The sequence below is a fragment of the Amblyomma americanum genome, chromosome 10 (assembly GCF_052857255.1).
Source record: "Amblyomma americanum isolate KBUSLIRL-KWMA chromosome 10, ASM5285725v1, whole genome shotgun sequence".
Lineage (NCBI taxonomy): Eukaryota > Metazoa > Arthropoda > Arachnida > Ixodida > Ixodidae > Amblyomma > Amblyomma americanum.
Genome location: NC_135506.1, coordinates 76,204,512 through 76,276,600, shown reverse-complemented (window position 1 = coordinate 76,276,600; position 72,089 = coordinate 76,204,512). Strand labels below are relative to the sequence as shown.

At 44.1% G+C, this 72,089-nt stretch overlaps 2 protein-coding genes and 1 long non-coding RNA gene across 3 annotated transcripts in view; 1 reads left to right on the top strand and 2 right to left on the bottom strand.

The window, feature by feature from the left end:
- Positions 1-1,883, top strand: part of LOC144107526 (uncharacterized) — a 9,461-nt gene extending 7,578 nt beyond the window's left edge. The window contains exon 2 of the mRNA XM_077640576.1: positions 1-1,883. This exon is cut by the window's left edge and continues 6,107 nt beyond it. The gene's annotated coding sequence lies outside the window, so the exon portion shown is untranslated.
- Positions 1,884-27,688: 25,805 nt separating this feature from the next.
- Positions 27,689-46,360, bottom strand: LOC144108427 (ATP-dependent RNA helicase DHX30-like). Its single transcript, XM_077641668.1, has 5 exons — positions 46,219-46,360; positions 37,899-38,115; positions 35,030-35,237; positions 30,219-30,446; positions 27,689-27,703 (listed from the first exon to the last, which is right to left on the bottom strand). The coding sequence occupies exons 1-5, from the start codon at positions 46,307-46,309 to the stop codon at positions 27,689-27,691; spliced, it is 759 nt and encodes a 252-aa protein (XP_077497794.1). The 5' UTR covers positions 46,310-46,360.
- Positions 46,361-55,756: 9,396 nt separating this feature from the next.
- LOC144107693 (uncharacterized) lies at positions 55,757-57,451 on the bottom strand. Its single transcript, XR_013309357.1, has 2 exons — positions 57,207-57,451; positions 55,757-56,110 (listed from the first exon to the last, which is right to left on the bottom strand). It is a non-coding gene; the product is annotated as an uncharacterized LOC144107693 (long non-coding RNA).
- Positions 57,452-72,089: the final 14,638 nt, after the last annotated feature.

Genomic DNA, 72,089 nt, shown 5'->3' with positions numbered 1-72,089 from the left:
GAGATTATGTGCAATGCCTCGACACTTATTTTCCGCCTTTTCTTTTTTATTGTTGGAAAGATTTCATGCATTTTTTTCTTTTAGCACAGCGAAGTTAGCGTGACCACTTTTTGTGGACATTTTATTATGGTGCAAAGTTAGCATTTTTTATCACGGTAAATATTAAGTGAAACATTTTTTTGTGGCCTGTTGTGGACAAATACAGTAATTTGTTGTTCAGTAACATTGTTCTGATGCTTTATAGTTCAGTTATGTGTGGCGAGATGACATGTTGCACATTCAGTTTGTTTTATATAACATTGTTTTGCCTTTTTTATATATGAAGTGTCTTTTTTGACACATACATGCATGAAGAAAATGCATCGTTCAATCTGGTCCTGTTTTTGGACCTTCACTCTGTGTTTACTCATCCTTGTATTTATATACCATTGTTTTGCTTTTTTTTATCTGTTTTAGTGCTCTTTGTCTATACATTTGTTGTCTGTATGTACAGAACAGTTTTGTAGTTTGTTGTGGCACAGCTCCTTTTGCAAGTTAATAGCTTACTCTTTATTTTCTGCAGCAGGGACACTCTTTCATACGTCTTCATAGCACTGTGCCTCTTTGCATTTTAAAGTTGAATTGTGTAGCAATTCCTTTGTATGTTTCAAGTGTTGAATTGTACAGTAACCTGCATATTTATCTTGTGTCCTGTCAGAAGTTTTCTTCTGTACTACTAGCTTGTTTCTACTTGAATTTCACAAACATTCATTTTCAAGGTCTACTTTGTATCGTAAAGCATTTTGTGTGGCAGAATTGGGAAGCTCAGCCAACCGAGTGAACTGGTGTTGCAGACTTCGAGGTGGGGAACAGAAGCTACGAAGACTAGGGGCTCTGTCGGTACAAGCAGTTGCCAGACCTTGCCAACAACAATAGTTTTCAATTCTCTGTTATGTGAATCGATCTTTGTACACATTTAAATGTATTACTGTTCAAAGCAGACCTCAATATGTGATCTATTCGGGAAGTTTGAAAGCAAACAAACTAGTGATATAGAAGGCAGAATTTACGATAGGTGTCAAGGTTGATTTATGTAATACCCATTTCTTTTTTTTTGTAGATTCAAAGTGCCACATCTGTCCCATATGTGCAGAAGCTGAATCATGTTTTTTTCCTGTTTATCTTCATAAAACATTTTTATAAGCACTGTGCTGTACAACGGCTTAGCCTAACAAAATTGTCAGCAGTACGACTGGAGACCTTCAGATTCTTGAGCTTGCAAGTTTTTTTCTAGTCAAGTTGACTATATCTGGTATGTAGTAACAGGACTATGACATTTAACTTGTGGTTGTGGTTGTGGGTTAATGGGTGCATTTGGTGCACAGTGTGTACATTTAAATATATGGTTTGTACCCAAAGCATTCTGAATTTTCCCCCTTCCTGTTTTCTTTGTTGACTCACCTTTATTTTGCTGTAGTGTTGAGTGTAACAGCTGCCTGTCTTTATGTTGGCATTATAGGTTAACCATCATACATGCACTGTATGTATAGCTATTACTGGCCTTGTGTGCACTGTGAGTGTACACGGGTATATGTGTAGCAGCGTTTCAAGTGAAAGGTGGACCATTTGTTTTAATCAACAGTTGTTGATTTATTACCTCACTTGATTTGTGCTTGCATCTAATAGCATGAAAAGCTAAAGAGAGCAGCATAATTGCTTAAGATTTCACAAGTGCTGCCGAACTTTAGTTTGGTGGCAGAAAGGACCTTGCCGCTTTCAAGGGCTCAATATTTCATGGTGAAGCTGGTTCAATAAAATTTTTTGTGAAGACCAAAAACCTTGTAGACAAACTGTCAAGGCTGTGTGTTTCACAATTGATAATAAAGGCATCTTATTTCTTTTTATGTAACTTTGTGCAAAATATTGCAGCTTGGCACATAGGCAGCTTGCAGAGAGCATGCTTTGATGCCATGTCCTATGCCACTCTTTGGCTTTTGAGCTATCAAGGCGACCAGATGCACCCGATTGTCCCAAAAGCCCATATAAGTAGTGTGGCTTCTGCCAGAAATAGCCCAATGAACGCAGAAGTGTTTGCCAATTTGGTGGACAGTTTTGGTTAAAATTTTATGCTTATTGAAGAGTTCATGACCTGGAAACAAGGATGTGTTAATATGTGTAAAAATTATGACCAAAATATTTTCAAAACAATTGAAGTTGATTGAACATTGGTTAGGACACGTAAATGCAAAATACAAATGTGCCTTATTACTCAAGCGTGCATGAATCCAGAGACTGTGCTTAACTCTTTGACACGCTATGTACACAATTGTGTACAAAGCAAGCCCGCAGCTTTTCTTGAGTGATTGCACCTAGCAATGATTTTTTTATTTCAGATGAATTTTGCATTTTTCATGTGATAAATAGGGTGGGTTTTATGTTATAATAGGGAATGCAGTAAATAAAATTTTGTGAAACAGTGAGCATGGTAGCACGTCATCCGCCATTTTTGTGAAGACATATTTTGCCGCCAATAGTAAAATCTTTTTTTTTTCACAATTTCAAGCAGAATGTGCACATTTGAAATAGAAGTTATTGCCACGATCCTTCGGGTGTTTACTTGATAGGTCAAAGCATTTTGATGGCACTGATATTATTAATTATGACACTTTGTATGAAATTTTGCACATCCCTGCAGTAAAATACCTATATAGTATTTAGCGCTGGAAAACTAACAAATGATTTTTTTAATGCCTGAATACACTATTTAGGCAGGAAAATGTTTATTTTCAATGAAACAAAAATGGCGTTTCAAAGGGTTAAGCCTGAGAACAGTCTCGAGCAGTTGAAGAAAAGCTGTATTACAGTGACAGCTGCATCTATGCGACTGGTCTTTTGCACCAAAAGCTTCACTATGCTATGTAGTGAAGCCACTCTTCACGTGTCACTAAATTTGACCGTTAAATTTGAGCCAGAGGTCATGCTCTCACAAGGTTGAGGTGTCCACCGAGATGTCGAGATCTGAGAGCTAATGCGGCCTTTCCTTTCGTCAAAAATGTTTTCTTCCCTCAAAACACATGCCTTCGCATTCCTCCACATAAGCAGACTTAAGTGCCCTCAGTTGTGTTTCCCCTCTATCGAAACGCTGCCGCTGCGGTCGGGTTCGAACCTGGGTACTCCCGCTCAGTAGACGAGCACCTTAACCACTGAGCCACCGCGGCAGGTACATATCCAGTGTGCGGAATGCACTCAATATTACAGATGCCAAGCTGCGTCTGCTTGCCAGATACACTACAGCTTTCGTTCTCTAACCAGGTTCAGCAGTAGTTAAACTGCACCTAATTTTTTTGGTAGCACAATCTTACAACACATGTACACCAGAATGGGCACTTGGCATCAGTTGCACAGTGACATGGTTGCCAATTAAAGGGAAAACTGCGGGGTGCGGGTGAATTCGGAGAACACAGTACGACTTCCACAGTGCGTATCCAGCTTCACTGCAGAATGTTATGCAATCTGTGTGGCCATAGAAAGAATAGTAAATGAGAACCTCAAAAAAGTGTTATTTACACAAACTACTTAAGCATATTTACAGCTCTCCACTCTAGAAACGTATTCACTTCTATACTTCGTGACATCATACAGCCACAGCTCGACGATGAAACAAAACTCTGCTGGGTCCCGAGTCATGTCGGAATAAAAGGCAATGAGAGACCAAATTTGTGCACTGCTGATGCTCATGGAAAGGAAATAAAGTAAACATACCCTTTAATGATTGCATAAGATTAGTACAATAAAAATTGAGGAAAATATGGCAGCCAGCTGAGAAAAGCGAAGTGAATAATAAACCACACTTGAAAAAGCCAGTTTTAAGTGAATTTAACTCACGTCTGCACCAAGAATGTTTCAAGGAAGTGATTTTATGCCACCTTCAAATAGGCCACACACGCCTTATGCACAGCTTCCTGCTAACAAAACAAAACAAACCTGTTTGAGAAAAATGCAGGGATGGTCTCACGGATAATCACATTTTATTCTCGTGTGTGAAATTGGAAAAACTAAGAAAAAGTACTTAAGTTAATTTTATAAAGAATTCATTACTTTTCATCCTACACAGCTCTTGGATGATAATGCCATTGTTCATACCCTCTGTTTTTACCTTTTTTAAAAGAAGCAGGCATCTTTGAAAAACTCAGTTCTGAACCACTGGTTTGCTTTATTACATGATACACCTCAGCCACTTTCTCATCCCTGAGAAGGCTGAGGTTTTTGATTGGTTAGTAGCCTCAGGATCCTTGCCCAGCCAAGGATAACTGCTGAGGCTACCTGACCTCTCCAAGGCTTTTACCACTAGCCATTCCAAAATTTCTTTTCCTCTGTTATTAATAGGCAGTACAATCCTTTTAGACCACCTACCCTATCGATGATCTTTCACACTTCTAAACATTCTACAAAAACTTATTTTGTGCCTTGAGCTTGGCGCATGATGGCCTTTGCTGCCCATGAGCCATTAAACTCAACACAACACATAAATATGAGTAATTGAAGGTTGAATTATGCATTCAAACTTTATAGGCGTGTACTCTAGAATGATGGATAGCTGGGTGAGTGGGATCTAGCTGAGTGACACCACAGCGCTCCTCTGTGGTGTCTCTTTCTTTTGTGCTTTCATCTGTTTCTGCACTGTACCACCCACAAAGTACTTTGTAGTGTATAGATCTAGAATATGCCACTTTTGAAAAATCAAATTTTGATATTTTTTATCATTTCAAGACCCGTGTCTCCCGTTAACATTGGTTTTTAACGTTTCTGGAAGAGTCAGACATTAAACGGACATTTTACAAATGGTTTGTCCAAGCAGAACTAAATGTAATGTTTCAATGCTGCATTGAAAAATAATGGTTCCAGCAGTTACTGCAGTTCCATCACCTACTGGTTCCATCAGCTGCTGGTTTCAGTAGGTGCTGAGAATGTGTTAATAGACCAGTACTACTCAAAACAGTTCGATCCCAGAGGGAAGTACCAGAAAATTTAACTAATTAAATCTGGAACTATTTATTCAATGTTTAGCGCTTATAGTCAAAGCAATTTAGCTACAAGATTTTGTTAGTTGAAGAATATTATTACCCCTCAAACAAAGAAGAAAGTGTTCCAAACAGAACAGCAAAAAATTAATTTCCTAGAACCGGTGCAATCAACAAAAAACCAGTAAGCACCTTGTTGGGACCAGTACAACCAGCAGAAAACCATCAGGTTACCTATTGGAACCAGTAGAAAACCAGTAAGCACCCTACTAGAACCAGTACAACAACCAGTGGAATGCCAGAAAACCAGTTAGCATCATACTGGAACCAGTACAACCAGCAGATTTCCTTCTGATTCCTGCAAAATCCAGTAGATGCCCATTAACAAATTTTCGCCTGGGTAATCTGTTCGAATAGTGTGAGCAGTGCAAGTGTGGCGGGAATTGAACCTGTTTGAAGTTCAGAATATCCAGTATAGTTACTATCCTTATACAAAGCATTATCTCCATACCTTAGATCATCAAGTCATCAAAGCAATTCCACAATTCTTGTTTTTTTGCTTTTCTTCTTTCAATTTGTTTCTACGGTTATAGCCTTATGAAACACTTAGAGAATTATTATGAAGAACTGGTTGAGCTTGAAGGCTTTCAAATTTTGCAGAGAAAAGATAACAGGCAGCAAAGAGTGAAGACAAGCACATTTTCTGCTCTTGTACTGCCATTACTTTGTTTTGACATATCTTCGTGCTCTAAAAACATGAACAGCTGCAGTGGCCTGCACTTGACAACTGCCCTATGACTGTTGCAAAGCGATGCAAAAAGCTGGTATACTATCCAACAAATAAACACCGCGGAAAAAAAATCTCAAGCTTTAAGTAACAGAATAGGCTTTCACTGCACACTCTGAGATGCTGCAAGCCACAACATTTATGTGGTCTTTGAGAGCACAACTCTCAAGCGCCCGTTCATGGGTTGAGCCACGTCGCTGCCGCTGTGCATTGCTTTTCGTCGCCTTCTACAACTGATACTGCTACCGGACTAATTAATACACGCATTCTCACACCCTGTCACCTTCATTAACTAATACTACTATCGAACAAGTATCACCACCAGACCAGCCAATGACCCAGCAAAGCAAAACTTTGAGCTTACAGAGCCTGAGACACCTACACAGATGCGTTCAAATTTCACATTAGGCGGTATCATAATCGTGCTTAGGATTTTCTGTCAATAAATAACTTAGCTTCTTTGCGTGTCAAAGCTTTCTTATACAGACAAAAAGATAATGTCATTGTTACATACAGATTAATGTTTGGTTGATGATGTTGGTGTGCAATATATGAAATGCAACGATGTCTATGTTTCACTGGTCCTTACTTCGACCACTGTCTTAACTTCTTATGACCTGAATTTTTTAGAGTGATAGCTCTACTCAATGCAAAACTAAAATTTCAGTCTGTATGTGTATAGGACATTGAAGTGACCTTCGAACTTGGCCTTAAGTCAGATGCCGAAGCATACATTGACTATGACCGATGTCTCTAGGCTGAGGGGGAATCTAGTGAGAGATGTCCTGTTTCAAAGTTAGCATGCATTTCTTATCTGCATTACAGTTAATAAAAAGTGCACCATTGAAAAAGACACCTTTGATAATGATGTTGAGCAAGAATTTAGAAAAAGCATTTATAACTGGCAAAATGATGGCCACTGGTTTTTAGCTTGGCAAGATCACACTAACACAATTTTTTTTTTGTAGCACTTCTGAGCTAGATCTTGGAGCTGCTGCTATCATTGACATGCACAGTAATGCAACTTTCCCAATCATGACAGCACCAGACTTTCAGAAAAGAAAGAAAAGATGTGAGGCATAACTTAAACTGCAAACTTCAACAAAGTGCGAATTTGAGACTTCATGGACGTGGTACACTTTTAACAAATATAGTAAGTGAAAAACTGGCTTCTGGTATGGTTTGGTTTATGGGGGTTGAACATCCCAAAGTGACTCAGGCTATGAAAGACGCTGTAGAGAAGTGCTTCGGAAATGTCGACCACCTGGGGCACTTTAACCTGCACTGCTACCGCACATTACACAGGTCTCTAGAATTTCCCCTCCATCAAAATTCAACCGCCATGGCCGAGATCGAACTCGCATCTTTCAGGTCAGCAGCTAAGTGCTATAACCACTGAGCCACCGTGGTGGCTGAAAACTGGCTCTTGGTTGTAGACATGTATAACATGCATAGATATGCCAACCTCATCAGCAATGAGGGCATTACTTTAAAATAAGGTTTCCTAAAGAATGCTTGACTGTAATTTCAGTGTGAAGCCAGTGGCAGAGTTTCACCTTCCTGCTCATTGCCGTACATACCCCGAAGTTCTGAAATCCACTAAAAGTGCTAAACAGTGCCACAGCCAATACGAAAACTGACAGCTGCCTATAGAGAGAGAAAAAGAGAGATAAGTCCCCATAACACCAGCTATAAACTATATTACAAAAAACAACCAAGAATAGTCATTGAAAAGCACACATGAAAGGTAGGAATTGAGCGACCACTGTCAAGAGACCATCATAAAACATTCCATTTTTGCTGTTACAGCAACGATATAAGAATGCAGTGCTTGTTGCATTAAACATATTTTTTCCCGCCCTCTGCAGCACACTGGTGAGTGGTAAAGAATTTAAATTGCAGAGACCTGATTAATAAAGCACAGAAAAAGATTGTATATTTTCCAATTTCTGAACACATTTTGTTATTGGCAAAGAACATAGGACACCTTGGTAGAGTATGTGAGCACCCGTGAGGTGACAGCCTGGCATAGGGTCGGGCAGCGCCAAACAGAACAGTGTGCATACTGCATCAATTCTGCATAACTTCATCAGGCACCAAACCATCCATTACCCTGCATTTGAGCAAAACAAGATTGTGTCAAAACATATTTCCTCTCTAATTTGATTTACACTTCAAAGTAGAATACAGGACCCAACTTTTGGCTAGAGAAAGTGCAACTTGTCTGACAATCAGGAAATTTTTTTGTAAAGCTTTGATTACCAAAACATAATATTGCAATCTAGCAACGTAATTTCGGCTACCACATGCAGGAAATAGAATTGTGTTTAACATGGCTCTAACTGCCATTGCGAACAGACATAGCACGTACGTGATCTAACAAAGAATGCTTGTTACTGATTTCCGTGTGCATCATACAATCGAGCCCCCACATATTGAACCCAGATATATTGAATTATTGACTACATCGAACATACAGATTATCCCCTTCAAAATACCATGCAAAGGTATTGGAAAGTTGCCTAATGTGAACTCCAATTTAGCCAGTCATTCAATGTATTAAACGATGCACAGTGTTTATTTAAGTGGCCCTTCTAATGGTGCTCTTCGGCCAATTTTCGTGTGCGGAGAAATTCAGCTGAGTGTGACCTTGGGCACCTGCTGGCAACAACCGAGAAACAAGGTGAAGGTGGGGTGTGCTTGGGGGTGGCCTTTGGTCCCCTGTACTTAATTTCCATGCCATGTTGCTGTCATTCAATGAAGCCAATTTGACTAACAAGAGCACTGATGGCTCTAGCCTGGCCTGCTTCGCTGCCAAAGACATTGCAAAAATCAGCTGTATTTCAATTTTAATGACAGTATTATATTTATAGTGTACTCGTAACACGAGCAGATATTTATGATAGGCAGTGGCTAGTTTGAAATGATGTGAACCAGGGGAAACCTGGCTATGCCCAGGCAGCAGTGTGCTGCCAGCATGCCAGTGGTGGAATTTCGATGCAAGAAGTGCATCCATAGCATGGGTGTAAAGTATTCTCGCTTGAAAATTAGACGTAAGCTTGTCTTTTTTCATTTATTATACAATCGAATTACAGATATATTGAACTACTTCATGGTCCCCTTTGAGTTCGATATATCTAGATTCAACTGCATACATTACGAAACATATCAAGCATGAGTGAAAATATTATGAGTAGAATGAAAAATTCAAACCAGAATCATTCATAACACAGGCATTCAGATACATCTGCAAAATGTGTTGTGCCTTTGAATTTGTGTTAGCGGCATGAAATAATGAATACTTGCACTGTAATAAATAGTGATAATTTGTTTAACATCACTGTTAATATTTTCATCATTACTACCAGTCATCTAATCAAGTCTTCACATTTAAGCTAACTATGCACTGCACTCATCAGACACATTAAGTACTGAATGTTATAGTTCCAGGATGTAAATTATTGCCGATCCTTCTCTGTCAGATGCCTGCATGATCTGCATGACTTCTGCTGGAGCAAACAAACCGGATGCCAAAATTATGTCCAACGGTGGCACCATTGGTGTCTGTTTTGGACATACGCATTCGGATATTTGCCGGACATCTGTCAAAAATTTGTGGTCTAATGGGTTTGTATAAGGGATAAGGGCATTAAATATTATTTCACACATTAACATTAAGCATATGAGTACTTCCTAAAAAAGGTAAATAAATCTGTAAGTGCATTGTAGAAACACTTGCTCAAATAACATTTACAGGTATTCACTAGCAAAGAGATAAAAACTATAATTAGCAAAATTAAAGGGACAATGAGGACAGATCAAAGTCTGTCTGTATTGATAGGAAACCACTCTCCTCGAAAACTGAGCTTTTCAGATCTAGAAAAGTGCAAAAAACAAAATACACGAGACACCATTCCTGGCTGGTTGTGCAAGTAAACTACTTATGTTAACACTAATTTTTGGGCAGAGAACTCAGAGGCTATGCTACACTGCCATTCTCTTAAAAAAAACTGCAACCAGCCCTTTATGGCGTAAATGCCAGGTTTGAACGAAGTGATGGAAAAATTGTTGAATACGATTTTCTCAGCCTTGTATAAGTGCGTCGATTGCCATGAGACATATGTTAACATACCACCCAAAAAAGGCAGAGAATCAATTTTTGATTAGTGCATCATTTGATGGAGTTGTCCTCTGTGCCCCTTTCATCAGGCAATATTGGGAACAAAAGATACCAGGACTTTTAGAAGGTTTACAAGACAGCCTGGAAAACAGCCTCATAGTCAAATATGGGCATCACCACTCACACTATATTAATAAAATCAGTGATAAAGTAGACACTGTTGTACAAGTGACCGTAGAAACAAGAAATGGACCGGTGAAGTGCAGGATTTCAGTTCTGAAGTGAGTGGCTACCAGATGATGAAATGATCCAGCCTGCTCCCATGCATTGCATAACTCCTGATCTCTTTGATGGCATCTATTAACCTGAGCAGACTGGTCACTTCATTGCACAATCTATTTTCAACATATACAGACACCTTCATGATTAGTGTGTGAAGCTATATCTCAGGGAACCTCGGGGATACTTTAAGGTGCAGTTTGAATGTTGCAAAGACAGAAAAATCATGAAACGTCTGGAGAGCAATTACTCTTGTGAATAAAAAACAATGATACTTTTGGTGAATACTAAAGCAAGCATAGGTTTGTTGCAACTATCTGGGAACTTGAAGGGTATGCCACATCTGATTCTGAGAGAGACTAACATTCTGCACTGCATCCAGGACACAAAGCAAATAACAGTGCTTTAATAACAGCACCTCAAAGCACTGCATGCATTTGGGTGCATAATGAATCCCAATTTTTGGTATTGTTAACAATACAAACTACTAATTATCACCCAGCAATAATATCTCATCTTATTCAACAACAAATGCAATCACACTGTGTATATACCACTGCAGTTAAAGCAAGAATAACAGTACTTATCAAGGCACACCCCAGCATGCAAAAAATGTTGCCACATTCCTGATTCATGAAAACCGGTCAGTCAAAAGTCAAGATGGCAGCACTGATTCGAGTATTCCTAGTTGCCAACTAAATGACACTGCACTTAAAAAGCACTAGGACGGTGCTAAAAATGGGTTTATATATTTTCCTTGTCTTCAAACAAGCTAAATTGGTTTTTCCTTTGTTTGAAGATTAACAGACTTTATGGAGATGCTCTTCAACAAGCAACCCTTGAGCATGAAATCTACTAGCTAAACACCATCTCTGGAAGCCATTTGTCCTATTGTGTCATGTTGCTCGTTACGGTCCCTGGTAATATCTGTTTAACTGACACCACTCACCAAATAAGGTTTTTTTTAACCCATGCAAGTATATTTTCAAAAGGACGTGAGCAGCAGCCTCGCAAGGATATTTAAAGCTGCAACTTTAATGCAATAATGAGGGAAAGGGCAGCATGGCAGAAGAGTAGTCGCTCCTAAGAATACGAAGTAGAAACATGAGAAATCAGCAAGAGGAGATGAGATGTTAAACCTTCTATATTGTGAAACAGAAGTGCTATAGTTTTGCTGTGACACCTTCTGAAGGCACAGATAATGAGACAGAGAAAACTGAGATGACCTTAACATGCTCCACAACAGTGAAGGGATCTGGCAAGCAACAATTGTTTGGCCAAGAGTGATCCACACAGGAGGGCAGTGAGAGACTTGCAGTTCATCCAGCCATGTCAGGCGTGACCCCTAAAAAGCAAACAAGAAAACAAGATGAATTATTTCGAAACAGATATTCCCTTCATCCTTTTGCACATTTTGCACAACAGTGCAAAATCGCTCTGTGAACAGCACATGCGAACAACAAGATGGGAGGACCAAAGCTATCCTTGTACAATAGCAGAACTTAGTATCAAAAATGAAGGGAAGGATGGCAGTGTATGCCTATGAATTTGAATGCCAGTACAAATGCTAAACTACTGGCACTATTATCACTTGTACTGGGATAACAGCTGTCAAGGGCTGCATTCAAATAACGACCATTTCATGTGCTCACCAATGTATACGAGAAGCACGCATTGCACTTGACACATTATTTTGATCCAAGCAATGATATGCACCGTGGAAAGAAATGTTTCATTTCCGGCCGCTACAGCACCAAAAAGTATATGCTCTGTCTTCCACACATTACTGACAACAGCTACTTTGAATACTCAGCATACATGACAAACACAAGCATGCCACCAGAACAAAGCAAATACTCTGAAATACAGCACGAGGTTTTGCACTGAATTCTTTGTATCATGTTAATGTAAAAAAAGAGAGAGCAGAGTTCCATACCTTAAGAGTTCAATATGCAACTAAGATAAGGAACCACTTAGTTTAAAATAACCAAGATTTTCATTCTACTGCAGTTTTTGTTTAGATTTAGAATGACATTAGGCAAAAAAAACTTTATTTTGTTCAGCACCTATACACTTTTCCCTTGAGAATTGTGAAAAAATTTAGAATTAGTATATTAATCACAAATCAGTGGTTAACAACAATCTATGATCTCTTTAATCCATTTAGGTTAATAAAAAAAATTGCCGTGACCAGGATTCGATTTCCACAGCATCGCACAGATATCTTCACTGGCCATGCAGAGAGCACTAGGCTATCACCACAACCTATCACGTCTATGTGCATTGCACATCACATTCTCCATCAACTAATACTACTACCAATCTAATAATCATGCTTTGAGCTATGTGGCGGTAGTGGCAGAGACATGTGCACTGCAAGTGTTGGTGAGGGCAAATTTGGCAGAAACACTGCACTAGAGCTATGCACGTTGGCGTTGACAACATTGCTGCAGAAACACGTCGCTGGAACGTAGGCTGCTGGCACACATTGGCATCAACGAAGAAAAGTTACAGGATTTTATCTAAGTCTACTTAAGAGTGCAAATGCGAAAGCCTCTCCCTGTCCTCATTGTCCTTTCATTTTTTGTTGTTTTTCTGTTGTTAGTTTCTGGTTTCTTTCATTACATATATCTTGCTTAAGAACTGTTACCTAACTACATTTTTGTTTTATTTACCACACAACTTACGATTGAAAGTTCGTGCAGACAACTACCATTTACAGCTTCTGTCTACAAATTCCGTCCACGCCATTCATGAGCCAAAAAACGCTTTTGCCTTAAAATCACTGTAAATGTTCTCTCACCTACAGTGCACACACTACCCAAACCTTCCACGTGTCTCCCAGCATGCCTGGCTGTAGTCTCCTCCAATGGAGGATAAACTGGCCTTGACACGACAGGTGACCAAATTTAATTTGTGTCCCAAGCAGTTTGTTACTACTACTGCTAAAATACGCCATTACAATCATTCCAGAAGCACCAACTGGCAACAGAAACAATGGCTAAATGGAAGCGAGTTGTACACAGCCTAGCAAGAGAGATGTGCAAAAGTCACTAAGGGTGTAAAATACACTTAATCTGCAGTGAGGGCAAGAATAACTGATTGATAACTGAAGGAGATGCAAGTGTATAACACACTGAAACTAACAAGGAAGGAAACTACTTTAGGCATGCAACAAAATATTCGGCACAAATGGTGCCAAGCGAGACCATGCCACCCAATGGATCCATACACAAGGAAACTAAGTTCCTAGAAAAGCACATTGCTCAGTTCATTTCACATTTACTGATGAGAGCATAAAAAGTGAAGTACATACAGGGATAGGCATTACAAGAGAAAAAGGGTTTATTGACAGGAAAGACAGAGAGGTCGGCTGGAAAAATGAATATCTGGTCCGCTACTCTGCACTGAGGAAGGGGAAGAGGCAAAAAAAAGCGGGTCACGAAAGCGGATGATGATAATGGGAGAAGGCAGTTGAAAAAAGAGAAGGCACATTTTCTAACATTACAGACGCGAGTCAAGTCCCGCGTCACTTAAAACCGACAGAAAGTGAACTAGGAGAGAGGGAGCCCTTAGGGTGCTTGCCAACTTTTTTACAAGAGGACTTGTCTTCGTCTGGGCAAAGCATTCGTCAGTGGAGGGGCTTAAATAGGGTGTCCACACAAAGGAGGAAGCCCTGGTGTGGGGTAGAAGGCTGTGAAGTGGAAAGGGTGTTAGGATGGGAAGCGTGAACTTGAAAATCTTGCCCAGGCAGAATGGCTGCAAAAAAGGATCAGGCGGTTCATCTGCAGAACTGCAACAAATAAATATGCCAGCTCAGCAGAAAAGAATCTGGGGGTTGGCGAAGGTGGACAGAGAGCAAATATAGGCTTGAAAGGCTGTGTGCCCACACATGGAGAGCTGCAACACTAGGCATGGTACGACTGGATGGGTTGACCTGGAAAAATTAGGGGAAAGCAATTGAGCAACATGGCAGAAAGAATACAAGGATGAGGAAAAGAAAAGGAGGAGGGGAGGACAAAGGAGTGCAAAAGCCAAGGAATCCTGAGAAATTATAGCAGCAGGTGCAAAGCATAATGTAAAAGAACAACGAAAACCCATCTACCTATGCTCTCTACCCTATTGTGATAGCGGAAGACAAAGAAGTCATGCGTTACAATTTTCCACTATTTAATGATTAGAGTTGGTAAATGTACTCAATTGTTGTCAATTGCACAATATCTCAGAACTGGTAAGGCATGTAAGAATGTGCTCCAGTGATTAAATGTGCAACTGACTTAACAAAGTTACTTAAGTACTGTTGGGTGAGTTGGTTTGAGATTTTTTAATGTTAAGGAATAATTTAAAGTCCAGGAATAAGACGTACATGGACACACACAGTAGTAGGCAAGCCTATATGTGTTTCCAGTGTGATCGTTTTTGTCTGCCATTTAGTTTTGGAGCCTTTTCGTAAAATTTCCTGGAATGAGTCATTATGGGCAGGGTACACTGAGTGGCTTCTGCCTCATCAAGAAATTGATACTACTGCAGCAGAAATCACAGAAGCCCAAAGTCAAGATCATGCTGCACTAGAAGAAGTGATTTGTAGGAATGAAATAAAAAAATTACAGTTCAGTCAGAAGTGCAGCACCTTGAATATGTTTCCATCGCATTTTTGCGGCAAGTATTGCAAAGTTTCAGTGCATTTGGCACGCAGCTCGACAAGCAGTACTTGTCACTAACAGGGATCAACTATCGCTTCAGAACGACTTACACATAATAGAACGGTGGTGTTCCGACTGGCTTATGCAGCTGAATGTCTCAAAGTGCCAATTCATGCAAGTATCGCGAAAACGTTCCAACATCAGATCTGCATATTCACTCCTGTCAAACACGGTAACCCAAGTCCAATCATATCGGTACCTTGGAATCACCATCTCCAGCAAATTAACCTGGTCGGAACACATCTTATATCTAGCATCTAGAGCATCAAAATCACTTGGCCTCATCCGAAGATCCCTGTACCTAGCCCCTCCTTCTGTTCGAAAATTAGCATACGAAACATTCACCCGTACCATACTTGATTATGCAGCGGCTATATGGAATCCTCACCAAGCATACTTAATTAACACCTTAGAAGCCGTTCAAAACAGAGCAGCCCGTTTTATATCCTCAAATTACAATAGACACAGCAGTATCACCAGTATTAAATCTTCACTTAACATCCCGCCACTAGAGCTCCGACGGAAAATCGCACGAGTCTGCCTCTTTCATAAGTTATATTACAATTTTCCTGATCTTCGTGACACATTATTACTAGCTCCCATCAGAACATCGCGCCGCCTGTTTAACCTCCTCAGCATTCAACGTATACATGGATCGACCTTGGCATTTAATAAATCTTTTCTTCCAACTGCAATAGAAAATTGGAACCTGCTACCCGACTACATTGTTAACGAGCGCGACGCTACTAAATTTTGACAGGCATTAATTAATCACTGTACTGAATAAAAGACACTTCTCAAACTTCACCCAGTTAACTTATTTTTCTTGTTGTTGTTGTAGTTGTTACCGCCTAATTCAGCCTTGTGCCCTTCATTATTGACCAACGTTGTATTGTGATGTATCGTTTTTCATTTTATTGTATTGCATTATGTTTTGTTGTATTAACGTATTATTCTTAGTTGCATTTGCTTTGTCCCCTCCCCCCCCTTATGTAATGCCTCAACAGAGGCCTTTAAGGGTATAATAAATGATGATGATGATGATGACATCCGTGTGATCACTTCTAATTTTCACTGATGTAAAGGGTTCTAGACAGATCCGGTTTGAATCACTAAGAAATGGACTCATCAAATGAAAAGGCCAGCAGCTGTGTGGTGCTTGTTGAAAAGGTTGGCAGACAAATGTAATATAGACATTATAAAAGCATTGCTCCCAACTGAGCAGTCACCGTCCCAAATCCATCCTTGCAGATCACTTCAGCTTCTACTTCCACTGTGCGAGTCCTGTTTTTTTGCCTCCAATACCCACAGCAGGGTACTACACATCAGAAAGAAAAGTGACCATGGTACAGTTTTTAAAGCTTTGAAATTTGTCGTGAGTTTTAGCATAGGGATGCGCTAAATATATATATGACATCTGTCAGATGCTCGCTAAGCTGTTTTTCCTTCGTGTTCTTGGTTTTTTCTACATCTTCATTGCCCTCTAATTTTGCGTCAATATGCAACTTATAAAAACACGAACTGTTGAAGTGTGCTTGTCATCTTGTGCCATCCCTTTCGTAATATAGTTAGTGCACCCTTATGCTAAGATGCTGCAGTTAGGTTTCTGGCCATACATTATCTTTTGTAATATATTTACAAGTTTTTCAAATGCACTTAATGCTATAAAATCTCACTGATGGCTGCCACTGTTAGATTTATTTCGAAACTTCTGCAACAAATGCTGCACAACAACTTAGGCACTGGAATTGTAAGATTTTGCCAGAATCAAAGGCTCGCTTATGCAAATAAGAGAAAACTGCCTGTCAAGTATCATAGAGGAAGAAATACAAGATTGAATGGCAAACCAAAAACTCAAGTTAGGATAAAGAAAAATCTGTCACCAAGTGCGCTACCTTCGTTTCTGCCAGTAAAGTACAAGCAGCAGACGTCAACACGATTTCAAACACTGAAGCATGCGCTGCTGAGATACAATGCATAGAGTGCAATAGACAGTTAAAAATTAGAAGGCAGTGATGACTGCATTTCCATTGGAATGGCCACAATAAATACAATGAATCATTTCAAGACAGGGATCCCCCATTCTAATTTATAAGACAACAGCAAAAAAGAAAGTGCCAGAGACACATTTCCTGAAAAATTGTATACAATACAAAACGAAGGAAAACGTTTCTCTCGACCCATTTTGAAAACTAAAGCACGTTGAAAAAAGGCATCAGCTCTCAAGGCACACACTGTGCACACTTCTGCCTGATTTTTTAACCATTACTGTTCTTACAAGCAAATAAGAGGTAAAACTGAAACGAAAACAAAGCATTGCCACCCAACTAACAGAGCTAATGCTGCTACTCTAATTCCATGTCTGGAAAAGCAGGTTTCTTCATAGTCATTCACCTTTAAATTTTGCCACAGCTCATACTTCCCTAAAGAAATTACACCACATATCAGATAGTGTCAACATGATTTATGTCAAAATATCCTCCTTGATACTTCCAACAAAGATATCACGACGAAATTGGCAGGTTCTTGCAATGCACAATTGCTGACAAGTGCAGCACTAAATGCTGGCAGAACTCCCTGCAACATTTTTCAACAGCAAATGCCTTAAGATGAATAAACTGCACCCTCGGAGAACTTCAAAAACAGCCTGTGCAAAAATCGACTTGTGTAAAAAAAAATAGTACAGAGTTCCCCTCTTGTGAGATCGTACATGATGAAATAGGCCTGCTTTTTGTGCAAAAGCCTTGGGACACAGATGACACCGGAACCGCTTCTCGCCTGTGTGGATATGGAGGTGCTCCACCAGGGTGGACCTTCATGTGAAGCTCCTGCCGCAATGATCACACTGGTGCAGCTTCTCACCTGTATGAATTCGGAAGTTCTTCGCCAGCTTTCCTGTAGCTGTAAAGGCCTTGTTGCAATGGCTGCACTGGTAAGGACGTTCTTCAGTGTGGATTCTCTGGTGTCTCTTAAAATGAAGGGATACAGACTGTAGCAAAGCCGCACTCAGGGCACAGGAACCCAACCTGCCTCCTTGAGATTTTGTTCGAGGAGACGAGCTGCAGCAAATCTTAGGTGCAGCCAAACCTGTGGAAACAAAGCATAGATTTCTTTAGAAAGAAAGGGTATGCCTCAATGCATTGATAACAGCTGGACTGTCTATAGGAGATTTAATGAATGGTGAGGATACCTTAAATAAAGCTGGCTAGATATTGTCTACATCAAAGAACCAAGCCTTGCTTAAGGCCATGCAGACCTAAAATAAAAGCTGTTCTGTTTTAAGCTAGGCATGTCTTTCTCATGTGCTTGTAGCTGTATTTTTAGGCATGCATTTTTAGCTGAACCGAGAAAAAAAACTACAAACATCACATGACATTGCATGACTTGATCAGAGTACAGCACGACTTGTTACAAAAAGAGAAGCATGCATTCATTACTTGCTAGTTGAGAGGCACCAACCTGCCCATAGTGCAAGGTTAAATTGCAAGCACACAATTGTGTTTAGCACCACTTTCCCTAAAGCACATGAGAACAAACAAGACCCCGCAAAACACATTTCAACTTACAGCTGCTGCTAGTGTTTACACACACAGTGATGCAGCCTTTGCAATCGTGTCAACATCAAACTTGGGAAAAAAAAAACAGAACGTGTGATGCATAACTATAAGAAAGCACGAATGTGAGGCCCTGCAGTTATGGAATAGTTTTAACTAGCATAGCAACTGAAAATTGGCTCTTCGGTGTAGATAAAACATGCAAGGATGCCGGCCTTGTAAGCGACAAGGATATTTCTATATTATTATTGATCCATAAGGTCTCAAACAATAATTAGACACAATTGCAAGGGGTTCAACGGCAGAGTTTCATCTTCCCAATGAATGTCTAAAATAACAGTCACAGAATACACTACAAGTACTAAACAGTAAAACAACAAATAAAACAAGTGAGAAGGGCCTAAAGAGGCAGAGAGATTAGACATCACGTTATTCACAAACTGCTGGATTGGATACTGCAACCCTCTAGCAAATATGAGATTGGCTTTCAACCTGAAAAACAGACAAAGAGAAAATGCACCAACTATTCCCATCACTTCATTTCATTCCTTCTTGAGCATTTTTTTATACACCTCGCCACAAACAGGTTAGAATGCCACTGGATGAGGCTGCTCCCATAAAAGCATAATGCCATGAGAAATAAATGAGTAAATACCCCAAATCTTTCATTGTGTTCAGACACTAGTGATAAAACTTCAAGCACGAAAAAAATACTCATTCCAGCTCTTCTTGAAAGGCTTGGATACCTCTGCTCCATGCATTCACTTGAAAATTGTGTAAATTTGAAAAACGCATTTCACTCATAATTACACACAAGGTGCACAGAAGAGATGGCAAACATTGGTAGCATCTTGAAATAGACAATGAGCTGCATTACTGAAAAAGAAAAGAAGGAAATACTAAACTGACTTCTCCCACTCGCAAATGGAGAGGGTGACTTAGTAGTTGCAAGTCACTTGCTCTCATTAGTCTCCCGCTTGTGCATGCTACTCGACATGAGTAGAAAGCCCAAATATGACACCAGAAGACAGGAAAGGTGGGAGAAAATAACAGCAAAAACCTATGAGAGAATATATTGTTACGGGGATGTTATGGCGGTAAGTCTATATTGGCGGCTGCTCTGAGATGGCCAGCACTCAGCTCAGAACCGAGCGCCCAGCTACCAACTGTCAACGTCGTCGTCGTTCAGCGCACCGCCACTTCTTCGTTCATGATTCGTCCACTTGTAACACTATCCCCCTCGGCTGAAGGCAACGTCCCGGTGCGTGTTAGGCGTGCGATGTCGATGGTGGGTGATAGGGCTTGAGGCGAGCTACATGAACGACTTCGGACTTCAGTGGAGCGGACGTCGACTTTGGGTGCAGTTGCGTGATTTCATACGTTACGTCGGTCACTGCCCGTAATACACGATAAGGACCTGTGTAGCGCGGCAGAAGTTTTTCACATAACCCCACACGACGGGATGGGAGCCACAGCAAGACGAGAGATCCGGCAGGGTATCGCACATCACGGTGCAGGCCATCGTAGCGGTGTTTTTGAGCCTCTTGGGAGGCAGAGAGCTTGTGTCGAGCAACCTGGCGGGCGGCGTCTGCTCGGGCGATAGCGTCACGCGCATATGTAGTGACAGGGCCAGCTGTGGGCAGCAGAGTGTCGAAGGGCAGTAAGGGGTCTCGTCCAAAGAGAAGATAGAAGGGCGAGTAACCAGCGGTATCATGGCGCGAAGAGTTGTAGGCGAAGGTGACAAAAGGCAAGCTTATGTCCAAGTCCCGGTGGTCGTCGGATACGTACATGGTGAGCATGTCTGTCAGCGTGCGGTTGAGACGCTCCGTAAGGCCGTTCGTCTGAGGATGATAAGCAGTGGTGAACTTGTGACGAACGGAGCACGAACGAAGGATTTCGTCAACAACTTGGGAAAGGAAGCAGCGGCCACGGTCGGTAAGGAGTTGACGGGGAGTGCCATGGTGTAATATGACGTCGTGTAGAAGGAAGTCAGCGACGTCAGTGGCGCAGCTGGTTGGAATCGCGCGAGTGATCACGTACCGCGTGGCATAATCGGTGGCGACGGCAATCCACTTGTTCCCCGTGGAGGACTCCGGGAAGGGCCCAAGTAAATCTAGCCCAACACGAGAAAACGGGTCGGACGGGATGGGGATCGGCTGCAGGTGTCCAGACGGCAGGACAGCGGGCTTCTTTCGGCGCTGACAGACGTCGCAAGCGGCGGCATAGCTTTGGACGGAGCGGTACAGACCAGGCCAGAAGAAACGCCGGCGCATGCGGTCGTACGTACGGGAGACACCAAGATGACCAGCCGTAGGTGCATCATGCAGTTGTTTGAGGATAGTGGACCGTAGGTGGCGGGGAACAACGAGCAAGTGCTCAGCGCCATCAGGTCGCATGTTGTGGCGGTAGAGCGTGTTCCCGTCCAGCAAAAACCGGGCCAGAGAAGTGTCGCGGCGGTCGGTGCTGAGGCGGTCGATGAGAGAGGTGAGGGTGGGATCCAAGCGCTGTTCGTCGGCAATGTGGGAGAGGTCGGAGATGGAGAGGACACAGGCATCCGACTCACAGTCTGTAGGAGGAGGATCGACGGGATAGCGGGACAGGCAGTCTGCATCTTGATGGAGGCGACCGGTCTTGTGAACCACGGAAAAGGTGTATTCTTGCAATCGCAATGCCCACCGGCCAAGACGGCCAGTAGGGTCCTTGAGAGATGAGAGCCAACACAGGGCATGGTGGTCGGTTATAACAGTGAATGGGCGGCCGAACAAGTATGTGCGGAATTTTCCAATGGCCCAAACAAGAGCCAGGCACTCGCGTACTGTGATGGAGTAATTCTTCTCGGCAGAAGAAAGAAGACGGCTGGCGTACGCAATCACGCAGTGCTGGCCGCGTTGTCGCTGAGCAAGGATGGCGCCAATTCCGTGACCACTGGCATCGGTGCGAAGTTCAGTCGGGGCAGACGGGTTGAAATGGGCCAATACAGGAGGGTTGGTGAGGATGGCGATAAGGCTGGAGAATGCAGTAGCCTGCTCTGGGCCCCAGGAAAAAGGATCGCCTTTCTGCAACAGATTGGTGAGAGGGCGAACAACGGCTGCGAAGTTCGGGACGAATCGGCGAAAGTAGGAACAGAGACCGATGAAGCTGCGGACATCACTGGGCGAGCGGGGACAGGGAAAAGCACTGACGGCACGAACTTTATCAGGGTCAGGTTGTATGCCACTCGCATTCACCATATGGCCGAGCACTTTGAGTTCGCGGCGGCCGAAAGTACATTTTTTTTTAGTTGAGTTGAAGACCTGCGCGGCGGAAAAGTGCCAAGATGGACGAAAGGCGAAGCAGGTGGGTTTCAAAAAAGGGCGAGAAAACAATTACATCATCTAAGTAACAAAGGCAGGTCGTCCACTTGAAGCCCCGGAGTAACGAGTCCATCGTCCGTTCAAATGTGGCAGGGGCGTTACAAAGGCCGAAGGGCATGACCTTAAAATGGTAAAGGCCATCAGGGGTGACGAAAGCTGTTTTCTCGCGGTCTCTTGCGTCAACAGAGATTTGCCAATACCCGCTACGAAGGTCGATGGAAGAAAAGTAGCGGGCGCCATGTAAACAGTCCAGGGCATCATCTATGCGCGGAAGGGGATAGACGTCTTTCTTCGTGACCTTGTTGAGATGACGATAGTCGACGCAAAACCGCCAAGTTTGGTCTTTCTTTTTCACGAGCACGACAGGAGATGCCCAAGGGCTGTTTGAAGGCTCGATGATATCGTTGGCCAACATCTTGTCCACCTCCCGCTGGATGATCTGGCGCTCTGGTAGCGACACACGATAAGGCCTCCGGTGTATAGGTCTGGCATCGCCGGTGTCAATGCGGTGAGTCACTACCGATGTTTGACCCAGAGGAGCAGAAGCGAAGTCAAAAATGTCGGAGTAGGACACCAAAAGGTTGTGAAGATCCTGTGCATGCTCGGGGCTCAGGTCAGAAGCAATCATCGCAGAAATGGATTGCGGAACGTTGGCCGGGATGTCGGCCGCTTGAGAGACAGTAGAAGGCGGCCCAGGTGAGAGAGCAGTGATGGTACAGTCGGTGAGAGAAGACAAAGTAGCAAGCGATATGCCTGCAGGAAGAACTTGTGGTGACAAGCTGAAGTTGAGGACAGGAAGGGAGGTGCTATTCTTGGTGACGGTCACGATGAGGTGCGGAAGAACAACATTGCGGGAGAGAACGACATCGGCGAGTGGACAGGCAAGATAATCCCCATCAAGAACCGCAGGAAATGGGGACATAGGCAGATACACGGCAGAGTCGGGGGGCAGGCGAGCGTACTCGGTGGAGCGAAGGCGGGGCGTGGAGCTTGAGGGTGTGTCGGCTGAGCTGAGAGGCAGGTCCAATCGTAGAAGGCCGCTGGAGCAGTCGATAAGGGCAGAGTGAGCGGTTAGAAAGTCTAGACCAAGGATCACATTGTGAGGGCAGTGTTCGAGGACGGTGAACAAAACTGGGATGTGACGATCGGCAAGAGTGACGCGGGCAGAGAACAGGCCAGTGACGGCAGCAGTGCTGCCATCGGCAACGCGAACGGTGGGCGAAGCGGCAGGGGTCTGAACTTTTTTGAGGCGACGGCAAAAGGATGAGCTAAGAACCGAGACTTTGGCACCAGTGTCAATGAGGGCAGAAACAGAAACACCGTCCACAAAAACGTCGAGCAGATTACAGGGCGAAGGCTGGGTCAGTAGAGGAATTTCAGGTCGGGGCACCAATGCAGCATCACCTCCGGGAGCTGCACTGGCTAGTTTCCTGCGAAGCGGCCTGCAGAGGACGGTGAGTAACTGCGGCGCGGAGGAGGTGAGCGGGAACGGTGGGCTGTCAGGGAGGGAGAGCGGCTGGTTCTACGAGGAGGCGGTGTGGACTCGGCGCTGGGTGGGTCATTCCGAGGTGTGAAGCGACGGGGTCCATAGTCATAACGGCGGTCGACGTAGGGCAAAGGTCGGGGAGGTGCGGACCAACGGCTGCGGCAGTGGCGGGAGATGTGGCCTACGCGCGAGCACGTAAAGCAGATCGGCCGGTCGTCAGGGGTACGCCACTCATCCGGATTGCGATACCTCGTGTAACTTGGGACGAAGGTGTTGCGGGCCGTAGCAGTAGCGACCACGGGAGAGATGGGGCTCGCACTCCGAGGTTCGACGGGACGATGGCTGGAGGGCATGCCCAAGTTGGCGACCTCCTGGCAAACGACAGCTTGAATAAGGGATATTGTGGCCAGGGTGTTGTCCGACAAGGGCGCGTTGGGCGTAACAGGAGCCAGCGCCTCCAGTTCACGGCGCACGATGCGAGTCACGTTGTCGGGGTTGGAAGGCTGCCTTAGTGTCGGCAGATCCTCGCACGTGGAACTGGCAGCTGTGTTAGGCAGGCGGTCGAAGCGGTGTGCAATGCGCTGGTGCTTGGCCTGCTCGAAGCGTCGACACACTTGCAGAACGGAGTCAACCGTAGGGCAGTCCCGGCATAGAAGAAGGTGGAAGGCATCGTCGGCAATGCCTTTAAGAATGTGGCCTACCTTATCGTCTTCGGTCATGTTGGGATCGACCTTTCGGCACAGTGCCAAGACGTCTTGAATGTATGGTTACTAGGTGGGGAAGTCACAATGAATGAATCATCAACCCAAAGTAGTGCATTTCATTGTGGCAATGTTATCTGAATGGTATGAAATGTTAACCAGCAACATTACCTGAAACTTGCTAGTTTCCTTTTTTTGTACTTGTGAGATGTTTCTAGAAACGTCAGGCTAACAAACCCTAACAAAACAAAAACTTTCATGTAACATTACGCACACGTTTTAGCAACGCTTTGTGTACTGTTACTTATAGGCACTGTTTACGCAAGAGCATTAGATGGCTGCCTTAGCAAATAATTAAAGGGAAGCTGAAGCACTTTTCGAAAAAAATGAGTTCTCTAGGTCATTTTATAGCTTTTAGTCAGCTGAAAAAAAATATCTTTCAAAAAGTGCGGAAATAAACGTAAAAAGCTGTTTTTTAGACAAAAACATGGCCCATCGCCTCAGGGCGCCAAACACTGCTCTTGCCCGCAATTGGCCGGGACTGTCATGACGTCATCCACGGGGATCTCTGGCCGGCACCGGTGGCGTTGCTGCGTAGTGAGTTGCTTCAGCTGGCTTTTAAGGACTATGTTTTAGAAATTATGGATAATTCAAGCAATGTTGAACAGTTTGGACTTTCACCATGCATGTTCAAGCCATCAGCAGCTTCAGAAAACGGCGGAAACAAATACGTCGTAGAGTGCGCCGGCAGCAAAAGTCACGTCGCGACATTTTCACGTGGAAATCTCGACTGGATGGATGGATGACAGCTTTTATTTCCACCAGAAATGAAGACCCCTTACTACTCATCGCCACTGGCACGCAGGCCTGGAGGGCGGGGGCCGGAGCCTCCGTGACTAAAGGGTAACAAAGAAATTTTATCTCCTCGTGGCCTCAGCCGCCAGATGGATTGGCTTGTTTCTGCCGAGCAGGTTCTTCGCTGTGCAGCAGGGCTTCCCAGCTTTCTCTGCTGTCAATATCTTCGTCGACTCTTGGGTAGTCAGCGCATTCTCATATTCCTTGCTTCCGTGTAATCGTGGAACCGCCGGCCTGCCGGAACCTGGACGAGTGTGCGCAAACCAATTCTGAAATCATTGTGAACTACAGACTACTGGACAGAAAACTGGTGCCACCGCCGGATAAGAAGCTAAGGAATAGAGGAGCGATTGCATGGCGGTGCCTGCAAGCCGGAAATTTTGTTAACCCAGTATGGGCCTTTCATGTCCTACCAGGGTAACACGAAAACCGAATCTCGATTGATACGTATGTTTTGCGTAGGTGCATGTGGAAGTGGGAACTGAAAAAAAAGGAAATTGCACCGAAATGTTGTTGTGTACCACTGCTGCATAAAAGCCTGGCCACCAACTTCTTTCCGGCGACAGTCTGTGTGTGTCTTCTCCTGGTCCTGCGTCTTTTTTTCGCTCTTTTTTTTCTCTTGACCAACTTCTTGTAACGCCTGTAAACACGATCTAAATCAGATCACCAACACGCTTACACGAGTCGCGCGAGATAAAGCATTTGTTCATTTATTTATAGTTGCTTGCCTAATTGCCCCCAAAGGTTTTTTAGAAATGCAAAACAATGCCAAACTGGATGAGTTGGAGTGGGTTCACTGCTGTACTGCAGCACGAAGAGACGAGGCGGCTGGGAGGAAGCTCTCGTGTACGCTTTCCTTCTGTCGCATGTTCAGGCTATTGTTCAACGATGAAGCTTCTGCACTTACCTCCGAATTTTTTATATTTAGTTTTCGCTATCCTGAGATCTTTTCGCAGCTATCTACAAATTTTCCTTACAACACACCACCTAATTCGTGCGTTGTAGAATTCAAAATATGTGAATCCGTGCACTTAAATTGAGGTCAAATCGTACTAAACTTTGACTCCCCGCAGTTAGAGAAATATGCACTCTGCTCGCAACATTTTGGCTTCGTTTGAAAGGCCGTGATTCAGGCTATTTCCATATTTCGGTTGGCGACAATAAGCAAACAATGGAAGAGGTAAGCAAAGGTACAAAACTGTGCAAAACACGTACTGCTATTGGTTGTCAAAATCATGTGACCAAGATGGCGACTTTTAGTTGGCTGGTGGCTTCAACCGCTTGCAACCCGGTGCGATTTGGTCGCACTGCACTGTTCCAATGTCACGGCCGAGCTAGGTTCATCAGTGCAAAATGAGGAATACACATTTCGAGATGTGCAACATCTTCTGCCTAAGAGGGAGCAAAAGATAGAGATCTGAAGCTGCTCGGTACACTGGATCATCACAACCTGTTATCTACGATTAGCAACCAGCTCAGCGCTCAGCACTACAGTGAGGAGTGAGCACAGATCCTCTCAAGAGATTCCTGCTGCATACAGGCAGCATAATTGTGACTGTGCAGATGAGGAAGTGATACCTAAGGAGCTTTTGTTGATAGCCAGCAAGGGCACGATAGATCGAGCCTTACAGCAATGCTAGTGGTGTGACGGCAGTGGAGGTCACAAACCGACGTCCCACAACGTGCGGAATCTCAAAGCTTGACGAAATAAACTTTGTTCTCAATCTTTTGAGGTGCAAGACAAGCGAAGAGCACAATTAATTACTTAGGGGCCGATAGCAATCACAGCATTGTTGTGAGATACACACATGCACACCTCTACTTTGGCAACAACTTCTGGGAAGTCACGATGCAAAGGCATTCATCTCTGGTACCAGCCTCCAGATCATGCCATTTCTTCTCCGGCAATTTCCTTGTTGCAAGCACTATTATGTCGAGCAGAAATGGTGGTACGCCCACCCCAGAAACAGCCAGAGCTCATTTCAGTGATTTTTAGTTGGCCTTGGTGGCACAAAAATATGCCAAAAATGTCTTTCCCCAATTTCTCACAACTGCCTTTCTGACACAATCAGAATTTTAGAGGAGGAATATCTCCAGTTCTATAACAGCTATTACTATAATTCTATTTGTGAAAGAAAGATAAATGCACATGCTCTGCAGTAATACTAACTTTAGACCACTAGATCATCAAGAAAATGCTCAAAATATATAATTTTCACCAGCCCCCAAAACGAGCTTTCTTCAAGTTTGACCAGTTGAAACTTTCTTCCAAATCGTCCTAGGATGCTCAAATATGCCTTACTGCACTCCTAATGACCTTAGATTATTTATAAATAGAAATGTTCTTCGTAAAATCTCATGTTTGTTAACCAAGCTTCCACCAAAGAAAGACATGCTTTCCTTGATCTATGTACAAGTGACTGCTGCAGGAGAAAAACAATTGCAATTTCGGAATCAGCACATGAAAATGCATGGACAGTAAAAATTTGGTGTAAATCTGTCCATAAATTAAAAGAAAAATGTGTCTAAGAGAGGTGCCCCTTTTAAAAACGATTTTCCGCATTCAACTGGTACACCTGGCTCGAGATGCTTCTAGGCAAAGTTTTCCAGATTTAACGGTGCCCTGCAACGTAAATCAAGCATGAGGTCTTCATCCTCTGTTAGCAAAATAAAAGAGACTGTGACGCCTGAATGCCCAAAGAGATCAGATATGCACATTTCGAGCCGATGGTGTCACAACGTAGTGGCGATTTTTGGCCGCAGTAATCCAGATTGGGCACTGTCTTTCTGACCGGCTGGGCATCCAGTTTGAACCTAGTTGCTTTATACTCGCAAAATGGATCCAAAATATTATGTCTCCGAGTGCTGCAAGGTTTGCACATGCCACAGAAACTTATTCTCAGTGAAAGCGAACAGAAACTGACAAGAATAACGCTTAGGGAAACAGTTTCCATTTTGCTTCAAACTTCCTTGGAGAAAAACACTGTTTTTCAAACCACTGTTTTTCAAGGCAGCAAAAAAAAAAAAGAAGGAAGAAAAGCCAGTGACACAACCTGCCCACAAATGTGAAGGGAGAAGCCGGACAGGAGGTGAGGTTGGAGAGGATGAGCTTCCTTTGTAGACTTAGTGACCTCGTTTATGTGTAAAGTCCCACATGTATGCAAAACCTCTAGATTAACAGTGAGAACTACTGCAAAAGTTGCCACTGAACCCGACACAAATGATATTGCACCGTGTTCCAGCCGAAACAAGCGCCTGCATTCTGCAAAACATCACACAAAGAACCGCAGTCTTTCTATTCCAAATAAATAGGGCCATGCACACTTACCGCTAACATACCACCTCTCCGTAATCTGCTAGTTGCCTAAGCGCTGCCAGCACAAAGTCGTCCTGGCGAGTGTGGCTGCCCGGTGGCAGCCCAAAACCCAGAAAAAAACGGCCGTGGCTTAGCTTGGTTAAGCCTGGTGATTGCGAAGCAATAGTGTGTTATTCTCGGATCAGCTGGTAAGTGTGGCTGCCCGGTGGCAGCCCAAAACCCAGAAAAAAAACGGCCAAGGCTTAGCTTGGTTAAGCCTGGTGATTGCGAAGCAATAGTGTGTTATTCTCGGATCAGCTGGTAGTATGGCTGGTGGTAGTCTTGGGTTATGCTAGTGTTACGGCTTACAGTGAATAATCTAAGAGGAAGTCCTCCGTCGAATCCGTGTATGCCGACAAACATTTCCCTCACCAGCGTGCCCATTACAAAATCTTCCAGTATCGATTTGCGTGCCCATTACAAAATCTTCCAGTATCGATTGGCCGACGGTGCGGTACCATTCCATTTTCTCCGCGTCATAAGATATGCCCACTCGGTGCTTGCAGTAGCGTTCATTAAAGTATGGTAGCGTTACACCGTAATAAATGTTGGGGTTATTGTCCCCGTCCAAAATGCGATACAATTTGTTGTACGTCTCCTCGTCGTCTTTACGATGCATTAGCGGTAGCTTGTATGTTTCGGCCACGTTGTAGATGGCCAAGTTGTCTGCATAACACCCCCATCGTTCATCAGTCATCTTAAGTTTGCCCCACTTGTGCATCTGCGTGTCCGGCGTGTCGCTGGTTGCCCCGGGGTCCGGTGGTAGACCCATCTTGCGTCTTACAATGTCGTTCTTCTAGCGCGGTACGCGCTCGTACGCGTCGCCTATAGAGACCTCATCCAGGTAGCAAAACGCGTTTTTATTGTTTTTGTTGAACATGGTTCGAGTAGACCGCTTTATGGGGTTGGGCGGCGTCTTTGACGGATCGGCGTAAGTTTGTCCCTATGCCACAACCGGTCACACACTGTACACGCATAGCCGAACGGGTTGTTAGTAAAGCGTCTGTTGAATTCACGCGTTGCCATCTCAAACTCCTTTACTCTTCTCGCATGTTCTTCACGTCGTTCTTCTGCAATGTGTCCTTCGGGTTGAGTCGGGCCAGCCTTGGTGAGAGATTTCTCCTGTCTTTTCTTCGAACGCTCTTGTCTCTGCTGGGGTGTTTCTTCTACACACTGTTTTCTTCGCTTTTCATTTTCCTTCTCTCGAAACGCACGTTCCTTCTCGAGCCACTGCTGCCCCTGTTTCGGGGTTTCTTGGACACGCCTCTGCTGTTTAGTCGCGTTCCAGCGTCCTGAACTAGTAGAAGGAGACTCACTGTCGGGCAAACTCATATTTTTTCCTTTGCTTCTGCTGTTTCCACAGAGGAGGTTGCACGTTGTCGCCGAGCTGCATACTGGGCACGCCGCTTAGAAAGTCGTTCTTCTTCCGTCTCCGTAGCTCGCTGATGCTTCCTCTTTGCATTCTGCCGAGCTGCCTTGTTCGTAGGCACCATCGTAACATCTGGCTGTATGACTGCCTTGGCGAGAGGAGCGGAGCTGTTTTATACAGCTGGTGTGACGTCACTCTGACCGCAGCGCCCCTGGTGAGAGGAGCGGGAGTTAGGCCGCCGTTGGTGGCTACCGCCTCGCCTTGCGACGGCGTGAGATGGGGCCCCGTTTTTACACAGCTGTTGTGACGTCACTCTAGGTCACATGGTATGACGTCACGCAGCGAGGTCACGCTAAAGGTCAATGGTGCCTACCACCGCCTCGCCACGGAACGGGCTGAAGTGCGACCTGAAGTAGTATTGCTTCGCAATAAAACAAACGCGTTCTGGGCAGCCACCAGAAGTGCACGGAGCAGCCCAAGAAAATCAAGCGCCTGGCTGCGCACTCTGACAGCCTGCAGGCAGCCTGTGGGCAGCCAGAGGTGGATAACTGAAGAGGCCCACTTAAGTGCATCCACATCTGTGGAGATCGGACCCCACACACAAGGGCTTGACAGTATTCAGGCTGTAGGAAATAAACGAGTGAAGAGACACCCACTTTAAGGTTGCGGTTCAGTTTCAGCACACCCTGGAGGAGCACCAGCAGGAAGTCGGTGCAGATGCCCCTTTCATGCACCTCATCCACAATGACGTGCGAGATGCCGCGCAGCTTTGGACTGCCCTTGAGGTGCTCCAGGAGGATGCCCACAGTGCAGAAGAGCAAGCCCCCGTGGCTCAACAACAGCTGTTTGGAAATCCACACTTGGAAGCCCACCGTCTCGCCCAGCTGCAAGGCAATAAACGCACTGCACTTGTAGGGGATGGCTTTACTGGGTTTAACGTCCCAAAGTGACTCAGGCTATGAGGGACGCCATGGTTGAGGGCTCTGGAATACAATTTCGGCCACCTGGGATTCTTTAACGCGCACTGATATAGAACAGTACACAGGCCTCTAGAATTTTGCCTCCATCGAAATGCGGCCACCGCGGCTGCCTTCACACCCGCACGTTTCAGGTCAACAGCCGAGCGCCATAACCACTGAGCTACCGCAGAGGAGCACTTGAAGGATATGTGACACCATGAAGTCAGGAGACAAAGTCGCCATTGCCGATTTCACAAACAGCTTCAATAAATAAAAATTTTATTTGACATAAACTGCACAGAAAATGTTGAATAATTATCTTGATCCATAGCTGGGCTGTCACGGCTGGTGACAGATCCAGTGCATAACTTTCACACTTTTACTAAACATTTGGATAAGCAAAAAAAAGATAAGATGTGGGGTTTAATGTCATGATGACACCTAAGCTGTGAGGGATACCAAAGTGGAAGGCTCCGAATTAACTTAGACCACCTGAGGTTCTTTAATGTGCCTGATGTCACAAAAATTCTGTTTCATTACTAAAAATTAGGCTTGTGCGAATATTCAATATTTTCGGATAGTTTAACGAATAATGCGATATTCGATATTCGCTTTGATTCGACTTTTGTTATTCAGAAATTTCGAACTATTCGTCTCAAACAAATAGCCGCATGCGGCAGGGAGAAGGCATTTTCGGAAGTTTCGGTTTTTAATACAGTAATACTTTTCCCAATCCAATCCAAACCAAGCCAGCAAAGCTCAGAACAAAGGCATACCAAAAACGCATCTTGTCAGTGTGGCGGCATGTGGTGGTGTGGTCGATTACATTTAGTGGGCGACTCTGTCTCTGCCGCGGCGGCATTGGACCACTTCAGAAAGCACCATGTGGGACTTGCATGCGGCCAGCAATCCGATTTGGACCTTTTTGTAAAGATTCCACCGGCAACCGAAGCTCGATGTTTTAAATGCAAGGCAGTCCTGAAGACCACGACAAGTATGACAACAACCCTAGCAACGCATTTAAAGAGGCACCCGGACTTGCACAAGGACTACCAAGAGAAGTGGGACGCACACGAAGGCCTTCAAAGCTCAGGGGGGCAAGCAAGGCAAGTGGTCAACAACCATCCAAAGCCAGCTGTTTCAAGCCGAAAATGAAGGCGTTGGCCCCAAAAGCCCAACAGATGACGAAAATGATAGCTCGCTTCGTAGCTCATGGTATGCACCCCTACAACATTGTCGAAGAACTGGGTTTCCTCGACATGATGAAGTTCGCAATGCCGGATTATGGCGTGCCATCTCAGACAATGTTCTCGAGAGCGATTAATCCTGACTTCTACGCATCAAGCAAAGAGAAGGTGAAAAAGAAGCTCGGGGACATTTTTGTAAGCGGAGTGGAGTCACTTTCAATCACAGCTGATGGCTGGACATCGTGGGCAAATGACAGCTACGTTTGTGTAACTTGTCACGTCATGGACAGGGACTTCATGCAACACATGCATGCATTGGCTTGCATAGAGATGACGAACTCTCACACTGCAGAAAACCTGGAGCTATTTAGCACAGGTGTCATCGAGGAGTCGGAACTTCCGGCCCACGATATTGTGCCAATCTTCGTCGTTACAGATTATGAAAGGAACTTTACTTCTGCAGTAGCGCGGCCATCCTGGAGTGGTGTGCAGTGTTTTGGACACACCCTTCAGTTGTGTGTCAGTGATGCCAAAAGAGAAGTGTCGGGGTTTTTGCAGTTCTGTGCTAAGGCCAGAGCAATTGTGGCTAGATACAAACGAAGTCCCAAGGTCCGAGGACGGCTTCAGGAAATTCAGAGAAACATGCAGCTGGACCCTCTCGAGGTTATACAAGACGTCCCGACACGATGGAACAGTGAGCATGCCATGATGGCCAGACTCGTGAAGCTCCGTACAGTCATCACTGTAGAACTTTCAGAATCTGATGCAGTTCCAAACTTGAACGCAAGTGAGTGGAAGCTTATGAATGCAGCAGTGCACATCTTGAAGCCACTTGACCATGCCACAACTGAACTGTCAGGGGTCAGATATCACACGCTGTCACAAGTCATTCCCATGTTGCAGTGTACCAAGGTGGTTCTAGCTGAACATGTTTCCAAAGGTGGTGAGGCAGCATTGCTTGCCTCAAGCCTTTGCGTAGCATCAAGGCGAGGTTACCTGATATCAAGATGTCATGCCTTCATGCATTGTCAATGTTCGTCAATCCTAGATAAAAAGATGTCTGTTATGCTGAACGACCCGCAAAGTAATGGGCGTTCACTCTACTCACAACGGCAGCAGAAGAGACTGTGCCAGTTGATCAACATGGTACAGCAACAAGCGAGAACAGCACCTGCTCTGCAGACCAATCACGGGGGATCTATGTGGAGTGCTTTTACACACTTCAGCTTGCATGCACATCATCAGTCAAGCCGTACAATCTCGGATGAGGTTGCTGGGCACTTGAAGGCCTCCTTCTTTCCCGGTTCCAAGACCCCCTTGTGTGGTGGAAAAGCAAGGGCAGCCAACTTTACCCAACCCTGGTTGCAGCTGCCCGTAGGTACCTTCCGATACCAGCCACCCAGACAAGAAGTGAAAGACTTTTTTTGACTGCAGGAGCCATTGTAAGCTGCAGAAGTGAGCACCTAGAACACCAGCATGTGGAACAGCCAGTGTTTTTGCACGAAAATTTGTAGACTTTCGTAAATAATCAAGTTGTTTACTTTCCTTGAATAAATCCCAGACCTTAGCCCTCGGCCTTTTTTTAGTATTCACTTCGAAATTATTAGAGAATAATTAATATTTGCTTTGAATTTACTTCGAACGAAAAAAGCACTATTTGCACAAGCCAACTAAAAATCTGATCCACTACTAAAAAATTTTTTTTTTAGCGACACACACAAATTTGTAGAAATGGAACAAAATGTTCGCATATCCTTTTAGTGAGGACACAAAATTGGATGTTCTTTTCAGCTTATATGAAATTTTATTGCATAATTTAGCCCCGTCAAAAGATTTTAAGTGGTGCCAGTACGTGTTATACAATGAAATTGAGAAAAGTCTGCAATTTTTTGTTACACTGTCAGTTTTTCACTACTTGACGCTTTCGCACAGATTCGAAAGTGCAATGCGAAAAGAAAATGAAGATAAGAAATAAATTTAGGTGAAATCACCTACGAAATGTTGAAGTAGACCCCCGTTACTCGAATTCATAAACATGGAGAACCATCTCACAATCGCAGTCGCCACTACTAGCTCTGCCGCGGCTCGCACGACGCTGTTACGAGTGGGGTGAAGAGTGGAAGAGACAGAGGAGTTGGTGACACCATGGGCTGGTAGGGCTGGCTGTGTTTGATGCATTTGACTTGACTGGCAGTCACGTTTTACTAGTTTTTACTGTTGTTCTCCGTCAATAGTCGTTAGTGGTGCACATCCAGGAAGCGTCCAGCACTTGTCCATGGCCATGTTCAAGATGGCTGTCATTCTTTGCGTCGAAGAAACGAACTGCATGCGAGGCCACAAGTTTTGGGACGGGTGATGCAGGTGTGGCTGCAGCGAATTGAAATTTTCAGCTGTTCCCTGCGATGTTGTTGCACAGTTGTTTGTGAAGTGCGGGTTTTCACACGGGACGACGATGGTAGAATGACGTGCTGTGGGACCGCAGCAGCAATGACAATGGCAGCACTAGTGAGGACGATAGCACAAGTGTGAACGAGTAGTCCAGTAACAAATCCATTTGTGTTGTGGAATGTGGCCATGGGCACACATTTTTTTTCATGATGTGACATGGGGGAGGGGTCGACTTATATTCGAATTGACATACAATCGTGTAAATGCAGTAATGAGCTTATACTGCACAGGTGAGATTTACAGTGTTCAGATTGCATCCACATATGTGGACACACTTACCAGGATAATGAATTGCAGCATGAAAAGATGCAACACAAAGCAGCTAAATAAAAGGGTTTGAGTTTGTTGGGTTTTACGGTACATAAGCAATCAAGGCCATCATAAGCTAAGCACAAGCTAAAAAAGAGGGGTGGTGGATTGAAACATGCAAGGGCTTAGGTTCTCCGGCAACACAAAAAGCAAAGAACAAATCGGTTCCCTGAAACCCAGTTTGAGGACCCCTGGTTTAAGGCCCCAAAATTCCACAGCCGAGGCCAGCAAGTTGATGTCACTTCTGCAGGGCCACCCTTCAGGCTCTTTTCCAGTGCAGCCCTGAAAGCACCCCAAAAATGAACAGACCTAAAGTTTACCTCAAAAGCTCACTTAGATTCCGTCAAAGTCGCTTTTGAAAATTTCTGTGTCGGCACTTATCAGCAGTGTACCTTAAAATAATGGAGTGTTAGGCTAGTTGCTTATGCATATACATTATAGCGCAAGACAACAAAGACGATACACTAGAAGACTGGACGAGCACTCATGCAGTCTTCCAGTTTGTCGTCTTTGTGTTGCACTATGACAGCATTGTACGATGCCAGTAAACGAAAAACCACCAACCTCTTTGCCTTGCTCCTGTGCCACCTGCTTTGCTATGCTGATGGCTGCCGTCCTCCGCGGCTGGGTGACGACTACGTTGCAGGCAGAGCCCTCACCTCTGCAGATGAACTCCTCAAAGATGAACTGGGGCCCTTGCATCATCTTTCCCGAGCCGGTCTCGCCATAGACCACCACCACTCGATAGCGCTCCATGTGAACAATGTTCTGCCTGCAGTACAAGCATGAATGTTAAATTCCGGAATGTAACATTCCCAATATAGTGGCATTTATCAGCAATGCCTGTACCATTACGTGTACCATTACCAACTTCACGACCACTCCCTCCCCCTTCAACCGAGGCCGATTCCCAACGCTATGCCCATGGTTTAGCCACGGCCATTGGCAACGATACAAAGAACACAACGGTACCAGCAACTCTTGAACCTTCTTCCATGTTAGCACACAGTATTATAAAAAAAATACCAGAAGAAAATTAGGTGCTACCATCATCAGGATGAACGCTCGAAAAAACCTACATGCGGTTTTACGTGTGGGTTTTACTGAATAAATGAGTTAGAAGTCTCACCCATGTCTGCCTCATTGTGAGTGTCTCAAACTTGTAGTGCTTTTGAAATGATTACAAAGCTTGTGCCATGAACATTTACGATCTGCACTGAAACATTCAGAAGCAGAAGCAAACAACTCTGATGTAAGAGCGGAGGCAGGTTTCAGGACTTAAATTTTTAATTTTCGACCAAGAGGAGTGAAATCTGGCACGCTTTTTGGAAAGTGCACTAAATGAATAAATACAAATTTTCCCTCATATATCATCAGTAGTTTTGACAATATAAATTTTTATGTGCTTCATTGAGATGCCAAACTTGCAGTAAGCCTGGCATGACAACGAAACATGGTAGGAGCCTGCAGTCACCCTCAAGTGTTACACAAGGATATGTTATACAGTGACGCTCTCCAAATAGCTTCAGTAGGCTGATTTTTTCTACACGAAAAGTTCTATCCCTGCTTCCATAATGCACTCATTATCACCATGCCAAAAGAGTGGCAGAGTGAAAAAATGGAGTAATTTATAAATGTAGGAATGTCACTGTTTTATGGCTTTTGGGAGTTTAACGTCCCAAAGTGCTTCAGGCTATGAGGGACGCTGTAGTGAAGGGCTCCGGAACTTTCGACCACCTGGGGTTCTTTAACATGCACCGACTTCGAACAGTACACAACCCTCTTCACTTTCGCCTCCATCGAAATTCGTCCGCCGCGGCCGGGATCAAACCCGCGTCTTTCAGGTCAGTATAAAAAATTTAACAAGGAACACAATGCAACATACTACATGAAAATCCAAAGAAGCTATTTTCATGCTATGCTTTCTGCAAACAGGGCAGTCAGGGTCAAGAAAAAATTTTTGAGAAAACTGGTATTTTCCAAGGGTTTCAGCCAGTTTTTTGCTACCTCCGCTTACAAAAACGTTTTTTGAAGGCACTTCTGTGCTTTTTTTGGCTTTCTCGTGCTGTTTCGATTTTGGTTTCAACAGCCGAATGAGCACTGTGGCGTCAAAGTGTACTTACAGGTCACGTGAGAGATGGGAAACACCCATATATTCGCTGTTTCCACATTCATTGTCATTCAGAATCTTGAGGAAGGCTGGCATCAACACAGCAGTAAATTAAAACGATAAAGCAGCGATTATATGGATGTTTTCCATGCCTCACATGACACAATAGTACTCTGACGTCACAGCCATCATTCGGTTGTTGAAACAGATACCGAAACAGCTCGACAGAAAAAATTCGATTATAAATTATTTAGTAGTCGTAGATGAGCGCCACATGGTTATTCATGCATAGTAGTGTCTTCTACATCATTGTAGAGAAGGAAATATGCTAACAAAATTAGGTGTCTATACTCCTTTAAGAGGAGTTACGAGACGATGCAACTTGTGGCACGAGAGCTCAACTTCAAAAATTCTTTTTTCGCTTCAAACAAAAATTAACTCTATAAAAATTTAAGAAATGAAACCCAATAAACTGTAATACGTAACCCGCTATTGCTTATATTTTTACTTAGACCACCTCACGGTGAAATTAACAAGTGTTTTTGCCTCAAAACACTTTTTCAACTTCAGTATTTCTTTTACTTTCGATGTACGCAGTTCCATCACCTGCAACATTTGTTTAGGTACTAGACATCTAGACAATCTAAACGGCTATTTCCGAATTTCCATGAGCAAGTTGACAAATAAAAAAATGACAGAAATGGTAGAGTTTCATGCATCTTTTCGATTTTTTAAATATATTTCTGCCATATAAAGCTGCACAATCCAAATTTTATCGAAAACCAGAATTGTGCAAATATCAATAAAAAATTGTGAAGCATTCTCTAAAATTTGAATTTTTTAATAATTATTTAGCAGTGCCTGGTTGCTCGCCTTTTCTAAATATTCAAACTGCCCTCACCTCATAAATAAATTTTTTCCGGCAAAAATATTTTAGGCTTTGATTACACACATTAGGATGTCTCCATCAATTTTTTTGAACAAATTGAAAGATGGTCAAGTGCAATGTCTGGAACTTTTGGCGTGGAATGACACAGACCTAATGTACCTGACCTCGGCCATTGCTTTTTCGCGTGCTGGGAGAGTTGGAACAAGCCAAGAAGTTTGAATTCAGCGAATTTAAAAGAATGTGCAGTACGAATTAAGTGGCTTTAAAATGCATTGAAAATATAGCCAGTCAACCAAAACTTCCAAAGTTATCTGAATTCACCGAAAGTTCGAATTACCGCAAGTTCAATGTACTTCAATCTGTCCTCAATGTCCTTTCATGCGGCACAAATAAGGGCGCAACAGATAATCACCACGAAGCGCCAGGTTTCTCACCTCTGCGGGAATATGGGGAGAGCCTGTTTGGCCTGCTGCATCGTGGACAAGTAATGGGAGGCCCCCTCAAGCCTGGCCAAAAGCTCCCTGTCTCTTTGGGGCTGAAACTCGCTGGAAACAATGAGCAGCCGTCCGGTCATGATGTCATACACGACATGGTGTGAACTTGCGCGAGTGGCTTCGGTCTCTACGCTGCAGTCTTCTTCTCTCGCATCATCTGGAAGGTGCACTGCATTTTACCGACCGACCGAGGAAAAGAAGAAAAAGTGATCTTTCACAAATAAATTAACGACTTGGAGAGAAAAGAATGGTTACACATGAATTATGAGCATAAAAGACCACATGGTACGATTAAATCACTAAAGGATCCATGACCAACTTTGTCGCAGCCTTTCTTTTATCAGCACAAAATGCAATTCTGGTTGCACGATTGCAGAGTTGCTAGACTATGTTAAATATCTGTAACGTGTAGCAGCCCAGAATTTCAGTATTTTCAAGTGAACAAACTATGCACAGATTTGCCATTAATGTGAACTTATTGTTACACAGTACCAATACACCATTCACTACTAGATAATGCACAGAAACCAATAATTGATTGCACTTCACCCCTATTTTGACATGCTGCACAGTTATTTGCATAGTGCAGCATGCAGTACTTTTGTGACACAAATATGCACTGCTTCAGTTTTAGCCATTTTCTCGTCTTTGTCTTGAAGGGCTGAGGTATGAGTGTAGGATATATAACACAGCGGATCCGAAGCAAAAGAAAATGCCACCCGGAAGAAAATGCCGCCAGGGGCAGCAGCACTGTCTATCCACCTTATCCAGAAGACCAGGATAGGGCGGCCACAGGTGGAACAGGACAACTCTAATTGTGGAGCAGCTGGGAAAGGGCTTTGTAGTGCAGTGGATGTGATTGGGTTGTTGCCGATGACGATGACGACATTGCTGATGGTGACAACTAAAAGCTTAGGATCATAAGACTTTACAACATTTTAAATTTATGTGTGCGACCACTGGAAGAGGCCCCTAAGAAGTAGGCTTCCTCTACCTTGAAGGAAGACATGAATATGCACGGAAGCTATGTACATGACTCTGTCTACTCAGTTGTGTATGCTGCAACAAGCTCATTGTAACGGGCCAGAATGGAGCCCTTAGACAAGGTTCACCATGACAGTAGCTAGCCAAAACAAGCACGGACAAGGCAGGGTCCTGTGAAATTGCTGTGATAGTATAATAAAAACCAGTGCCTCAGATAAACTATCTGAAATAAACGTCACTTACAGGAGATATTTGAATAATGGAAAGTTACTTCTGGAAGCATCTAGGAGCACACACCAAACCTTGCTGTCAGCACGGTAACCCAGTTTAGAGCCCCACGGGACGACATTGTCTCCTAATCCTTCCTGACAATTATCCACGCTTCCCAATTTACCTTGCGTAGCCCTTCCTGTTAGTCAACAGTGCAATTGAGCTGAAAAGCATCATAAGTGCTGTGCCATACAACAAAGTCCACTTGTTGTACCATTTACACAGTAACATAGACATGTGACAGCCCACCGGCCTGCCTTTGCGTATCAAGAAGCTTAAGGTCACTCTAAACTTCAGGCACCCTTGATACCTCCTGCTGGCTTCAAAAATGCATCATTAAAAACAAAAACAAATGCCCAGCATGACAAGGATAACACCAAGCACTGGAAGCATAGCATGAAGACTCGCAACCAAAAGTACAAAAGAACTTCATGGGCCCTCCTTACAAAGGTATTGCTGCAGCCAGACTAGTTATCAGAGGGGAGAAAAAATAGAAGCATGCAAACTACAGCTGGCTGCATAAGCTAGTAGATGAAGACAGATTGGGGAAAAGGACCCTGATTTCTCAAGCATGTGGGCTTGAAAGGAAGCATAGGAGTCTGCTGTTGTTTGCCCGACAAATGCTGCAAAAATATAACTTGAACAAACTTCCCAAACAAATTGGCTTTTGAATACGCTTTGTCAAGCACCATTAATCCAAACGAGTTTTAGTTAAACAAATTCAAACACATGGTTCAGTTCAATGAAATACAGAACACTGAAGAACTGCTTGGGGCTTGACATTTTACTCCGGTTCATAAAGCACTCAATGTTCAATTCAGGTGAGCCAGCTGTCCTTTAAGCAAACAATTCCTTAAAGCACCCTGAGGTTTCTTTAAGTGGCATTTCACAGTACACATCATGCTTAAGAATTCCAGACTTCCCACAAAGTTTTCAAAAACGGTTTTCTTCTTTCTTAGAACTATAGCAGCCAGCAAGCTTTCCCTGAGAAAAGTTGAATGGAGGCTAAATGGTGCCGCATTTTACGTTTAAGGAAATTTTTAGTTTCTGCACCTAAATTAATCAAAATGCACACCCTTGACTAGTCTCTTGTGCTGATTAAAAAATATGACTGCTTTTATGATAGGTAGATTAGCTCTTAAAATACGTTTAATTAACACCCTACCATTAACAGGAACAATGAAAAGAAAATGCACACCATAAAGGGTCACAAATAGTGCTTGGTTACACTCTAGAAAAAAAAGAAGATGCAATGCTGGAAACAGTTTTATCTTATCATCATAGGCGGTTTTAAAAGACATTGAAACTCAAGGTACAAATAGTGCCTAAAGTGTAATCAATTACAGCAAATTAAAAAAAATTTCTGAATCTTAATTAAAAATTCTGCTCCCAACATCGCGTGGTCTGCACACCTACTGCATGCTAAAAGAATTATGGTCCTATCTGCCATAGATGCTCAGATATGCTAGTTAGGAATTCATTTTGAGAAAAACAAAGTGCCATTTCTGGCAAAATAATCGAAAATTCGGACGCCTGATTTTTGGGACAGGCTTGACTATTCAGACTTTTTCGCGGCACCGTGACATGGCCCATAGAGCCAATGTACAAGAGCACTTAAAATTTCGGACGCACCGCAACTGACCGCTCAATTTTTCGGACCTCATTAGCACTCGGCAGAAATATCCAAGCAAGACTTTCTGACGGGCTAGTTGGTACATATTCATTTCTGGAGGCTGTGCGCTAATAAAAGACGTTCACAGGAGAAAGGAGACAACAGAAAAGAAGCACAACTTTCAACTTTAATGACGACAAAAGAAGCCAGGCGCACTTATATACCACCTGTTATCCAGAGATCCAAGCTGCCATACACCATAAAAACCCGCATGTAATATGAGGTTTAATTCCCATAATTAGCATCCTAAAATTCTGCCTCGTACTATTTGCGGATCCAAACAAAAATTTTTGAAGTTTTGATTTCGTTATTGCGGCGTGGCTACGGCTTGGCTTTGCTGTTGGTACGTGGCTATGGCTTGGCTACATTACTCTCGACAAACGACATCACGATGTCGTTTTTTGTTGCTGATCCATTGGGTGTGCCGGGGGGTCGTGGTGTGCCGTGTGCCTGTTGACAATGCACATGCTCGCATGTAAGCCACACTTCGTCAAGTGGATGTTTCTTTTTGGGAGCAAGATGTCAGGGTCTCGAAAACAGTACTCGGCTGCTTTCAAGTGAAGTGGTTTTAGCTGCGGAGAACATTGGCAACAGTGCAGCCGAGAGGCAGTTTGGTGTCACTGAGGGAAGCATTTGTGGATGGCAACGACAGAAAGAAGCCCTTTTCGAGTGCAGCGGAACGCGGCAAAGCTGTGAAAATGTATTGTGGATGCATGGGAGGCCATCCCAGATCTTGTACGTCGTTCTTTTAAGAAGTGCGGCATCTCGAACGCCCTCGATGGCACGGAAGATGAGTACATTTGGGATGATTTGTCGGACAAAGAAATGTCTGAAGAAAGCGCTGCTGAAGATGAAAGTGATTGAAGCGCGGGATGCGATTTGAATAAATGGCATCTCTGAGCTTATGTCACTCGTATTACGCGCGGGTAAAACTTTCTTTTCATTTCGCGTCTCTAAAACTTCACCTCGCATGATATTCGGGTTTGTATTATATGCAGGTTTTTACGGTAATGTGTACACTGGAATCTCATTCATTCAAACTGCAGGAGAGATCGAAAGCTTGATCAAACAAAACGTTAGTCATGCTTAAAGGGAGCCTCTTAGCTTGAGATGCTGGACTTCTGCGCGAGTCGGCACACTGCGCCCGCGTGGTTTCGAATTCGTACTGTTCTTGAATGACTTCCGCCGCACGAACTTGAACAGCAGTCAAAGTTCGCAGAACTCATCTGTGCCAAGTCTTTCGTCTCGATTACGAGAAGAGGTAGCAGCGAAGCGCGTGGGAGGCATACGGCTTCATGGAAACGGCGAGCGTGGGAGGAGATGGTGGTGCATTTCAAAGCGAGGCAAGCATATCCACGGCAAAACGCACCGCAACCCTGAGTCTTCTATTGTAAAACAGTAAACAGCTGGCGTTTCGATGACAGGCAAGATGCCTCTCATTATAAGCAAGCCACCGCAGAGTGCACACCACCGGATACGATGTTGATTTTGGCTGTAGTCGCTAGGCTTAATGACGAAGGCCAACGCCGATAGAGCACTTGCTCCAGCCATTTCTCAGTTCTTATTGTTTCGCCATCTTCGCGTTGTTGTCCCGGGACCATCGCACTGCGGGTGCAGCGCAGTTCCTGTGGTGGCGCGTTCGCTCTCCTGTCTATAGACTTTGTCCCAATCCGTGCGTTCATCGGTGATATGCCAAAGGCAGCACACCCAGGCTGAGCTCGTGAAAGCGACCGCCGCCCATCATCTTTTGATATGCCGCGCAGCCAAATTTTGTCATGAGGAGCTTTAGAATGTGTGCAATACAACTGATCCCTTCCTCCGGCATATTGGCAAGAAGTTTGTGATTTTTTTGGTAAAATTTGATTTTCTGGATTGCCTGAATTTTCGGTCATTTTCGCGGTCCCTAAGGGGTCCGAAAAATCTGTCGCCGACTCTATTTCGCTTTTATTTACATACTTGCATTAGCAGATGCCTAATAGCCTCCTGGAATGTAATCAGTCTGACCAGAAGCATTGAAATGGTGCTTTTTCAGTGTGCACTGCAGATTTTCTACACATTTGCATTTCTGTAAAGATTCAGTTCGTCTTTGGTTATCCTTCTCCTGCGTGCGCGTTTGTCTTGGGGCTAGGAGTTAGGCTGAGCTCTTGCAATATACATGTAGCAGTCCTTTCACTCCCCACATTGGATTTCATCATGGCTTCAGCCACAGACACAGTGAAGAGAGAGGAATGTTGTTCATTTTGGGCAAGTGCCCATATCATCGAACACAAACTGTTGTTGTTTTGGGTGTTGCCTCGTTGGCAAAATTCAAGCAGCCTCCTGTCCAAAAGCCTTTCATATATAGGAAGTAAGGGCTCGCAAACATGAAGAGGCAGATTGTACCAGTGACGTGGCATAGCCTCACCTCTGGCCTCTGCCGCATTCTGCCGGCACCAAGAATCCCCGCCTGTTGGTCAGAGGGTGTGGCTGCGAGTGGAGTCGTTGGACATCACATGATGGTAGGTGGCCATCACAGCTTTGAGCGTGGCCTCTACATCACCTATATGTAAGATTAGCACCCATGAATTATAGGAGCTCAATTTAGAGATCAAATCTTGCGTGAGCTTGCCTCTCTCGCCAAGCCATTCTCCAGCAGGACATTTCTGCTTGGCGACCACGTTGTGCAGAGCAGTGCCCATGCATTTTTACACATGATTCACGCAATCTGCCTTCTGGACTCCAATGTATCCATACACTTCCGCTTCTTTCAAAGCAGGGAAGATGAAACTGCCACCATAAGACCGCACTGTGGTATAAAGAAGGTTGTGCTGCTGTAGAGACCGCTGGAATAAGATTACGGCAGCTTCAATGTCCTTTTCGCCAGCCTTCTTGTTTGTGTTTTTCTGGCAGGTGTGGCTCTGTTTCCAGGCGGGGTATGTTGGGTCACCTTCTTTTGGGCCCCGTTCGCACGCGGCGCAAAAATTCTCAGTACAACAAAGTTAACAAGTCCAGTGAACAGTTCAATCACAGTGCTGATGCTGATGTGTGATGAGTGTCTACAGGTCATCCGTGAGCCATCAAATGACACAGTGATGTTGCCTGAATTCCCAAGATTCAACTCCATGTAAACTTCCCAAACTGCTCATGCACAGTAGGAAGTCAACTTTTGGGCCACATGATCCATTGCGAATGTCAACTTCTCGACATATTTCTGCCAAGATGTTTATGTAGCGCAGCATGCTGATATCCTGTCAAGTGCATTGCGCGCACAGCGGGTATGTCCACCCCAAACGAGATCACTGTCTGGTCGGTCTTCATACGTGGTAAGTTTCATCAACATGAAATGTTGCCACAGTCCGTACATGTCAGGATCAGTTTGGCAGCAAGGCCATACTCTTTCTGGATTTATCAATTGTCACGTCACCGTCGCACATTTTGCATTTCACTGATGCCAGCATCTCGTTCGCCGACTACGAACTCTTGTTAACCATCTCGTTCGCCAGCGACAATGGAGAATGTTGTGTCGCCAAACACGAAGGTTGTGAAATCTCCAGTTCTATCAAGAATGCCATCTTGTGCTCTGTTGCTGCAGCTGATGCCATCCACTAAGTTTCTTCCAATCTTTCTTGTCCATTTCTTCCATCTCACAAAGCCGTAGCATTGAGGTATCATGATCAACGCGACCGCTGTCCGAAAACGTATCTGCGGCTGGCGCTGCCATCAGGCCTAGCCCAATCGGCACTTCGTTACATGCTGGCGAAGGCATATCCAAGATACTCTAGATGTACACAGCGGTCTTCTTGAGATTGCTAATGAGCGATTTTTCCCCCTTTTTTTCGTACCTGTGAGATGTGCGGAACTTCGGCGCTGGCGCTGACATTGTTGAGACACACCAGCGAATGCACTTTGACAAGATGGCCGTTGCTTGCGCTCAATAGACGTTTCCAGCAGATGACGCAAGGGGCATCAGCCAATTGGGTACAGTCGACTCCGCTTAGCACGAAGTCCACGGGGACGGCAAAAGCTTTGAATTGAACAAGATTCCAATTAAGCAAGAGCACATAAAACATCCTTATTTCCAATGAAACCTTGCCAGCGTTCACGAGAAATAGTCTGTCATCTTTCTCTACTTATTGAATCCTGCAGCAGAAAGCATGTTTTGAAGACTATAAATGTGCCTAAACACTTCTGCTGGATTACTGTCTGCTGGAAAACGCTTCACAACAACAAGGCCCGCAGCTGCATCTGCAGCCGTCAGATGCAGTGCGTCATGATCGCAGTCATGAACAGATTTGCTGGGCCGAACAATCAGCACAATTTCACTGTCCGTAAGAGCGTCGCATGTTTCGACTTCATTGTCCATGGCTATAAATTCTTTGAAACGGACGTCACCAAAAGCGACATCAAAATCGGTGCCAACATCGGTGTCAAAATCGGCAAGAAGTAGAGAGCACTCTACCGACTCACAGCAAGGAGTTGTCCATGCACAAAATCATTCACTCAAGGCGCTTGTTTTAAAGGACATTAACATTCTTGATTATGCCCTGGTCCATAGGCTGCGGGACAGATGCGGTATTTGCAGGAAGGTATGCAAGGTGGATAGCACTTAAGATCATGCGCATTGCACTGGTCTACAAGAAAGAGCACTTTCCGGATGAATGACATAACTTTCCAAACCAGCTTCATCAGCCAATCTGGAAATTTCTGACATCATCTACGCCTTCTTGTTTGATGTGTAGTCAACAGGAAGCATTTTCACGCCTTTAAAACATCTTGGCTTGGCAGCTTTCCTCACCACGAGCGGGCGACATAGTTCTGTGCCAGTCATGTTGGCGGCACGAACAGCACTGAAACACTCTCCTTGCTCCGTTTGCCCCCGGCGCATTAATCCCTTTTGAAAGTAAGTCTTCTCGGGGACAAGACGATAAAAGTGAGCAGACTCATCTGCGTTAAAGATATATTCCGGCTGGTACTCAGCCAAGAATCTCGGAAGCTTTTCGTCCTTCCACATCGAGATTGTTTCAGGATATACTAACGCATTCTCTCCAAATACGCTCTTGAAAGCCAGATCATGGCAGTCTTTAAAGCCTGTGAGCCATTCATCAGATGAAGCAAAGTCGTCGATCCCCAACATTGCTCCGAGAGATTGGGCTTTCGCAACAATCTCCCCGCTGTTATTCCGTGCTCCTTGAATACATACCAATAGAGCCTTCTCTAGCTCCGGATGGCAGCCTGAACGCATTCACTTACGTGACATCTTAAACATGTCATGCTCAAAAGCGTCCCGTATTAAGTGCTTATTCTTAATGAAGTTAGAATGCGTGTTAGGCTTAATGCCATACTTCCGCCCGATACCTTGCTTGGTGGTTCCTTCCTTTTCCACTTCTCTCAAAATCTCGACTTTCGTCGCCATGTACAGCATGCGATATGGTCCACGAGTCGCCATGACTGGTACAACCGCTGCATGTGAAGTCCAAATTGTAATCGAAACATGGAACCATCTGCGACAAACAAATGGCCAAAATGACTCCGTCGCCCTGCCATTGCACTGTGACATATCAGCTATATCAGCTCACTTCAAGCCTCATCTGACCACTTTGAGATGAGCGGTGCTATAGGCACTTACAATGGCAGTGGTGTATTTTGCCGTTTTAAGAAAGTAGCCTCAAGATAGTCACAATGGCACCAAAAATGACGGTCATGATTATCGATTGAAATATAACTTTTAATTAAATGACACTTTAGGCTGTTTAACATCGAATTATTGAGTGATATTTCTACAGGAATACATGCAAAAATGACGGGATCAACATTTCACTTCTAATTAATCGAAAATTCTAATTGAGCAGCTTCAAATTATCGAAGCCGCCTGCAGCAGCCTTCAGCAACCTGCATCGACTAGCGAATAGCATAGCACGTTATGACAGCAATTCGACGGCATTTTCTTCCTTATCCAGTAAGCATAAAAGAGCAGCAATGACAAAAAATAAAAATGAAAAGCAGCTCTTTCAAATGAGGCCAAGATGGTGGCGATCACTACAGTAGAACGATAATAGCATGTCGTAGAAAAAGCCCTGTTCTTGTGTGAAAATCTACCCAGAGAGAGCATGGATCGAAGTTTTATACTCATTTTACAGCTCAAATATTGACTCTCAAGGTTACAAAATTCACAGACTACACCAAAAAAGCTGCAGATTTTGAAAAGTAAATTTTTAGAAAATCGATTTTTTTTTGCAATTTTTTTTGCTCCAAATTTTTTTGCCTTCCCCCTTAAAGAGAGTATAGACACCTAATTTTCATGGCATGTTCTCTTCTCTACAATGAAGCAGAAGACACTACTATGCATGAATAACCATGTGGTATTCGTCTATGGCTGCCAAATAATTTACAATCAAACTTTTCTGTCACGCTGTTTCTGTTTTCATTTCAACAGCCAGACGATGGCTGTAACGTCAAAGTGCAATTATATGTCATATGAGCCATGGAAAAACGACTATATAATCGCTGCTTCATCGTTTTAATTCACTAGAGCACTGAAACAATCCTTCCTCAAGAGCCGTTATGACAGCGAATGTAGAAGCAGTGATTATATTGCATGCCTCACGTGACCTATAACCACAGTTTGACATCACAGCTACCATTCCGCTGTTTAAACCGAAACCAAAACAGCACGAGAAAGTAATTCGGTCAAAAATAAAATAGCGGTCGTAGGAAAATACCACATGGTAATTCATGTATAATAATGCCTTATGCATCATTAAAAACAAAAAAACACACCCAAAAGTTAGGTGTCTATACTCCTTCAAAGTACCGACACAACTTCAGAACACACGGCAGAAACGGCCATAAAGACACAACGAATCCACTCGTTGTGTCCTCATGCATGCATATCAGCCACATTTTCTGAACTTGCACAAAAGGGTTAAGGCGTGAGCAAAACTTTTACATCCAAAGCAGCACACATGAGTCGGCAGAAAGAGAGTCGGACACTGGTTGTCGGCCCTTGCCTCAAACTGTGTGACGAGATCTTGCATGGCAGGCACAGAGCTCTCTAGCACGGCCACTGACATGGGCGCCATGCGCTGCCTCATTCACTTCCTCAGCTCCTGGTCCGAGCATGTTTTAGGGCTCAGGTTGAGGTCAATGTGATCACTCGTGACAAGATACTCAACAAGGTGGGAGGCCGCCAGTGCTTTTGCCTCCTTCTTGGTCCGAGCGCTGCCATTGAACGAAAGGTTGCACGGTCACTTCACGGTCAACGTACATGTCTCACAGAGATGGTGTGCTGGCAAAAAGAAAAAAAATTAGATGACGCATTTATATAGTCTATGGAGACATTACATTTCAATGAAGCCATGCACCTTACAAGCCCAAACACCACGTTGGCTGGCTGTGCTTTGTGATGATGCGCAAGACATTAACAAAAGTAAAATGCCATGTGGAATTTACTTACACCTAGTAAGCAGCTCATAACTGAATCTCTCCTCTCATGCTCTTTGAATTCAGCAGTGAAACGATGAATACGATGTCAGTGCTAGGTTACGTCATGTGAGGCACACAAAAACATTTTAGCCACTCCTTCATTTATTATCAATCCAGCTCTCGAACAGGGTGCCACAAGAGTAGCAATGAATCAAAACGACAAAACAACAATTATACTGCTTTTTTTTTTCAGGCCTCGCATGATAAACTAAAGTTCAATATAATGCCCATCATTTTGCTGTTGAAACAGAATTCAAAACTGCATGAAATAAATTATTATAAATTATTTAACAGGTGTAAGCGAATTCCATATGGGGATGTATGTACAGTTGTGCCTCGTTAATACGACCCCTGTTAATATGGACGACTCAAATTATGGACAATCTTTCTTGGGACACAACCTCTTCAAGGTCTTAATGCCAGCCCAGATAGTGGACGGGGGGGGGGGGAATATGGACAGAGTCCATTGGGGTCCCCGTATTTTTGCCCCTTTAATACGGGCAAAATCTCTACCGCCACAAACAGACAATGTATTTTCTGCATTTTGAGTGCAGGGCACTGGAGGAATACAGTGAAAAAGTGTAAATGACCGAATGGTGGCATTTTTCTTTTGTGGCAGCATGTTTTACAGTGCGAAGACGTCCAGTAGGCGCACCTTACCATTTTTCGTGTTCCAAGCATGGTTGTGAAGAAAACTCTCTCTGCAGGTTGTAGTACTACATACAAAGCCGCGTTCAGCTCCTGTCTGCTGACAGAGTCCTGGTAAATAGTAGCGGTTCGTGGGGTGTGGACAGATGTAGGAGTTAAGTCATGTTGCCATGAAACGCCATGAAGTGTATCACAGATTACTAGGCATGTCAAGCTGCACCGCATTATTTTAAGCATAACTGTGACTAAAATAATGGGCTTGTGGGTACTAAAGCAACATCTGATTTCAACTTCACTACCAGCCAGAAGCAGGCCTTATTCATAGCTAGTTATTTTTCTGAATACTTTTTTCTGCCATTCATTATTTCGAACGACTCGCGTTATAGTTTTTTTCGGGAATCAAAATGTGCATATTAGCGCATTGAACCCACTCGCAATGAACCCCCCTCCCCTCTACTTTTGTCCGGGAAAATTTGTTTTTAAACCGTGAACTTTTGGTACCGCATTCCTCAGTTTTCAAGCCAATCGCAGTGCAGACCTTGGCAGCTCGCCAAGATGCTGCCCGGAAAACATCATAGCGTGTTGATATTTTGACGAGAGCTCCTATCAAAGATGAAGCAGCGGGGGGGGGGGGGGGGGGGGGGGGTCTGCTCAGCCAAGACGTGCGGTCTTGACAGAAGTGCTGGCGGTGGTGGCTTGCTTGGCGTGCTGCTGCGCGCCAGCCTTAGAAAGCTGGCGGACGCTCGAGCAATGGAGAGGAGCACAGCAGTTTAAACCAGAACCCTATAAAACATCCTCTACCTGAAGTGCTGTGAAGGAAGCAGGTCCTTCAGACCCCAAAGCGATTTGGTAAGCACGAGATCGAAAGCGAAAATGATTAACCCCTCACCACCCTGCATGTTTTTTTAACCTCACGTAAACAATGCACACCTGACCTTGAGGGCCAGTGTTCAGAATGTTCGCTTTATCTCGCCACGATTTGCCGGCACTGCTGGCTATCACAAAATGGTCGGAATGCGCTGTTTTCCACCGAAGCATACATCGCCGTACAAGCAGGATAACCGGCATATAGTGGAAAACACCTTAGAACTGAACGATTCAAAACAATGCCAGCACAATCAAGTCTGACCGCATGCTTTTGTTGATGATGGATGGACGGACAGACGTAAGTAAGGGCTGGCGGCGCATGATAAAATTTTGACTCTAAAAAAATACTTGAAACTTTTTCCCACGTAATGCACCCACCCCCCAAATAGACTCCGAAAATAGGTGGGTTCATTACGCGAGTATATACGGTAAATATCTCAGACATTCCCAAAGAAGAAAAAAATGTAAATGTAAATGAAAATTTGGTGTTTATACTCCTTTAACTCTTTAACTGCCAACCCTGAGCTGTACTTGTCATAAAAGATTGTACCAATATCCCCAATGACTGAGTCACACTCGTCCTGCCCATGTTATGCTGCTCCCAAGACCGAAGACATTTTATGGTCGCCAAATGCGTTGCTTGCAATTTTCAACACCAGAGGGAGACACATCTCCGCGAACAAAACACATTTCGCACCTTTAACGTGTGTTTTAAGCCTGACAACAGTCATTTCCTAATGACATCACACATGAAAAATGCCAACGCCAGCGCTGTCCTGAGAAAAAGAGTTGCTTTTTGAAGCAGTTCAGGCAGCAGCATTACTGACGATCTAAAGTGTTTTCGACAGTGACCAACTTCGTTCAAAAGCTGGAGACGTCTTCAGATGACGGCAACAATGACGCGCTCGGTAGTGCATGCTTACTAATGATGAAACCTTGTATCTGTTAAGACACAGCAACTTTTATGCACTCTGCAATGTGTTATAGTGCATTGGATGAAATAATTACCACGCTGTATAGTACACTGCACCCCACTACCATGCCATGCACGGAGGGAAAGCCACCCTCAAGAGCAGCTTTCTTTTTAAGGGGGGATGCTAGGTTGAACAGCCAACTTTGGCACCACTGAACCAACTGTGATAAAATTTTCAAGGATGGTGTATCTTCTCATTAGACTACATTCAAAATTTCAGCTCCCTAGCTCAAACAGCAAAAAAGTTATGGCTATCATAATAAGCAGTCAGATGTGTCTGCTTAGGAAAACTATCATTTCGAAAACAATGGAGTAATACTAACTGTTAGTAATTAGATATCTTCTAGAATGTGTATAGTGCAGGATAAGGCTGGCTACATGTTTTTATACCATTTGTGTAAAAGTTTAATTTTTTTGTTGTGATTATATGTCAGACATCTCGAAATATTTTGTGTTAAGAAAATATTTAGCCACCTAAAGAGCACCTTACTTTGTTCCTGAGAAAATTCCAGTCGAGAAACCACCTTGAAAGCAGCCTTTGGCAATGCAGTTTGGAAATGATAGTTTTCCTAACAGTTCTAACGGTTTTGTTTTCTCAAAAACTGCAAACTGAGAAAAATGAGCAAAGATTTCAGAACATGCTATTTTATTTTGGGGTGAAAAAAAATTTTACTCAAAGTGCCCTGCTTCATAGGTCGGGCCCTTCTCTTCAACACGATGGTGCTCTGTGGCCATTGCTTCTAGCCTTTTTATTCTTTTTTTCAGCTTTAGAGCTGTCTATTGCCATTGCCTTCACTCGTGAAATACTTTGATGGCCTGCTTGCTGGACGTGCTTCATCGTCTGGACTCCATGTTCTAGTTCCAGCTTTTCAAGCACTCTCTTGATGCCACGTGCAACCCCATCAAATTCTAGTACAGTCTGCAGTACTATTCTAGTAGCTCTGCAACCTCCACGGTTCTTAGTGACGTAAATTCGGTATTCGGGTGAAGAACCAACATTGGAGTTTCAAAAGTTCACGTCTATCGCCAGTGGCAGGCATGGGCCTGGTGAATGCACAAGCAGACGCTCACTTGCTGGTGGTCCCCCTGTGCTTTCTGGCCTCTTGCTTTCATGGTGCGTTTTCATTTCCCAAAGCTCCTCCGTGTCGAAGCCTTCGCTGCGGGCATCATCCAGTCACACCACCGGCCACCCGCTAATTGCAATAAACTCGCAGAAGGAAGAAAACATAACAGATAGCAAGCGTTGAACACAACCAAAGTGGGAGTAACTCTGAATGGCGAAAAAACAGTGTTAGGTGACCACATAGTATATTTCCGCCAATCCGAGGTCCTGTTTTTGTTTTGCCAGCCACTCGGCAGTTGCCGCGGCCAGAAATAGGCATTTATTTTTTTAGTTTTTCGTTAGTGTCATGACAAATCCTCAGCAGAAAGTCTTCCTTGACTAAAGTGTGCAAAAAACAAACTTTCTAACATGGGCATTCAGTCTGCATCCTCATTTTTGCCCGCACCGCGGCCGCGTCTTGAAAAGAGCGTTCATAGCCTCCTTCGACGTCGTACCACCGCCTCACGAAAAGAATCAATTTTCTTCTTTTCTATTGCTCAGATAACAACCAAACTTGGAAAGAATATTCTTCATTAACCCTTCCGCTGTCGGGCATTTCTGGCCGTGACGCACCCCCAGTGTCGGCTTGGCTTCAGGGAACGAGCATAACAGGGCATGAGCATAGCAATTTAATTTTGATTATGATTGGTATACAAATAACATAGTCAACGGAATATGCCCAATTCAGTGTTCTGCAGCTGTTGTTAGTAAACATCACAATCATCATCACCATCAGCCTGACTATAAATGAGGATAATATGAAAAAAAAACACTGCTCAGGAGGAACCATCTGGGGAAAGTGTCGTGAGCCTCGTTGGGTCAACACCGCTCTGTTTTCCACCTCTCCTCCTAGCAGTGTGGAATTCTTGAATCAGTTAGTACACGATATTCAAGCGAAATTCACTGAATGTTTTGCATCCCCCATTATCACGCCACAAGATAAAGGCATTCCCATGTCCATAATATGAAAAAAAAACTTTTTGTACCACTTGAGGCTCTTCCTAATGCTTTCAGCGAAACTCATCACCACGTCCGTCTTGTCCAATAATCCCATCTTCATACTGTATTCGAGAACACATACGGGCTTTTCGCTCGTTCTCGCCTGTTACCCTATCCTCCTTCCCTGTGTCTTCCAGACATGCATCATACATCGACGTTAGGACATGTACATCTCTCTTGTCTTACCATTTGAGCGCAAGAAGCGTCTTGGTATGATATGACACCACTTCCCCTTTTTTCATCTTTTTTGAGAAATTTAGAAGCCCCTTCCTATTGGTCCAAACAGTTCCACATGTGTTTGGTTTTTTTATCTTGAAGGCAGTTGAACAGTGCTGGACTACTGTACCAATTATCTACAAATAGCGACTGTCCTTTTCCGAGGTAGTCCTCAAGCAGCTCTAGAACGATGAAGCCAGAAAATCCCAAATCCTTGACCATGGTCATGTTTGTCGTCGCTCCAGTGTACACAACAAATTTCAGAATATAGCCGGTTTTGACATCACAAAGAACAAAGAACTTGACAGCAAAGTGGTGCCTTTTCGAAAGAATGTATTGCCAAAATGACAGCCGCCCTTTCCATGACATCATAGACTCGTCTGTGCACAGGTCTTGGTGCGGAATTAGTATGCTACTCAGCTTGCTCTGAATTGCTTCCATAAATGGCCGCACTGTTCTCAGCCGATCTGCGACATCTGTGGAGTTACTCAGATAGAGGAGCCACAGGAGGAGCAGGAAGTGGTTCAACGAAAAAATGGTTGCAAGAAATGGTATGTGCAACATAAAATTTGTGCTTCATTAGTCTTGCAAGGCATTCTTTCTTATCAGCCTCATCAGAAGAACGACTTCAAAGAAACAGTACGTTCCTGCTACATGTCTCCACCAAAGCTTTCAGCCGTAACTCGCGTGCAACTCTTTGTGCGCTTGTCTTCACTTGCCCAAACAGAATCGTTTCACTCACGATGTGTGAAACGATTGGCTCACCAAAAAACAGCTTGAAATAGTCATCTTCTTGCGCATCCGGTTGAAGAGTTGCGCTCGCAGATGGTCCTGAACGTGACGCGCCGAAAGGAAACAACGTAGGTGAGAAATCGCCTTTCTTCCACATAGTTTCCGTTTGCTGTGCACGCTTCCGGGACAATGGTCCCACCGTTTCAACATCCGAATCTGACAGTGCGGAACTCACCCTTTCCTCGGATGAGACGCTGTCAGAGTCCGAGCTCGGCTCGTATCCAGAATCGGAAGAGCCACCGCTCCAATGAGCAGACGAAGGACCCGCGCACTCAGCCATCCAAAAGTAACCACGCGCAGGGAGGATGTGCTTTCAATCGCCCGCACAACGGAGAGAAATGGGACGTTGTGTGATCAAGAAGACAGAGGGAGATGAAAAAATGTTAAAGCAAAGTTTGAGGGGCTTTACGTTTACTGCCCCTGAACTTGATGCCCCATAGCAGATACGCCAACAGAAGAAAGATAAAAACCTTCAAACCAGCGGAGATGGCAGAACAACCCTTGAACCCATAACCACATGCACGATGCATGATCCAGCGAATGCAGAGCGACCACGCTATTCAGCAAAGAAATAGATGGAGTGACAGTCACCCCGTACTCTTCAATACATGTACCAAAACAGTGCGGGGCGAAAATACGAACTTGTAGAAAGTTTCAAAAGAGGGCGGCAAGTTCAGGAGCGCCAGCTTTGCGCTCCAGCACGAAATTTTGAACGCACGATAAAGAACGTACCGGTACGCCAGTGACACTGTGGGGGGGAAGCACGAAGACAAACCGGTACGTCCGTGACGGCGAAAGGTTTAAACCAGCAATCTAAAACAACTCAAAATTAAAAACACAATTTTTTTTCCGAAAATCCGTATTTTAGTTCAAATCCCCCTTAAACATTTGTCAATTCTAACCAGAAACCAATGAAGTAATACAATTTCAGAATTAGAATTACACAGATAAATTTACTACTACTTAAAAATTTTTTCAAACCATCCGAAAATGACTCTCAAGAGGTCCTACTTTCACCACAGCAGTCGCCGGCCTAGACACTCAATAAGATTATTTCGCGCTAAAGAGAACGCAAATGAGACTGGACTCTATAAGCACCACTGAAGTTCTTCAGATCTTGTGCAATCAAGCGTAAACCAACCTTTAGAGGATGCCAAAGTGTCAATAAATGCCTTTGTACCTCCATTCTCAGTCGCATTTTTCAAAACCTTGGTGGTTTTGAATCTAGTTTTCTGGATAATTTTTTTCATCAAACTCTAGAAAATGTATCAATGAAGTTTCACTGCATTTGCCATCACTACCTCACATTTAAGAGGCTTTCCATGAAGTACTCAATATTTCAGGATTTTCAAGGCTTTGCAAATGGCACTTCCAAAATCAATAGTTTTCAGTAGTGTTACTACAGCCTCTCAGTACTATACACTGAACTTGCACGTACAGCCGGCAGTAAAAGTTTACGGGATGTGGGTGTGTAGAAAAATCTATTCTGGGACACTGTCACGTCACGCGAGCCAACCACATGAAAGGACAGCACGTATGAGGGGCTGTGCATTGTCCATCCATTAATACCAATACCAGGAGGTGGCATGAAACAGCACTGCGATGAATCTGATCCTCAGCACTCACAATCATCAAACTCTTGCTGCCGACTGAGCCAGCAGCACCAAGTTGCATGAAACACGAGCTTCCAAAGCTGCGTTTTGATGCGAGATTGACAGTAAAATACGCAACCAGCTGTCCTTCAAAGTGCATGCTGTTCTCAATTCTGTCAAGAAAATGAGCACCTTAGAGTGCATATATATATGTACCTCTCTTGACGCCAGAACCCGCCGGCAAGCAACAAAAAAATGACCACAAAATTCCATCCAACCCAATCTTATGAGGCCTTCCCTACAATAATTTCAGGCCCAATAGCATCCCACCATTCCATTCAAAAACATATTTTGAAGACCTGTGCCCTGAACTGAAAGAATGGAGCCATGCACACATGGAACTTACTCTGTGAGAAAACCACCATGTATGAAGGCAAGAGCGCCTCATCGCCTTTCAGGATGCACACAGATGTTGTGTACCACAGACTTGGCTCGACCCAATTCTCGCTTCTCAGTCCAGGCGCCAAGTCTCTCACTTGGCACGTGCACTGAGAGGTTTTCCATTCGTGTCAGGTACTGAAAATGTAAAAGCAATCACATGAATTAGCAAAGAAGTTGCAAGAATGTTTGCGCACCTTTGAATTGGAGTCATCAATATTTACGTGCTGAAGCTATAAGGCATCAGGGCTGGACTTTAGTGAGGAAGTTTCTAGGATAAAAAATTTATGACTCATGAAAAACTTACTAAAAAAAAGTTACGACTGCGTGGATCCTCGAGTAATTACATAAAAATCCTAATGTCTTTAATGCTGCAATTTCTAACCACTGCAGCAATTAGTACACAACTGTGTACATGACCGCCAGAAAATAGCAGTTAATTTTTTCACATTACAAAACTAGCTTTAATTAGGTCTAAATATACTGTTAAGGTGGAAAAACCCTTCCTTGAATTTAAAATGATGAGTGCAGTCTAAAAGGATATGCCCACTTTGCACAACAACAGCCATACCAACAAGCTGTAAAGCTAAAAAATTTAATTTCTAGAAAACATTCCGAGACAGAATAGGTGACGAGAGCTGCTTGTGCTAATTTAATTAGTGAGGATGGACTATAACAAAATGCCAAGAAAAATTGATAATTGCCTAGCTCTGTTAAGCCAGGATATACGTAGCATAAGCGCGGCGACATCTGGTTTGGAAGAGTTAATATATGAAAGGCACTCATTCACTACATGCGTCCTTATTCACTGTTAAACCTGGAGCTGTCGTGGCGGAGTGGTAGCATCTCCGTCTCAAATGCCAAAGGCCCTGGTACGATCCCCAGCCTCGACACAGGGTTTTTTTTATTGAGTGAGTGTGCAGGAGGGGTTGATCACGCGGTTGGCCACGTGGTCGGTCACATAGTGCGGAGCAGCTGCCGGTGACGTGGCGCCGTGGCTGGTCACATGATTGATCACGCGGTTGGTCACGTGCCCAGTCACGTGGTGCGGTTTCCAGAAGATGCGCAGACAGGCGAGGCGTGGGAGGCGTGCGAGGCATGCGCGGCGGCGGCGCGCCAGCTGTGCGCCGTGTGGTGTCACTGCCCCCCGCGCATGCGCAGCACGGCTCTCCAGGAACCATGCGAAACTGCTCAGCCTCGGCACAGAGAAAGGAACAACGCGTTAGCGACTCACTCTGATGCAGAACAGGAGAAGGCACGACGACGCCACTCTTGACCATGGTCCCAGCTGCCTTGGAAGCTTCAGCTGGGCTTTTTTGCAGCTCCATTTCAGAAGCCCTGGCCATCATGTCATTTGCCTGATCAGACATCAACTGCTGCGTGAAATCCCCAGCATCTCTTCTTTCCTGGTTTTGCTTGAGCTGTTGAGTTGAACCCTTCATGTCGGGAGCAACTACACCCGGCCTTTTCTGTGGCTGTTGTGCAGAGCCAGCGATGTTGAAAACTCCCAGATCCTGAGAACAGACCAAAAGGCAGCAATGTCTACACATCCCATCCATATCTAAATCTGCCATCCCATACTGCCTTGGTCGGATTTGATTCTTCTTTTGGATTTGCTTATCACCAATGTAAAGCTGTACTAATGGCACCCTTTGAATATACTTCTGCTACGTGAGAAGGACAGTCGTCCTCACTTTTCATGACCTTCCGAGTCTTCCGGGCTGCCGCATCTGCTTCTGCTGTGCAACCCAAAAGCAAGCCATGTAGACAAAAGACTTATGACCGGAGGTGTACATACAAGGCGCAATATTGCATGCTATGATTGTGATGCTACGTTTGTAAGCAGACATCAATGATTTCCCGAACAGAGAGATGCAACAGTCCACCGCAAGCCCCCTGCAATGACACCCAGCTTGTGGGTGGAAGGAAGCTGGAAAGGGAGTGAAAGTTAACATTCTTCCACTTTTGAACAGAGACAAGTCAGTCTACTTGATGGCAAGAGTGCATACTGTCATTTTCGGGGAGCCACCTCCCGTTCTGCCCTCTTCAAAAAGTGTGTCGGCAATCCATTCAGCAACTGCTTACAGGCTCGGCCAAAACAATCCTGCAATGCAGACTATCCAGATTACAAACATAGCCACCCGTTTACCTTGTTACCAAGGGTAACCACGGACACGTTTGCAATAGGAAGCACAGTAGCATATGGCCCTGCAGAAATAATTTAGCCAAAGTACAGTCTATATAGTGCAGCTCCTAAGAAAGCATTTCTTGAAGACTCAGCTACCTGAAGCACAGAGTTTGTACTCTCAAACCTGCCGTCAATAATTTAGGCCCCAGAGTAAGTGGAATTTTTGGAGACAAAAGGTATTGAGTTTTGCAATTGTTAACATTGCTTTCTACTTCAGTTGGAATCTGTGTAGCAGTGCACTAAACCTTCCGTGCTTATCCTCTTGGAAATTCCCTTTAGCATCATTCAAAAATTCATTCATTCACAATTATGTGCCTCATTCCTTGGCACAGAGGAAAACATCTTTTTAAGGAGGAAGCTTATAAACGAAAGAGCCCAATTTTTTAGTGTGCTACACAGCTAGAACCATGGTGCCAAATGTTCTTGACCATCTTATAATGGAGACCATACAAACAACTGAAAGTACCTTGGCTTGTTAGTAAAGGCTTTTTGAGTTGGGTGCCTAAGTCTACTTAGGTAATATGGTACTTGCGAAGTATGTACACAAGTTCCGGAAAAAATTGTAAACCATGAGATTTAACATCCCAAAGCAGCAGCACATTGTCTATGAGGGACGCAGTAGTGAAGGGCTCTGGATTAATTTAGAACACCCCCGGTTCTCCAACTTGCGCAGACATCGCAATGCACAAAGGCACCTTTTGCGTTTCGCCTCAATCGAAGCATAGCCACCATTGCGGGAAATGGACCCAGAAAGATTGTGAGTGCCTACATGGACCAATTTTTATGAAAGGATTATTAGAGGAGGCAGTGCCACAAACACTTTAAAACCAGTGTTACAAGGAAACGTTTGATACAAGGTACTTTGCAAATGAGGATGAAACAGACCTCTTTCTGCAAATGAGGTCTATAGATCGTAATTCAATACTTTAAACTTGTAGTTCACTGGCAACAAAACTAAGAAGTTAAGTCTTCACTGATATTTAGTCTGTAACTAGTTTCCAACCAACGAGGGTAAGCTTATGCTGAAACAGACAGGAAGTATCTGTGAGCCCATGAAAGTGCTTTTAGTTGGTAATTTTTAGTCTACACATGAGCTTTCTTGAGATTAAAATTACGTTAGCTCTTGTTTACAAGCTGCTTAAAAAATATATTAAAGGTAAAACATCTTGATTAGTGGATTCCTGGGATCTACTGTAGATCTTATATTTTTGAGTAATCAACTGCGATACAGATGCTGCACTGTTTGCGACAGCATCAAACCAAACTGAAAATACAAGGTCTGCTGTTACAGAGCACTCTGAATCATCGTTTATGGGGGTTTAACGTCCCAAAGCGGCTCAGGCTATGGGAGACGCCGTAGTGAAGGCCTCCGGAAATTTCGACCACCTGGAGTTCTTTAACGTGCACTGACATCGCACAGGACACGGACCTCTAGAATTTCGCCTTCATCGAAATTCGACCACCGCGGCCAGGATCGGACCCGTGTCTTTCGGCCAGCAGCCGAGCACTATAACCACTCGGCCACCGCTTTGGCGCACTCTGAATCAAAATTTGAATTCCATCTACACAGGTTTGTCAAGGCACACAACTACGACCCTCGTTAAACTTACTCAGAGGTTCTTAAGTGAGGATCGGATGCCACAAAAAAGTCAGCTATCTTCCAAGAGCTTCGTGGCTACTCTTCAACTCCTCACTAGGGAAGAAGGTGCTATATTAAGCCACATGCAAACTCAATACTAATGGCAACCCCAGTACACATACTATATACTATGGCTTCCCAGACACCCTCGCTGCCACTTTTGAGGGGCCACATACATACAGAATACAGGACTGGCCCCACACAAGACCACTAACAACCAACACCTTACACCGCCTCCCCTTTCTTAGAAGAATGGCCAGAGCATCAAATTTGGAGCTGGAAATGAAGTTGCTCTCTCTCTCTATCTGCTATCATCTTTGTGGACACAAGCCAAATACCCTGGCATGCCACTCACACGCAGAACATCACACATACGAGCCCTTGCATCCGCTACAGACTCCTTCTTCAATGATGACAGAGCATCAACAGTCAGATGTTGCGGCCAAGAGACCGAGATTTCAGTCTTCCATTTTGAAAAACCACCTGCAAGACAGTACAGTGGTGACTTAACCTGTATCGCATCACCTAAAAATTTCTGAAGAATACTGACAGTTCATGCATGTTAGTACACATGTAAGTAGTCATCCAGAAAGCAGTCAGTGTCCACAACCACATAAAGCAACTAGCTAACAATTTCAAACAACCATCAAACGCAATCTATTTAAATGTGGGTGCAGTAACCTCACTGGGCGCAGCAACATAACATGAGCCTCACCTAGGTGAAGCTTGGGTTATGTGTGTGCACTTTTCTGGAGCTGGCGATTTCCATTTTGCACAACAGATGTCCTGAAGAGGATGCACATTACCCTTTTCACAAACTGCTGAGCCAATGTTTTTGCTGCTCTCTCAAGGTTTAGAAAGTTCTCTGTGCAATGACAAAGCCATGCCAGGCAAGCAGTATGAACAGCGCAACAAGAATTTACCAACCCTTAAACCTCTCCTAGCAATTTCAGTTGCTAAAAAATTCAGAGACGACAAACAGAAAGATGTCGATCTTCAGCCACTTGCAATAGCCTTTCCAGTTCTGCCATAAACCCTTCCAGGCACCACTTGCCAATCCTCTCCCAGAAAATCTTTTTTTGTGTCTAAAGACTCAATGCCAGTCTTAAGAACGCCAACTAGGTTAGCAATGCAAAACGCAAAATAGCTACTCCTTTGGAGGCATGTATTAAATTCCGTCCAAAGAGTCGCACTAGATAGAAATCGTAACGTTGAGACACCCGGATCTGTCAAACGAGTAATTGGTGGACCACAGGATTACATTCTTTATTAAATTGAAACGATGCTAGAAAGGCAGGAAAAAATATATTACAGCCGAAAAAAATATCTGCGGGCAAATGGCAAAGGACATGTCACCAGGATCACAGTTCTGAGAAATATTATTTACTGTGTTCACTCTCAATCATGAAAAATCATCCCAGTTTTAAATATCAAGAAAGTTCGATTCCCCTGAAGCAAAGAAATTGCAGCAACCTCTGCACACTCACTCCCTGAAAATCCTGTGCATTCACAATGCCACAACTATACAAAGGCACCCAAAAGGGTAATATACACCCTCTGTAACAAGAAGCGTCTGCCTTTCTCATTACATTCACATTCATGCAAAACCAACCTGTGCACTTTCAATCAGGGACTGCACAACAGTAACAATTAATACATACGTTACTATGAAAACAAACAATAACAAATTAGGCCGCAATGCACCAGATGCATGCATCTTGCAGTATGACTTCCTCATTCCAGCTAAAAATTTTCCCTTTTGATGTCAACATAGTCTGCTAAGGTCACTTTCAAACACCGATTTTGATGTATTTTAGGTTTTAGTTGCAATCTGGTTGGATCACTGTTTGAAGACGCTACAGTGTGTTCTCACTGAGGAATGAATGGAAATGTCTGTGGTGCAGCTTCACACAACCGTACAGCCAAACTCTTCAACTTTGGTGGCACTTTGAACCATTTGCAGGCATTGCACAGTCTCGCCCATTGTGGAAAATGCATCTTAACATGTCTACTGGATCATGGGTCAAAGGCAGGTCATGTCATTTATCCATGCTATGCGGCAGATTTTATTGTGAAGCCTAAGGAGGAGGATCTCAGTATAAAATCTCTCTAACATGAGGCTTCATGGGACCTAGTACTAGTGGCCATACAGCAGAAAAAAAATGACGTGATCGAATGGTGACCAACGACGCAGTGAATGCATCAAGTGTAGAAATGTCCTTAGGAAAAGTGAACTATATGTTTGCCTTAACAGTATGAGGTCCCATTAGACCAAATGTCCTGATGGGGAATTTAGGAGCAATGTCAGAACCTCATAACTGTTCTAGGGAGACCCGAAACAGTGCTCCAAGAAACACCCTGGACGGGGGAGTGCATCTGTTATGCATTACAGTTCCTTTGTGCATTTGTGTGTGATTTGTTTTCCACACATTACAGTTCTTTTTTGTCATAAGGAAGACTGTTGAGTTTTGAACTTCATGTATATGCATGTTGTTTGCTACGAGCGTGTGTTTTGTCTCTATGAATTTCCTGTACGTATGCATCTACATTACTTGTTCATGTGTTGATGTTGAAGTTTCATGAATGATATTATCTTCTACAAGCAAAAGAGTACATGTTGCATTGTAAGTTATGGTTCCAGTTAAGTGAGCTGTCTTGTGTCTTGCCTTTGTGTATGTGTATTTTGTAACTGGACTGTGTCACGTAAATTAAGGTTATAAATACCAGTGTCTTCGTCAAATAAAGACTTGCAGACAAAGCAAATTTACACTACCAATGTAACCATAAATACGTCAAAAGCTGGGCACAATCAAGACGTCCAAAATGCATGTGCATGCACATGGTGCATGTCATAAACAAGTAACAACAAATCAATGCTGCGCTGCAGTTGAATTAATCACTACAGATCACCACATCCATGAAAATTCAAAACACGAAGTGAAAATAATGAAAGGAGTGTTGTTGCATCAATTACGAAGTGAGACCGGAGGATACTTAGAATGCGTTTACAGGGTGACTGCACAGTGCATGTAATCGGCCATGAGTTATTCAAAGGAAATCAATGACGCAACACTGCCGCGGCTTGCTTGAGCTAGTCGTTATACATCATAAACAACACAGGAATGCCAGAATGATACCGAAGTTACACCGCAATTAAAGCTATACACTTTCAATAAATCACAATTGCTAAAGAATTCAATATTGTTGCGGGAAAGAATATATTTACAGCTATATGTACACAAACGAAGTAACAGCTACGAGCGGCACTCAGAACACAGCCAGAACTTCGTTGTCGTCTTCGTCCATTCGTTAACTCGCTCAATGTCGTTGTCATCGTCTACCCGCTTCAATATAGAGGAAAATTAACGAAATCTGCGCTCTTGATCGTATCAGTCAAGAAAGCCCGGTGGCATCAGTTTTTCAAGCGACTGAAACAGAGAAAATTCACTTCATATACTGTAGAAAAAGTTTATGCATTTTGTGTGGCAAGTTCTCTCTGCATTTATGGCCGCGGTTGGTTTTTCGAGCAGCAGTTTCTGAACCGTGGGCACTCGGTGTGTGATAGAGAGAACGCAGGCGGCCCGTGTTCTGTAGCGTGGAAATGGCTCAGGATAAACTGAACACGACTCGCGCGGTATTTGCGAAAATTTAGCGAGCAGAATTCGCCAGCGCGACTCACCTTGGCAAACCGGCGCGTCGTGACGCTGTGACCTTCGCCGCTTCTTTTCATTGACACAGAATCGAATTCTTCGAGCAGGCTGGCAGGGTTCGTGGTCCCTGAAACAATGACAACACCCACACAATATAAGCGTTATTGGCGCCGATGTGACGCCGCTGCTAGCTTCAAAGGTTAGAACGTCGCTAATGAACCGCACCGCTTTCGACGACAGCGGCAGAAATCTTCGGGCTCTTGCCTGGGCGACACATGTGGTCCGAATACATGGTTCGAGCGGTATTCTGCATTAGCCGGCATCCGCAAGAACGTGAGGCAGTAGAGTACAGCCGAACGCGGACACGTTCATCCCAAACTGTACAACACGCGACCTGATACACAGCTACCACGCGCGCCATGTGCGAAACCGCGTGACCACGTTGTATTTTTTTTTTTGGCCGGGGTTATCACGTGACCATAACAAAGTAGCGGCAGCCGACTGACGGAGCCATAGAGCTACTACTAAGTTCTGTCAGTTTCGTGGTTTCGTTCTGCGCACGGTGGTTTCCTGCACAGCAAGTTGCGCCGAAGTACCGCCGCGTCAGCACTCACAGAATGTTAAGCGTATCAGTGCGAGGCATCGACAGCGTCTCACTGATTTCACTTCCAATCAAATGGGCACCTAGCCCACCTCGGCGCTGACAGCAAGGGTACAGTGAACTAGAACATATACAGTGTTGTGCGTTTTTATCGTGAACACTTTAAAAAATTTCCCCGCCTCAACCGCTGGCTCATGCCGTGAAACTGCACACAGAGCATGCGTATTATGGTAACTTTTGTATCGTAGTAAGTTTCACAACGGTGCTTACTTAGTTGAGCTGCGCATGATGCGAAAACGTAATCGTCTACGTAGAGATCGGCAACCAAAACCCGCAGACGACGCTTTTTCGCTGAATGGCGGCAGTAGCGCCATCTGATTTGGGCAGTTGAAACCGTCACGACAAAGCCGCCGAGGCGAGCATTGCAAACAATATTCTTTTAAAGGTAAAGCCTCGTTAAATCATTTGTTCTGATATTTTTCCGCTTAATTAGAAGAAAATGTTGTAAGCGCTTCAGTAGAAGCAGACGAAACGACAGGAACGGCATATTCAAACGGCCCGCGCTCCTTGCAAAGCACTCCTCGACGGCCTTGTCGTGACGCTTTGCGCTACCGCAAACAGATGGCGCCACTGCCGCCATTCAGCGAAAAAGCGTCGTCTGCGGGATTTGGTTGCGGATCTCTACGTAGACGATTATGTTTTCGCATCATGCACGGCTCAACTAAGTAAGTACCGTTGTCAAACTTCCTACGATACAAAAGTTACCACAATACGCAAGCTCTGTGTGCAGTTTCATCGCAAATGAGCGCGCTCGTCGTCTGCTACTGCGCACAACGCCTTCTTTCTGCGCATCGCTTCGCATTGCTTCCGTCGCGGCACCTCGCCTCTTTCGTGCCTTATTCTGCGTCAGTGTCTTGATGATGCCGCCCAAGCGGCGGTTAAACCACTGTTACGCGCCAGGCTTCACAACTGGGTACGCAAGAACAGCCCAAGAGCGGAAGTTATCTCTTTTCAAGGTTCCCGAAGATGAAACCCAAAGGCTTGTTTAGCATGCGAAATCTGCGCAGGCTTGACAGGCCGCTTGGCCCCGATTGTGCAGTTTGCGAACTCCACTTTGAACCGCACCTCATTTTGAGGGATTATGTCCACGTTATAGATGTAAAGGAAGTCAGATACCCGAGGGGGACTGCAAAGCTTGCCCCTAATGCAGTTCCAACCCTTCTCCCCAACTTACCCGCCTATTTGAGCAAGACAACTCCGACTCCAAGGCTCCAAAAAAAAAGACGGCAGCAAGAGGAGCCATGCGATACCAGATGTAAAGTTCGCCGCTCGTACCGATCAAGAGAGATACCATGGGCAACGATGTGGGCAACGAAGAATGCGAAGGTGTTGCCGCAACGGACAAAGTTCTTAATGTCGGCGACCTGCGTGGACTCACACCTCCTTCGAAATCTTGGGCGCTGAATGAGTTCCCTGGATTTACCGGATTGTGCTACGTGTGCTGTGCACTAAATGCTGCGACGAATGAAATTACTGTCGCAAGAGCAGTTTTTTTCGACATTGAGGCCGAAAGCATGCCGTGACGTGCAAAGTGCATCTTTTGGGCAAGCTAGTAGAAGGAAGTAATATTGTGTCATTTCAACAAGCTGAAGATGTCCTAAGGAGGGCAGCTAGTATTCCGACTTGTTGCGGAGCAGCAGAAGTGTCGTCAGTATCGTTGGAATTGACGAAAGGTCTATTTGCACAAACAGAAACTAATGGAGGCATCTACTTCAGCGTGAACTGCATTGGGAAAGCACCAAAAGAAGGTGAGCAAAAGCTGAACACAATTGTTCTGCTAAAGTTCAATTTGAGGGAGAAAAATTGTTTTTGGCGCAACACAGCGCTTGTCTCGACCTGTATACAGAAGGCACTGTGTTCTCTATTGCGCTAAACATTTCCCACCCTAAACATGAACGAATTAACTTGCCGTCAAATTAGCACCGCTCAACTTAGTTTGTGACAGGACTTTAACAGGTTCAGTGAAATTTTAAGTCTATTCGTCGTTTATAGTGCATGCGTCAAGGTATCTAATTGTAAAGAATAATTCCGCCTTGCGTCTAGCTGGAATAGCTTAAAAAAAAATCTCAGTCTCGCTGGCAGCAGTCACCATCTATTTTATTCCATTTCAGGAGAGAGAGAGAGTGTGTGTATGTGCGTGTGTGTGTGTGCGCGCGTGCGTGTGTGTGTGTTTGTGTGCGTGTTTTTGCGTGCGTGCGTGCATGCGCGCGCGCGCGCGTGCGTGCGTGTGTGTGTGTGTGTGTGCGTGCGCGTGCGTGCATGCGCGCTCGTTGATTGCGAGAAGGATCCGAAAGTGTTCGATTAGGCTCTTGTAATAAATAGCATTTATGTCTGTGAAGTGTTTTGATTCCTACCTAAAAATTACATTGTCTTTTTCCAGGGCAACCTTGCTTGCGTTGCAAATATCTACGTAAATATCTGCAAACAAGAAAATGTCGCCTGCAGAAAAAGGTTCCCAAGCCATAGCTAGTTGCAAGACATCCCGCCGACTCATAGCTGCAAATATGAAGATCAGGAAGCTAGAATCCAAAGTTGAGACCTTGAGCGAAAGCATTTCAAGGATGAAAAATGAACCTGCAGCCACAAGCGAGAAAATTCTGCAAGTCAGGTTAAAACACTTGTCTCCAAAGCATCAACTAGCTGTAAGGCAATGTCTTGCGGCTGCGAAGCGAAAGAACACACGAAGAATGAATTTCAACAAGGAATGGATGCTCGAGTGTATTCTGCTAAAAATGCTTAGTCCCAAGCTCTACTATTACATTTGGAGACAAAACATTTTAGTAATTCCAGGAAAGACGACAATGCGGATGTACATGTCAAACTACATGGGTAGCTTTGGATTTAATGAAAAGATGCTTGAAACATTAAAACAAAAACATCAGGAATGGACCCCTTCATGTGCCATGGGGGCTTAGTAATTGACGAGATGAAACTCTCAGAGCATCTCTCTGCTGACACAGCGGGTAAAGTTGCTGGTTTCGTCGATCTCGGGCCCTACGCACCAAAAGGAGGAAAGCATGTCTTTACCAATCATGGCCTCGTGGTGATGTTTGTGCCTCTAACTGGAAGGTGGACCCAGATCTTGGGTACATTTGCGACAAACACCAATGTGAAAGGACATTTATTGTAAAAAAAATCATTCTCGAAGCTGTCATGCTAGCAGAAAAAGCAGGATTATTCGTTGATTACATTACTTATTGTGATGCGGCACCCTGGAACCGCAAGATGTGGAAAATAATGGGGATAAAAGGAAATTCACAGCAAATATCGGGGAAAGGACGCACCCAGTGGACGATACAAGATTCCTTCATTTTTTCTCCGATTTTCTTTATTTGGTGAAAAATATTCCCAATAGACTGCTACAAACAAGCTTCAACACACCAGATGGAAAGGTATGCATACCTCTGCATTAAAAAAGAGCATTTTGTGCATTTTTATAAGTTGCATATTATATGCAAGTTTTTTAATAACTACTAACAAAGTATGTGCTTTTACTTAAGGTATCACTGGAGCCACTTCGGAAAGCTTTCGAGCTTGACTCCAATAATGTCACCATGAAGGCAATGCCTCGGCTAACTAGGACACACCTTGAGCCAAACAACTTTGAAAAAATGAGAGCCGCCTATGCTTTTCATTTATTCAGTTCCGAGACATTGAGAGGCCTTCAGCTCTTCAAGGCACAAGTAGAAACCAACTGTGGAAAAATTGATGCAACACAAACATTTTTCAGGTTTGTACTTTGGATTTTTATAAAATATACCTATATATGAACTGATGCTTCGAAGGTGTCTTTGAAACTTAAATTTATTGCTATGATTTCCATCCTTAAGTTTTCAGTCTAATGGTATTTTCACTGGAAACTGTTTTCTTCTGGATTTTTATTTATGTTTTCTGTTTGTTTTCTTGTGCAGGAGAATGCAGTCACTGATCGAAATCATGACGTCACGCTTCCCTGCCGACGCCCTGAAGCCAAATTCGCCGAAATTACGAGAGCTTGAGGATTTTTTTGATTTCTTAAACCAGTGGGAGAAACATGCAGACACAAAACACTTTTTAAGTTCCTCAACAGCAGAAGGCCTCAGAGTGTCGATTAACAGCACTTTAGAGCTTCGGAAATATCTCAGTTCCGAAGTAGGATACACTTATATCATGACATCTTGTCTTAGCCAAGACAAAATTGAAAACCTGTTCGGCATCGTGAGGCAATCATCAGGTTGCAATGCGCATCCAAACCCTCAGCAGTTCCTGACCACAGTTAACTGCTTGAGCTATTATAATCTGGCCAGGAGCATTCCTGGTGCAAATGTAGCTAGTGAAGTATTGAATTCCCCCTTGACGGTACAGGACCAACGACAAGGTTTCCGTAAACAGCAGTTGGTTGATGTGCTGCTCAGCAATGGAGACCTGGCAGGAGCAGAATCTGCAATCAATGATATGCCTGTACAAAGCCACGATTATAACCTACAAAATAGTGACTCAAGACCCACCTATTATGTGGCTGGCTATGTGGCAAGGAAGTGCGTTTTAAAGTCGAAGTGCCTTGACTGCACGAACGAGGTTCTACTCCCTGCTTCAGAAGAGAGGAACTTGGATGCAGCACAGTTCACAAGTGGCTGTGACGTCGGTGGCCTATTGTATCTCTCCGTGAAACTTTTCAAGTTTATTACTGACCTTGAGGACCTATTTACAGGGTGTTTTAGCTCTAACAAGCTCCACCAAGACAGGATTATGGATATACTGGCTGTCATATACATACCAAAGAGATGGCAGCTATCGGATGCGATGAACAGAAAAACACTAACAGCAAGTATGATTGGATTTTATGTAGTTACGCGAGTGCACTTTTATATCAGAGGCTTAAATAAGGCCCGGGATGCAGCACGCAGGAAATCTCACCAACATTTAAAACTAAGCCGACTATGAAAGTGTATTGAATCTGTTGAACAATGATTAACTATGACATGCAGTGAGCATATGACAACTGTGCTGTTCATTATTGTAGATATGATTCTTCAAATAACTTGTGTATACCGATAGCAAAGATCTAAAAAAGAAGTAAGGAAAAAATTACACCAGCAATTAAACCAGGAATGCATGCATTCAATGTAGGGCATTCGAGCGCGTTGCGTTCGTAAAAAGCCGTCTCGGCGCAAATAACGGAGTGAATTTGAAAGTTTTTGCCAAATATGGTCCTATTTAGGAAACAATAAAGTATACTACCATTGCCTTACACCTGCGAGAAGCTTCTTTAATTTTTTATGGGTTTTCGTTTTGGGGCCTACGATTATTGCTGAACCTAGCCAGTAGACTTTTTTTTATTTTGTCATTGAAGACGCTCAAAAGTGAGGACACATGCGCAATTAGGCACGTATTTTATGCGGAGTGCGCCATCAGTCACAGATAGAAGTTAGCCATATGTACGACGCCCAAGTATACAGGTCAACCACGCGCGGGAAAACGGATATGCGATGCAGTGCCCGTTTCCGGCCTGACAGCACAAATACAACTTGTTCCCACGACAGTATTGGAGCCTTGACATGAGTAAAACGAATTTGCAAGAAACAAAAAGCAAATGCAAGAACGTCTGGCCCTGGCTACTTTCACAACACCCCGTGGTAGTAAACTGAAGCCGCATCAAACGCCACACGAAGCGCTTATCCTAGCAGAACAGCGGCCCGAAGGCTGACGCGCTTTCAAGTGCGGTCGACTGCAGCGCCGCCACAACTTACTACCGCTCAAGGCACGCTCCGGCGGAGGCGGTCGCGCCACTGGGTAAGTTCCAGTTCACTGTAGCAAGGGTATGCAAGCATAGAGTTTCTTACTATTAACTAGAGGGAAAGCATAGAGCTACTACTACCAACACTAGAGCGAAAGCGGCGGCAGCACTCCCATGTAAACCCTCTCCACTTTTTTTATAACCGTGGATACAGTGCTCTAGAATATGCTAGAGCACTGTACCGTGGACGACAGCCATCTTGTTACTTAACTCATGGTTCCCTGCATGGTCCAGGCGACCTAGACCAGGTTTAACGGCAGTTTGCAGCGTACTAACCTGGCAACCTCACAACTTCCCCCAGCATGGCCGCACGCTTCGTAGTGCGCGTCAAATAGTTGTACGAGTAATGGTGCTGAGGCTTGCTTACGTGCTGTATTGAATTCCTTTCTAGCTCATGCGCAAAATGTTCGCGATGGTGCGCACACGAAGATACTTCCAGGTGGTGGCGAATCTTGTGCCGCTCATTACGTATGATTTGTGTTTGTGTGAGCCGAGATCAACGAGGATTGTTGGCGAGGTTTTAGCAAGGTTTGTTTTGATGTACGGGGTATTATAAAACATGCATGCCCCATGCGTTTTGGCGTAACCTGCAGTCCCTTTAGTAAAGTGTGCACCATCGCCACCCCCTGTCTTCTCCGGCGGTCAGATCTCGTTGGTGTTCCATACAGGAGACGAGGCAGAAGGGAGACGACACTCGCGCAGTGTGCAGCGCATGCCTTCTGTACCGCTGCCTGTTAAGATGCGAATTTTGTTTGAATACAACGCAAGATCTTTAACAGACTCCGTTCCGAAAGGTTTAACCTGATTGCAACGAAGCACCAAAGCGTACATACATGGAAGAACTTCGTGCAAGAGACATGTGGGATAAGTCGCACTCGGAGAGCACTAACAAAGTATTGTGCAAGGTGATGATAGTAAAGAGAAACGTTGGAATGCGGTTTGCTTGCGTACAGCTTTAGAAATATTAAAAATTCAGGCCATATTCTGTAAAACAAAAAAATGGACAATCAGTGTTTCTGCACAATTACAAGCATGTGAGATTATTATACAACCTGCCACTGCAAAGTTACAGCAGTTTCATAGTTGACAGTCATTTAACTTTAGCAGTTATGTTTGTTAATGCCTGGTTTTTATTTCTGCCACAAATTCACTGATGTTACTGTTGTACACATTAGACAAATAAAAGTATCATAGCTTGTAAATAATGTCTCAGTCATACACAATGTACATTCAATACTTTGCACATCTTTTCACACACTCAAAGAATGCACATGAAAAAAATAAACAATACCAAGACCTCTGCTCTCATTTGTTGAACACCTAATAGGGCAGCCTTGATGCAGTACTAAAGGGAACTTGAAAAAAAAACATGTTCAGCGTAGTATCAGTACAGTGATTTTGCATGAACAATGTTCGAATAAATGTTCGATGTCACTCTTCATCATACTTGTTATCTATAGCAGGACTGTGCATCTGGTGCAGATCCCTTCAGAAATAGCATCCCTCATAGCCTGTGCCACTCTGGGACGTTAAACTCCACAAAACCAAAAAAATAGAACCTTCAGAAATGCACACGAGCGTCTGTGTAAAATCTGAAATCTTCAACCGCTTTGCATATAGATTTCCTTAACGCGAATAAATGTTTGAGTACTTGCTGAACACTTCAGTGATCTTAGCTTCGGAAACATTTTCTGCACTGAACATTGCACTGGTGAAGAGTTGTTGCACTACACACATAAGGTGTATTTTAGGGATCTTCAACAAAAGGATTCTTATTTCTTCTACTACAATCAACAGACATATTTACCTTGCGTGTCATGCATCATTGCCATTTTTCTGACATAAGGCACGACACGAGATCTTTGCAAGGTAATGGAACGCAGTCCTGAATTTTACACTGCGATACTACTTTATAAACATGCACATTGACCAGGTTCATTCCTAAAATGCACTGTTGAAGCTACCACACTACTGTCACTGTATCAACAGTTGTTGAACGCCAACTTTTGATAATGTAAAATCCGGAGTATTTAAGAGAATATCCAGTGCGGCTAGTTGGAACAGCTGGTACTCTGTATTTTGTAATAAATTTTCGGCGTGTGTAAGACCCCCAGGTATTAAAATTATTGAAGAATCCTCTTCTGCAGCGTGCTGAATAACCCAAGTGCGACTTTGGCTTGTAAAAATTTCTTATTATTAGTTT

Excerpts from the sequence above, each read along its gene's own strand:
- LOC144108427 (XM_077641668.1), bottom strand. The coding sequence starts at position 46,309 with ATGGCGACTCGTGGACCATATCGCATGCTGTACATGGCGACGAAAGTC. Across the intron at positions 38,116-46,218 it reads GGAAGGAACCACCAAGCAAG|ATGATGCGAGAGAAGAAGAC; the intron begins GTATCGGGCGGA and ends TGCACCTTCCAG. Across the intron at positions 30,447-35,029 it reads CACAGGAGCAAGGCAAAGAG|CTGGGCGAGACGGTGGGCTT; the intron begins GTTGGTGGTTTT and ends ATTGCCTTGCAG.